Below are 72,089 nucleotides of genomic sequence, written 5' to 3'. Positions count from 1 at the left end.
TTTACTTTAGAAAAACCAACTTGTAAAACATCTTGTAAAAACTCGTTAAAAACTTGTATAGTTTATATCTCTTAGAAAAACATCGTTGTGTGACATTGTTTCAAAATCGTTTACCCAAGTGAACTAAATAACGCCACGATATGTAATATGATGAAAACACTTATATATAAGAAGTACCAACGGCGTATCTACCATGTTTTCACCATATTACCCCCGTCTCGTTATCTAAACACTTAAACAAAAACCAATCGTTTATCGAAATCGTTTAACATCGTTTCCAAATCGTTCCCAAATCGTTTACTCGTTCCCAAATCGTTTCCAATCGTTCCCAATCGTTTACTCGTTTCCAAATCGTTTAAATCGTCATCGTTTTAATTGTGAAAAACTTATATATGGTCGTCTCGTTAACAACATTCAAACCTTTGTGACTCGTCCATCGTTCAACTCGTTCTCGTATTAACAAACCACCAAAGGGTAAGTTAACAAACATCAGATTCAGTCGCTACCCACAACCCCCACACATAACCATGGGTGTAGTAAAGTAACGGGATTTGTCAGATCCTATGGTACCATAACCTAATACTGGTCGGCTTGATCAATGCTAATGAATGTCATTCGTTATGTAACTACAACCAACAAGTTCGTTCACTTTATCGAAATCGTTCTTAGTTTAGTAAAAATCGTTTTAATCGTTTTTTTTAAATCCTCATTTAAACTTTGAAAACATTTCGTACATATGAATCACCCCAAAACATTTAAAAACAGTAAAATAGGGGAACTATGTACTCACATGTAGTGCAAAGTATCCTCGATCAAATAGAACTTCAACAAACTCGAGCAAACCAGAGAAATCAAGTAGCTCCTAATAATCGAACCACTAGTCAAACCATAGACGCCTAAATCGGAAGATCGGACAGAATGAGGTCTTGTAAACCAAATGAGTGTTGGAACTCATGTGATATGGTTTAACAAAGCCTACATTCTAAACCGGAACCTAACCTAAGTGCTTTCGACCCATCGCGACTCATTAAGGCAGCTTACACTACTTTAACGTGTCGTGCACGCAAAAGCGCGTTCGAGACGTCTAACTAGTCCTATGACAAGTATTATATGCCCATACAAGTTTAATTATGTTACATAATCAGTTACGTGTCAAAAGTTTAAGTTACATATGCTTAATTACCAATTATGTATGAAAAGGGTATTTTGGTAATTTACCAAGGGCACATAAACTACTTATCATGCGACTAATCAAACCTAAGTGACCATAAGGTATAACCCCGGAAGGTTATTCCCTACGCTACTATGGTCACTAAACGTGTTTGGTCGGATCCTAATGATCGACCAAACGGGTCGCGTTCGAAAGTCTAAGCGGGTGTTTAGTCCGCTTGACTTACGACTCTACATAAGCACTAAACTAACAAGTGACGAGCTAAACATGTCGAAACATGTTTAGTTAAGTTAGAAAACAGGTTTTGATATCAAAACAACCGGTTTTGATATCCTAGAGTAGTTTGGTTACAAAATACGCGAGAAAACGCATTTTGGCCGAAACTACGACTCGCCACTGAGCCTAGATAACGTGGTAATCAGTAGGTATAGTCACTAGGGACTATAACCATCGTGATTACGCTCACGTTATGAAGTTCAAACGAACTTCGCGTTGACCATAAACTGGTCAAAGCAGAAAGTCAAACACAGTTTGACTTTAACGCTAAAACGAAAGCTAAACGCGAAAGAATACTTACAGAAGGTCCCCGCAAGGTTTTATTCCAAGTAAATCTCAGGTAGGAAGTGCACAAACACAACCACTTAGAGAAAAACTCAGATCAAATGTGGGAATGAATGAAGTGGGGGTTGGGTATTTATAGGAAATCCACAACCGTTAGGATCGTTTCTTGGAAACCGAGCTTCGATCCAAGCCCTACACATCATACCCACTGATTTGAATACCATGGGAGCCTTCAAACCAGCCCATAGAATGGCCAAAACCATGAGCATAAGTGTGTAACAGCTGGAACAAGCTGGAAAACACATTTTGCTGATCTGGGAGGTCCTTACGGACCGTATGAAGATGTGCTTACGGTCCGTAAGCCTTGTGCAGATCAGCCAAGTTTGAAAAATGGCAGAACAGGCCCCTAAAGCCCCAAACTTGATTTTTAAGCATTTTTGGCACGTTTAAACCCCGTTAACCCCATTTTAAGGCTCTAAAATGAAGTTAAAGTATAGGGAACTTAAAATGTGCTCAAAAATATCTCGGATGTCGGCTCGTTTGGTCGTACGATTGCGTTGTTCGGTTAATTACGACGGGAGTCGTAACGAACGCAAAAACGATCCAAATTGCGCGACGAATGGATTTTTATTATGCCAAACACCAAAACATAATATTTTAATGCTTACATAAATTTTTGGATGTCCGGATGTATTCAGAACGTAAGATATGCGCGAAAATGCAAACTTATGCACTTTTTGACGCTTTTAGTCCCTATTGATCAATAAAGTTTGTTTTAGCATACCGAACCCCTCAAAGCCTATTTCTAAGCTATGTAAAGGTTATTTAGGGTATGTTTAACTTATGATCAAGTACCGGAATGTTCGTTACCATTCAAATCGGTATAGTTTCACATTTTGACATAAATAGTCCCTGCGATCGAACAAGGTTGATTTTAACACACCGAACCATCCAAAACTTATTTCTAAGTTATTTGGAGGTTATTTAAGGTATGTTAAGCCTATTTCACTATTCCGGAGTGTTTGTTGCATTAAACTGGTTATATTTACGCATTAGTGCGCGTATAACCTTCCAGAAAGCGATTTAGAGCTTGAAATTGGAATCGAATCGAATTGTAAAATCACCAAACACAAATACACACAAAATAACATCAAAACACATATAATAACACCAAAGCACATTGTTTTATTAATAATCAACATTGTTTTTCATCGTACATCGATTACAGAGCACAGTTGTCACATAAATCTCTATTTTGTGAATGAAAAAAAAATGATTTATCAATAATCAACCCGAAAATCAATATCGTTTACTTAAATGGTAAGAATACACTGGACAATAGAATTTAGTGTATCGTGGTCTGAGTATATAACTGTATCAGGACTATTAAAATGACAAATCAAACGAAATGACGTATGAATAAGGTTTAGTATTTAGCACAGGCTACAAATTTATACGAACACTGCAAAGTGTTGTAAGAATTCAATAATTATGGTGACCGAATGAATTCCCCGTTTTTCGAAATTAACTGAGAGTTTCAAGGAAGCGAATCTGGATATTTCAGAAGATGAGATGTTCAAATGAATGAGATGAAATGATATAATTTCCAAGGTGATTAGGTTCAAGCCAAAAGATATATGATCAATGGATATGAATGTTTGTGAATGATTTGCCAAAGGAAACTTATTTCGATTGTCAACTGAGAAAGAATCAGAATCAACAAGCTTGAATGAAATAAAAATACGAAAATGATTTGTCAACTAGGAAAAATCAATGGGTTGACATTTATTTAATTACAAGGATACACCGGAATATAAAAGAGTTTAGTGTATCTTTGTCTTAACACATAGTTGTATTAAGACCATTTTCAAGGATGAGTCAAGCGAAAGAAATACATGATTTTGGAATGATTTGTATGCTTATAATTAGCCCAAGCTACAAATTTATACCGACGCCACAAGGTGTCGGAGTGATTGAAATAATAATAGCGGTGATTGAATAAGTTCACCATGTTTGAAACCAAATGAAAGTTTAACGAAGTAAGTTCGAAAGTTTGTTTCAAACAATCTAGTAGGATTTTTAATTGAAAATGTAACAATTGAATAAATGTTTTTCGATTGAAAATGAATAAGCAATAAAGATTACGAAATGCTCGATTGATGTTGTAAGAATCATTAAGAGATACACTGAAATATGACAAGAATTTGTGTATCATTATCTTAGCACACGATTTTGTTAAGATGGCTTTTATAGGATAAACCAACAAATCGGATTCAGTACAAATTAAATCCGTATATAATGTGTGAAAAGTATAAATAGTTCCGCATGAAATGATTGATAGTAATTTAGCACAATTTGCAAGTTCATATCAATACCACAAGGTGTCGTAGTGATTGAAACAAGGCAATAATAGAAGTGATCAAACAAGTATCACCGTGTTTTGAAATTAAGCGAAGGGGTCATATAGTAAATCTGAACATTTGTTTCAAATAATTTTTATAGGATCTACAATTGAAAAATGGAACGAATAAATAGTATTTTTGAGCGAAGAGGAAAGGCAATAAATATCACGAAATGTTCGCTCGATGGTGAAAGAATCGTTAAGAGGTACACCGGAATATTTAACACGAACTGGGGTACCATTATCTTAACACACAACTGCATTAAGACTGATAATACATAGATCGAACAAGCGGATTTAATATCAATACACAATAAATAATTAAATAATTAAATCCGAGCATGATGTGAGCAACGTGATTAGCGCAAGCTTCAAACTTTGTGAAAACGTCACCACAAGATGATCGTGATCAAAGAAATGATTTGATGAATTCGAAGACTAAACAAGCATGTTATGGTTCAAGAGAATTGAAGTGCTTGTTGGGACTATTTTGAATATGATGGCTTCAATCCATCATATGGGACTTTGAATTGAATACGTAATGCGAGCAAGTTCAAACAATTGAACTTGGTTAAAAAAAACGAGTTCATGTATCAATAAGAAATTTTGGACATGGTCACAACAAAAACCATGTATGCCAAAGGAAATTGAGTTTTTCAAGAAACTTATTGACTCGATATCAAAGAGTCATCGTTTTGCAATAAACGTGGTTTATAAATGCAAAGATTAAGTATAGTGAAACGATATTTGAACTTTTGTTAAAAACAACAAATTGGAATGAAGCCCTCCAGTGGTCTTCATAAATCAAACGAACCACATGCGCAACAAATAGTGCATGTGTAACGTGTGGATTTACCAAGAAATGAAATAGATCAATATTTGTTATTATGAAAGAAATCCTCATGGTATGATTACCACTAGGGGAAGTAGAAACGCGAAAGTCAATTCATTATATGCAGAAGTCAAGATTTCGAACGAAAGAAATATAAGAACTTTACCTGGAATTCCGTGTGATAACCGGTGTTAAGTGATATTACTAGAGAATGTCGAATAAAATAAAAGTGGGGATTGTAAAGGTATATGACTTCTTTTGCAGTGCCAATAGTTATGACTTTGATTAGACTGTGCGCCGATTGTTGTGAAATCTGGTTCTATCGTATCTCAGCAAGATTCATGTCATTTGTAGGATCACATGGCCAAGTGTTGCTTTTTGATTAGTAGTTCTTCCACTGACGGGATTTGCTTTGGTGTCGTCATGCCCAATTATATTTTTCCAAAGGTCTTGCCTCGAAAGTCGTGTGTGATATACTTCGACGTCTATGGACGTAAAATTTTAAGTTCATGTGTTTTCTTTGTGCACTAGCACAACTTTACATGTTTCTTACTTGCGGTAATAATTTATGGTAACGCATTGGAAATTCTTATACTTTTGATGGTGTCCCAACTTAATGGATTTCCAGTATTATTTTGTCGTACGAGTTACGAGGTAGATGATCAAACGAAAGAATGTTTGACATCGAAATTATAGATATATGCAAGAGATTCCTGATAAAGAAATCTAGATTTTATTATTGACACATATGCTTGTGCTTTATTCTTAATTGACTTTTGGAATTCCTTATAGATATACATATCTATATAATTATATATTTCACATGCTGTAATATACATACCTTTCATAAGGTTAAATGTATATAATAGATTCATATTTCCAAAATATGTCAGATATCAGCTCATGATATTATTTAGGGAAATCTTGTCACTTGCTTGACATACTATGTACCCCGTCTTATCCGATTCGCGCCGGAGAGGTAATCTCAGTATATCTGGACAAGCTGGAGAGTCTGCTACTCTATACCCAGTTTTGCCGGAGAAAATTTTATATTTCCCATAAATAGTATCTTTTCAAGATTTTAAAAGTGCCTCTTTTATTAGGGCTTTTATCCAGAATCAAGGAAATTTGTATTTCCATAACATATCTTTTTTCTAGACCAAGCAATATCAAATAAGCAAGGATTAATAGTAATTAAGTGTTATTGCTTATTTATCATATCTGGCAATATTCTACTCACCCTTCTTATGGCATACCAATATTCATTACTTTATACTTATATAAGTAATTTATCTTGAAACTTATATTAGGGCCAAAATTTCTTAAGTTCAAGTCTAAATATCATCCTGAGGGTTACCAGACAATATTCAGTTCCTAACTCTCCATTTAAACTTAGGTATTATTACAACACCTAATTGTTTAAACAAGTGGCTTAGCTTATACTAAGGCATCTTTTCTTATGTTCAAGTTTAAATGCTATCAGATGTGCTACCAGTTAATAGCAATCTCCTAACTCTTTTATTTAAGCTTAAGTATTATTATCACAACACTTATAGGCTTAAAGTAGTGGCTCTGATACCACCTTCTGTCACGACCCCCGACCCCACCCTGGCCGAAATCGGGAGTCGCGAGCAGCCTAGTGGTACTGGTGATTATTTTTGAAAAAAAAACATTGCAGCGAAAATTTCATCAGGACCGTGAGTTAGGACAAATATCAGAGTTTAGAAAACACCGGATTTTATTTAAATAGATGGAATAATTTCATATTTTACAAAGGTAGCTTTTAATAAAAACAATATTTCTTAATTTGATTTAATAGTAAAATAAGCCACTTCTTCAAGTCCTTCAGTGCCGGATCCAATCCTTACTCCATTCTACTGTAATTACCTGAAACGCGTTTTTAAAAGGTTTTGTCAGCGGGAAATACTGAGTGAATCATTCAGTTTACTGAAAACGACCCATTTGTGATAATTCACAGTATTAAGAGAGATTACAATGTTTCTATGTCAATCAACTACCCACAGTATTTGTCACTCGACTCGTTTCAGTGACTGTGGTCATATCACTGTTGGGTCCGTTCACCCACACGTGACGTAAATCCCTATTTAGGTCCGTTCACCTAAAAAGGGTATCATGATTTAGGCTCGCCCACCTAATCTGATAAAACAATAGTAATGTGCACAATACCCCACATACCGGCTGTAATTGAAGACCACATAAACTTAATCACTGTAACTATAACTTTAGAAAATAATTTGGAGTATTGTAAAATAGTTGATAAAAAGAGAATGACTCACAGTATAAGCATGCTTTAGCAAGCTTCTTGATTCTACTCCTTCTGATAATTAAGCATATACTTTATTATTTTGGATCTTCTGATGATTAAGCATCCATTTTGATTGTAAGCGTATAGTTGGGAGTATTCTGATGGTTAAACATATAGTTTAACAGAATGGAATACGTATTTGTGTAAAACCCAAATCAAACCTAACGATGATCACGAGATTCGAACCTTAACGAATTTCACAAAGTATAGTCTTATGCAGACAGTACTTTGGTATCCATTTAATGAACTCACAAAGTATAACACTTTGGATTCCGTTTACCGAAATTCACAAAGTACAACACTTTGGCATTCGTTAGATGGTTCCTGAATCAATCGGACAGAACATCGCTTTGGTGATTATTGGTTATAACACCAACGTATAGAGAAAAGAAGAAGAGAAATGAGCAAAGGAAAATGAATCCTAAGCTTCCTATTTATAGGTAAGGTAGATTCATTCTTAGCTAGGAAGTTTCCTTAACCATTAAGTTTCCTTAACTATTAAGTTTCCTTAACTATTAAGTTTCCTTAACTATTAAGTTTACTTATCCATTTAACTAAATAACTTATTTAGATGTTTAATTAATCTTATTTAGCTTAATTAATCTCGCTTAATCTTGCTTAGCTTAATTAATCTTGCTTAACCTTTCTTAACTTAATTAATTAATTAACTAATTAGTTTATCTTTAACTTTTATAATTTGCTTAGTTGATTACTTTAACTTATTTAGCAGATTAATTAATCTACTCAGCTAACTTAACTGCTAAGTTTATTTAACTATTAAGTTTACTTAGCCATTAAGTACTCTAGTAGCTTCCTGCTTACGAGTTCTAATTTCTAGATACAAGGGAACTCGTATTAGTGTATTAACTCAATTCAACTTTAACGATAATCACGAGATAAAACCCTCACAACGAATGACAAAGTGCAATCACTTAAACATCCATCGGATTCACAACGAATGACAGAGTATTCTCCGAGTTCGGGTGGTACTCAAACTGTGACACTCTAGGTTTTTCCGAACGAACACCTTGTAATATTTTGTGTATATAAATATTATTAAATGGAAACGTGATCTTTATTTGCTTAATGTGTGTTGAATGTACGTATTATATAAATATACGTGAGTCGAGACCATGACTCGCAACCGGGCGGTTGCGAGTGGGCCTTTGGGCCGTAACCGGTTTGGGCCGAAACCACCCTTAGCCTATTTTGATGCTTGTATATAAATCCCCACTTTCCTTCATTTCCTTCATTTTACACAACACACCAACACATACACTCCTTATTTTCTCTCAACTAAGAAAACCCTCAAACAACATCCAAACTCTTCCAAATTCTCGGTTCAAGCAAGGATCTCGGACAAGGACTCGGTCAAGATCATCACTCGGACACTCCATCTTCTCTCATTCTCTTCTCTTTGTTTTCGGCTCCCCCTTTTCATAACCGGTTAGTGTTATCTTTTGTGTTTAAGATGTATGTATGTTGTATGAACTAAGAAATGCTTGGTTAGTAGTTTTTGTATGACTTTTAGGTTGATTTGTAAAAGTTTGACACTATGTGGTAACATGTTTAGAAATGGTAGTTTAGGAATGTTTATGCCAACCAAAACTATGTTCAAGATTATAAAATGAATGCTTCATTGTTCTTGCTAAATGATGTTGTTAAATATGAGATTTCGGATATATAATGTATGATTTCTTATTTTGCATCATGATCTTGTTGTAAATATGTGATTTTTGGTTCATAAATATATGATTTTGTTAAGGAGAAAACCCTAGAAACTATGAACATTTGATGAACTAGTTGAAGATGGTTGGAAGATTTAAAATGGCAATGTTTGATCCATATTTTAGTAATGGTCAGATTAGGAAAAGTGTTTGTAGAAACCTTATTGGCTGTTTCCAAATCTGGGTCTGATTTCATATGTACAATTTGGACTGATGGTTCTGCATCATCACGTGTGCATGAAAATGACAGTTTCCGACTCGCAACCACAGCATTCCGACTCGAAACCGCACCGTTGCGACTCGCAACCAAAGCATGACAAGTCGAAACCACGTGATTACGACTCGAGACTACGACGGTTGCGACTCGCAACCACAACGTGACAACTCGAGACCACGGTTGCGACTCGCAACCATAACGTGACAAGCCGCAACCACCTGGTTGCGACTCGAGACCAGCTGGTTGCGACTGGGCTGTCCACTTTGGTTATTGGGCCATTATGTGTTATGGGCTATCTGTTGACTGGGTTATGTGTTATTGTTGACTGCTTAATTGTTTAGGCCGGCCCAATAACCCCATGACTATTACTTGTATGCATGTTATGTGCCTGTATATGTTCTTACGTGATTACTTGTACACCGAACCTGACCTATACCGGTAACCATGTTAGGACGTGGTGACCAACGTGATTGACAAGTAACCTAAACCTACCGAGCAACCCAAGGTGAGTTCACAACTTAAAAGCATGCGTCTCGGTGGTTTGGGACACGAGACTAACAACCCTATCCCCTAGTAAAAGGGGATACCATTTACGTACCTTCCCTAGTTATTGGGAACAAAACTTACTTTTCCTTCCCGGGTATTGGGAAACCTTTTGGTTAATTACTGTTTATACGGATTGCAACTAACGGCACTAAACGAAACTCTATCACTCAAGTCCCTACTACAAATACCGATTAGTCGCCGGGTTAGGCGAACGGGTTATTAGTTGATAGCGCTATTTAGGTGTTTACCAGCCTCACACCGTGCCCTGGTTTGGGATCGGTCGTGAACTAATGTACTCAGAAATCCGTCAATGATGATAGAACATTGACATCGGGGCATCCTGCGGATACGCAACGGTTACCTAGTGTTCGGTATTGGAAAAACAGTTTAGTCGCTAACTTTTGGGGTAGCTCCCCAGGGCATGTATAAACGGATAAATTAACCGGTGAAACAAAGTTTTTGGTAATTAAAACTGGACAACTAGTGAACTCACTCAGCATTATTGTTGACCCCTTACTGCATGCTTTGCAGGTAACCAGTGACGATGGAGCTTGCAGCTTGGGAACGTGTAGTGTCTGTTCACCCTTGTGTTGGGTGTTACCATATTTTGAATCATGAACTTTGTTTTAAACTACCTTACTTATGCTTCCGCTACTTATTACTGTTTTGAACTTAAAACTTTAAACTCTGAACTTAATATTTGCTAAGCTTATGATTAGTAAGTATTACTTTTGTTATCAACTCAAGTATTCAGTATAATAGGTGGCTGGATCCTGGTCAGTCACGCCCCCGAAGCGGGTGTTATCCGCGGGTGGATTTTGGGGGTGTGACAGATTGGTATCAGAGCCATTGGTTATAGTGAACTTGGTTTTAGAAAGGGGAAAATCTTTTTAGAGAAAACCAGACTATAACCCGTGACTCGCAACGACACTACACTCCAAGTGCAAGGCTCGACACTTTTGACCTCATAGCTCGGACCAGTGTTTACTTGTTTGCTTTATGTTTCCTGTTTTGCTATACATATTAGTATGCCTAATTAGATAGATGCACCTCTCTCTTCCATCTCATTCTCGCTACACTACGGCATCACACTCATACTGTGTTTTCTGGTTATGAAGACAATGAGTGGACGTGGAAGGGGAAACATCAACATGACGCAGGCTCAGTTCACTAACCTGCTCAACACCGTGGCTGCAGCTTTGTTGATTGGAGCAACATGCCTGCTGAACTTGGTGATGAAAATTTTTCTCTTTATGTTTCTAATGATACTTTTGATGATGAATTTTGTTTGATGGCATTAGAGTCAATAACAGAAGGGGTTGAAACTGAAGGTGAACAGCTAAGTGCTGAAACAGTGGATGAAATTGCTGAAGCAATGGTTACTGCAGTTGCTGGTAAACTACTACTGGAAGAAAATTCAGAAACCCTGCTTGAACCACTGTCTGACCCCTGGTCCAAAGAAGATAAAAAGGAAGAAGAAAAGAAGAAAGCTAGTGAGGAAGAAGTTGGAGCTGATGAAGAAGGTGATCATCAATGTGACTGTGCCATGATGGCTGCTGCTAAGGTATCACCTCAAGTTCTTGAAAAACTGTGTTCAGACAAAAGCATTATTGCATTTGCTAACATCAAAGAGGTAAATGAAAACCTTAGGAATAAAATCTTATCTGATGAAGTCAAATTTGAAATGTCATTAAAAGAACTTAGAAACAAATTTGCTGAAAAAGATAAAGAGATCAGCACTTTAAAAGAAGAGCAGAGCATAACCAAAACTCAACTCCAAACTATGGTAGAAAAATACCAAGTTTGCAAAAAGGAGTTGGAGTCTACCCAGATCACCTGTGAAAGATGGGTAGAGTCTTGTAAAGGGTATGAGGTTATGCTTGCTAAACAGCTTGAAAGCAATGTTAAATTTGGTATTGGACATAGAAAATATGATGATCTTGAAAACACTGCTGGAAAACAAGCTGGTTCAACTGAGATAATTCCAACCAACAAAAATGGCCAAGAGGTTAAAATAACTGACAAACTTGGTAACAAAATTACTCTGGAAAGACCTGTGGGATCCTCAACATTGAGGAAATTGAGAAATACCAATTTAAACCCACATGGTCTGATGAGTGTGATATCCTGGAAAATTTCAAACCAATGGATTTCCCAACCACTGATGGTGTAAAAGCTCCAAAAGCAAGAATCATTCCTATCAAAGATATCCCAACAGAGGTTTAAAACTCTGTTGCAAAGGAATCTGAGAAAAGGAAGAAGAGAGAAAAGATTAAAAACCTATTTTGTGATTTTTGTGAAAAGAAGAATCATCTAACAAAAGACTGTTTTCATCTTAAAGCACATGCTCTAAACAAAACAAATGTTATTGTTTCTGCTGAAAGCTGCACCATCTGTGGTAAAAATAACCACAAAACTAAGGAATGTGTGTATCTCAAAAACTTTGATGAAAAGAAGAAAGAGTACACTGCAAAAACATTCTTAAGTTCATCAGCATCATCTGTTAAGTTCACCAAGAAACAACCACTGTTCATCCCAGTCCAAACAGCTGTCACAAAACAGCTGAACCAAACATCTGTTCAAAGAGATGTTCAGGTGACTGATGCACCCCCTGCCAATCAATTCTGTAGGATCGTGTTTTGACCTGAACGAGTCTATCAGAGGAGTTTTGATCAGATACAGGTGCGGAAAACAAGTACCTGACGTAGAAACAGCTAGATATTCTCTTAAATCACTTTTCTGATTGATTTAACAGCGTTTACATTCAATTCTCACACCGGCAGCACCTCGGTATGGAAATCAAGAAGGTTACAAATGAGATCCACTTATGTGGTATTTATAGTACAGGTAGGTCCTCACATACGGACATGTCCGAATAAGCGGACCTGGCAAATAATGTCACACCCCGGCCGCGTATAACATGCAACCGCGGCGGAAACGCCGGGGAGTGTCGTGGACAGAATTAAATTGTTTCATAACCATGGCATACAAGTTGTATTTTATTTATAAACAAAGGTGTTACATTGTCTTAGAAAGAGAGTACGGAAATCAAAACATAATTATGCTAGTTCAACTTCATTTTTAGGCTCTAAGGCACAGGTCCGCCCTAGAATCATGATCATCGCCCTATGGAATAGCTCCTGAAAACACATGTGAAAGTAGGTACGTCAGCATAAAAATGCCTGTGAGATACATAGGTTTTGTGAAAATGGGATTCATGACTTGAGTTTTAAAGAATGTTTAATAACAGTCAGTCATGAACCTTGTAATTTGTTTTGCTTTGTAAATCATTTGAAAAACGATAACATCAAACGATATGTATAGATAAGTGCAAGGTTAAGCGAATAACCAAGTAAAATGAGTTGAATAAGATAAGTTGTTTATGAAGATAATGTCTTGTGAAGAATATGTTATTTATGTAAAATGTAATGTGTCTAAACTGAAATGACTTAGATAACGCCACGATATGTAATATTATACAAACATTTATATATAGGAAGTACCAGCGGCGTATCCACCATGTTTGTATCATATTACATACGCCATGTTACTTAAATCATTTACCCAAACCAATCCACCATGTAAATTGTTCATGTGTAAACCAAATGTCAAGTGTTATTGTAAACCACGTCAAATGTTTATGTTCAAATGTAAACGACCAAATGTGTATGTCAATGTCGACGTGTTTATGTTCAATGTAAATCATGTAATGTGAAATCCCAAAATGTATCATGTATGGTAAGCGAAATGTATCAACTTAAACCATATGCACAAAACAAGTCGTTGAAGTAAAACGTGGTTTAAATCAGCGTTATGTTCTGCGGGAAATGCATGCTCTATTGATATTAACATTTATGTGGTATTGTAAACTATGCATACATCCAAGCCTTGAGACTGCGGCGATAAACCCTTAAACAAATTAAAGGTTTATCTAAGTTATGTATATCGAATTCGGTCATTCCTTCCAGTCCTATCAAACCCAGGACTTCAGGAATGGGAGTTGTCAATTCCTATGGTACCACTACCTACTAACGAACGGCGTAGCTAATGTTAATGAATGTATTGTCCCATGTTAAACAAACCAAATGTCATAACAAAATGAAGGCATGTGATGTAAACAATTGTACTAAGTATGCTAAGTAAACATACGAAGCAGAAATGTTTATGTAAATCAATGTGCCCATATGCTGAGTAAACATATGCAGCAGAAATGTTCATGTAAATCAATGTGTCCATATGCTGAGTAAACATATGCAACAGAAATGTTCATGTAAATCAATGTGTCCATATGCTGAGTAAACATATGCAACAGAAATGTTCATGTAAATCAATGTGTCCATATGCTGAGTAAACATATGCAACAGAAAATGTAATGTAAATCAATGTACTAAGTACGCACACAATGGGCATACTTAGCATGAAATGTAATGAAATCATGTACTATAATGTACTAATGAGCATAGCAGATATATGATGTGAAAACATGGAAAGCATGAAAGTAACAGATAGGCACATGTGTTTCACCCCAAAACAGTTTGGAAAACAGTAAAAGTTGGGGTTCTATGTACTCACCTGAGGTTGCTTTGTTGTTCTTGTGAAATAACCAGGTAATGCGGGAGGTCACGGAATATCAACGGCACCTAATAGGTAGCTATGTTAATATACCGGACCAAATCGGAAGATCGGATAGTACGCGGGTTCGTAAACCAAACGAGTATGGAGACTCGTGTAATATGGTTCAACAAAGCCTACATACTAAAATGAAACTTAACCTAAGTGCTTACGGTCCATCACGACCCGTTTAGGTAGCTTACGCTACCCTAACGCGTCGCTCGCGTAGAACGCGTCTGGAACGCCTAACATCGTGACCACAAGGTATAACCTCGGAAGGTTATAGCTATGGTCACCTAATGTGTTTGGTCAAGTCCTAATGACCGACCAAATGGGTCGGGTTCGAAAGTATAAGCGATGGTTTAGATCGCTTACCTTACGACCCTATATAAGCACTAAACTAAAAGTGACGAGCTAAGCATGTTAGAACATGCTTAACTAAGTTTAGAAACAGGTTTGACATCAAAACAAACGGCTTTGATGCCCACGAGTAGTTTGGTTACAAAATATGCAAGAATGCACATTTTGGCCGAAACTACGACTCGTCACCGAGCCTAGATAACGTGGTGATCAGTAGGTATGGTCACTATGGACCATAACCATCGTGATCACGCTCACGTTATGAAGTTCCATGAACTTCGCATCGACCATAAGCTGGTCAATGCAGAAAGTCAACAAAACGTTGACTTTCGGACTCGAAAAGCGAATAAAAGAGCGAAAGAAGACTTACGGAGGGTCCCCGAGTGCAAATCAAGACCAAATAGCTCAGGTATGAAACAATGGTTTCAACTTAGAGCTTCAAGATCTGATTTTGTGATTTTTACACTAAAGGGGGGGGGGGTATTTATAGGAAAACTGGAACCGTTAGGATCGTTTTATCGAATATCGTGCCTTGATCTCGTGCGTACATGTGTCCAAGTGGATAAGTTCAGTGAACTTGACCCTTGGCTCTTCATTGGGTGAAAAGGCATCGCCCTTTGATCGAACGAAAGGCCAGATTCTGCATTAAATGCAAAATCTTTCTGTCAGACATGTTCACGCGGCCCGCCTAAAGATTTGGCAAATCTTTACGCGCCCCGCCTAAGGTTCCCAGACCAGAATTTTCAATTTTGGTCCCTGCACTTCAGAAACACGTATTTTGGCCCATTTTTGGCACGTTTAAGCCCCGTTAACCTCATTTCAAGGCTCTAAGATGAAGTTAAAGTGTAGGGGACTTGAAATATGCTCAAAAATATTCCGGATGTCGGTTCGTTTGGCCGTACGATCGCGATGTTCGCTTAATTACGACGGAATGCGCATAAGCGTGAAAGACGATCCAAATGACGCGACGAATGGATTTTTCTCATGCCAAACACTAAGGCATAATATAAGGATGCTTACATAAATTTTTGGATGTCCGGATGTATTCAGAACGTAAGTTATGCGCGAAAGTGCAAACTTATGCACTTTTTGACACTTTTAGTCCCTGAATGATCCAAAAGTTTGTTTTAGCATACCAAACCTCTCAAAGCCTATTTCTAAGCTATGTAAAGGATATTTATGGTATGTTTAACTTATGAACATGTTCCGGAATGTTCGTTACAGTTCAAATTGGCATACTTTCGCAGTTTGTCAAGTTTAGTCCCTGTAAGCGAATTAACTTGTTTTTGCTATACCAAAGCCTTCAAAACTTATTTCTAAGTTATGTAAAGGTTATTTAAGGTACGCTGAGTATATGTTGATGTTCCGGAGTATTTGTCGTATTAAACTGAGTACGTTTACGCACTAGTTTGCGTATAATGCTCCAGAAAGCGATGTAGAGTTTGGAATTGAATAAAAGTCAAAACATAAAAAATGTGAAACATAACCAAACAAACATTGGGATCAAATAACATTGTTTTATTGATAATAGAACTGTTCATGACGATTACAAGCACAAATGTTACAGTCTCCCCTACTTGTGGAAATTTCGTCCCGAAATTTATTTAGAGGAAACTGATTGAAAAAGATGCGGATATTTTGCCTTCATTTGATCTTCACGTTCCCAAGTAAACTCGGGTCCACGCTTAGATTCCCAACGAACTTTGACCAAAGGAATGCGCTTGCGTTTAAGCCACTTGACTTCACGTTCCATGATTTCTACCGGTTTCTCAACAAACTTCAGTGTTTTATCAACACGAATTTCGTCAAGCGGTATGTGGAGGTTTTCATCAGCTAAACACCTCTTGAGATTGGACACGTGAAAGGTTGGATGAACATTTCCAAGTTCAGGAGGTAACTCAAGTCTGTAGGCTACCTTACCGATTCTTTCGACGATCTTGAATGGTCCAACATATCTAGGTGCAAGTTTTCCTTTCTTTCCAAATCTGATCACACCTTTCCAAGGTGAGACCTTAAGTAATACACGATCACCGACTTGAAAATCCAAGGGTTTGCGTTTTAGGTCCGCGTAACTCTTTTGACGGCTTCTAGCTGTCTGAAGGTTATCACGAACTTTCTTTACCTTTTCTGTTGTCTCTAGAATGAGGGCAGGTCCAGTAAGCTGAGCCTCGCCAATCTCATTCCAGCAGACTGGTGAACGACATTTTCGACCATAGAGAGCCTCGAAAGGAGCCATGTTGATGCTGGAGTGATAAATGTTGTTGTAGGAGAATTCAATCAATGGAAGATGTGAATCCCAACTACCACCAAAGTCTATCACACAAGCTCTAAGCATATCCTCCAGTGTCTGGATTGTTCTTTCAGATTGACCATCCGTTTGCGGATGATAAGCTGTGCTCAGATTAAGTTGAGACCCCATAGCAGATTGCATGGTTCTCCAAAAATGAGAAGTGAAACGAGCATCTCTGTCAGAAATGATGCTCAAAGGAACACCATGTCTAGCTACAATTTCATCTACGTAGATTTGAGCAAGTCTGTCAGCTGAATAATCCTCACGGATTGGCAAGAAATGTGCTGACTTGGTAAGACGATCAACGACTACACAGATGGCATCGTGACCTTTCTTTGTGCGCGGGAGTTTAGTAATGAGATCCATAGTAATGTTTTCCCATTTCCAAACTGGGATCTCTGGTTGTTCCAATAAGCCAGAAGGACGCTGATGTTCAGCCTTAACCTTAAGACAAGTAAGGCATTTTGATACGTATAAGGCAATGTCTTTCTTCATACCAGGCCACCAATACTGAATACGAAGATCCTTATACATCTTATCCGAGCCAGGATGAATAGAATAACGAGACTTATGGGCTTCATCCATAAGCAAGGTACGAAGATCATCTTGGCTTGGGACCCACAAACGGTCCATGAAATAGTACGATCCATTGTCTTTCAGTTCAAGAGCAGGTGTTATGTGATAAGGAAATTCCTTATCCATTAAACCTTGTGAAACACAAGCTTGTTGAGCCTGAGAAATACGGGCTTGGATATCGGTTTGAATAACAGATTGGACACGTACACAATGAAGCTTAGTATGTTCCTTGCGACTTAATGCATCGGCTACGACATTCGCCTTACCAGGATGGTAGCGAATCTCGCAATCGTAGTCGTTTAGAAGTTCAACCCAACGTCGTTGTCTCATGTTGAGCTCTTTTTGATTGAAGATATGTTGAAGACTTTTGTGGTCCGTGAAAACCACACATTTTGTACCGTACAAGTAGTGTCTCCAAATCTTAAGAGCGAAGACAACTGCACCCAACTCAAGATCATGAGTGGTGTAGTTTTTCTCATGTATCTTCAACTGCCTTGATGCGTATGCTATGACTTTGTTTCTTTGCATCAGGACGCAGCCAAGCCCTAATTTAGATGCGTCACAATAAACGACGAAATCATCATTGCCTCAGGCAATGTTAGGACAGGTGCGTCGCAAAGCTTTTGTTTCAAAGTCTGAAACACTTCCTCTTGTTTGACTCCCCAATCAAATGGCTTGTTCTTCTGAGTTAGAGCAGTTAGAGGAACTGCAATCTTTGAGAAGTTTTCAATGAAGCGGCGGTAATAACCCGCTAGACCAAGAAAAGAACGAACTTCAGTAGGGGTAGTAGGTGTATCCCAATCCTTAATCGCACTGATCTTGGAGGGATCTACATGAATACCTTGTTCGTTGACAATATGTCCTAAGAATTGAACCTCTTTAAGCCAGAATTCACACTTGAAGAATTTGGCGAAAAGTTGTTCTTTCTTTAGGAGTTCCAATGTAAGACGAAGATGTTGCTCATGATCAGCTCGCGTCTTAGAATATATCAAAATGTCGTCAATGAAAACGATGATGAACTTATCTAAATACGGCTTGCAGACCCTATTCATTAAGTCCATGAAAACAGCAGGAGCATTAGTCAAACCGAATGGCATGACTGTGAACTCATAATGTCCATAACGAGTACGGAACGCTGTCTTTGGAATATCTTCTTCATGCACACGGAGTTGATGATATCCAGATCGCAGATCAATCTTTGAAAAGTAAGATGCGCCTTGTAATTGATCGAAGAGATCATCAATGCGAGGTAGGGGATATCGATTTTTGATGGTAAGCTTGTTAAGCTCACGATAATCGATACACATCCTAAAAGATCCATCCTTCTTCTTTACAAAAAGAACGGGAGCACCCCAGGGTGAAAAGCTAGGACGGATAAAACCTTTGTCGGAGAGCTCCTGAAGCTGCTTAGATAACTCTTGCATCTCTGATGGTGCAAGACGGTATGGAGCTCTGGCAATGGGGTTTGCACCAGGTACGAGATCAATACGGAACTCGACTTGGCGTGCTGGAGGTAGACCAGGTAATTCTTCAGGGAATACTTCGGAATAATCCCGAACGACAGGAATATCTGAAATAGACTTACCCTTGCCTTTATCTGCTGTAACATGTGCTAAGAACGCCACATAGTGCTTTCGCAGATACTTCCGTGCTTTAAAACAAGACATGATTTTGAGACCACCGGCAGGCTTCTCACCACGAACTTGTAGGATCTCGCCTGTCGACAGCGGTATACGAACAATCTTCTCAGAACATACTATCTCTGCGCGATGCTTAGATAACCAATCCATTCCCACAATAACGTCGAAGCTTCCAAGTTGCATTGGCGTGAGGTCAATAGGAAAAATGTGGTCGTTAAGGTTTAACTGGCAGTTGCGTAGAACAGAATTAAGAACAATGGGTTCACCACTGGCAACCTCTACTGTCAAAGGTTTACCTAGTTTTGTTCTAGACACGCGAAGCATTGTCTCAAAAGACAATGACACAAAGCTCTTGTCGGCACCCGAATCAAAAAGAACAGATGCTGGCTGATTATTAATAAAGAACGTACCGTTCACCACCTCGTTGTCTGCTTGTGCTTCTTGTGCATTCATGTTAAAGACTCGACCTCGAGCCGGTGCCGGATTCTGGTTTGCATTCTGGTTCTGGTTGACTAGTCTTGGACACTGATTTCTGTAGTGGGTCAGATCCCCACAATTATAACATGCACCTGGTGGGTAGTTTGGTCGTGCAGCCTGACCCTGTTGTTGAGCAACCTGTTGAGCAGGGTTCTGGACTGCGCGGTTCTGAGCAAACCGACAAACATCGGCAAGATGACCCGACTTCCCACAGTTAGTACAGAAACGGCACTGATATTGCGGCTGATGGTGACTGTTGCATTGATTGCACAAAGGTGCACTTCCTGAATAGGGCTTCTTTGCTGGAGGCTGGTTGGGAGCTGCCTGGTTAGCTTGGGCAGTCACAGCAAAATTTTGGGAAGCCTTACGCTTCCTTGACCCCCTTGAGGAACCAGAGTCCTTTCCCTTCTTGTTCTGACCTTTCTTACTGTCCTCCTTGTCTGCCGACTGCTTCTTGCCCTTGTCACCCTTCCTGTGTAGTTTATTCTTTCGGATCTGCGACTCAGTCAACGTCGCCGATAACTCGATTGCCTGACGGAGTGTGGTAGGGTTGCTACCAGTAAGGATATCTTGTACTGAGTCAGGTAGGCCGTCGATGTACCTTTCGATGGCCTTATCGAGTGGGGTAACCATGGTTGGGCAAAGCAGACTCAACTCTTCAAACCTATCAGTGTAAGCCCTGTGCTCACCACTATCTTGCTTCAAATCATCAAATTCTTTCTCCAACGCTCGTTGCTCATGACGAGGACAAAACTCCCTCATCATAAGAGCTCTCAGTTGAGCCCATGTCTGAGCTAGAGCAACTTCTGCACCTTGATCTCTCATAACCCCATTCCACCATGTAAGAGCCCTCTTCTGAAACACGCTCGAAGAAAACTCGACTTTGCGATTGTCAGGACACTGCACATGACGGAAAGTGTTCTCGATGCTCTCGAACCACTGAAGAAGCCCAGTTGCTCCTTCAGAACCACTAAACTTGAGTGGCTTAGCCTGGTTAAAATCCTTGTATTTGCATGTACCATTGTTATTGTTGGCCTGGTTCCATTGAGCAAAGAGATTCGGAAATTGAGCAGCCATCTGCTGCGCAATAATCTCTGCCAGCTCGGCAGTAGCTATCTGGTTGTCGCGTCGAGGAGGCATTCTAGAAGAGAAAAACATGAAATGAAACGAGTGAGATGATTGGATGAAGAGAATGAGATGGAGCAAAATCAACAAAAGCAAAGATGGCGGTTATGCATCGCAAAGCAAATAAGCGACATGAAATGTCTAGTCAAAGTAAATGGGTCAGGATTAGTGTATCGCGAAGACATGCTCGCCTATAAGTGAACACTCACCCCAAGAGTTCCCAGGTAAGAGTGACTGGTCCGATTATGTGGATTTGTACGAACACTCTAGCCTTAGACAGAAAACTCAGGGTACAGGCATTCACCCTTCCAGTTCGCACGTGTTCACACTATTAACCCAACACTTTGACGGGATTTTTGAAAATCCAAAGGGGTTCAAAACCATATAACAGAGGGTTCAAAACCTTATAATAGAGGGTTCAAAACCTAGTAATCAATCATCCTAGATCAGATGATTAATTTTCAAAGCGGATTCGGAACCGAAGTTCCCGTTGTGGTTATCACCTAAGGATAGGTGATGTGCATGTTTTAAACTCTAAACACAAGATAACTTGTGTTAGGGTCCTAGAAAGTTATAGTCTAGGTCAAAGCATTACTAATAACCTAGTTCCCTATAACCATTGGCTCTGATACCAACTCTTCTGTCACACCCCGGCCGCGTATAACATGCAACCGCGGCGGAAACGCCGGGGAGTGTCGTGGACAGAATTAAATTGTTTCATAACCATGGCATACAAGTTGTATTTTATTTATAAACAAAGGTGTTACATTGTCTTAGAAAGAGAGTACGGAAATCAAAACATAATTATGCTAGTTCAACTTCATTTTTAGGCTCTAAGGCACAGGTCCGCCCTAGAATCATGATCATCGCCCTATGGAATAGCTCCTGAAAACACATGTGAAAGTAGGTACGTCAGCATAAAAATGCCTGTGAGATACATAGGTTTTGTGAAAATGGGATTCATGACTTGAGTTTTAAAGAATGTTTAATAACAGTCAGTCATGAACCTTGTAATTTGTTTTGCTTTGTAAATCATTTGAAAAACGATAACATCAAACGATATGTATAGATAAGTGCAAGGTTAAGCGAATAACCAAGTAAAATGAGTTGAATAAGATAAGTTGTTTATGAAGATAATGTCTTGTGAAGAATATGTTATTTATGTAAAATGTAATGTGTCTAAACTGAAATGACTTAGATAACGCCACGATATGTAATATTATACAAACATTTATATATAGGAAGTACCAGCGGCGTATCCACCATGTTTGTATCATATTACATACGCCACGTTACTTAAATCATTTACCCAAACCAATCCACCATGTAAATTGTTCATGTGTAAACCAAATGTCAAGTGTTATTGTAAACCACGTCAAATGTTTATGTTCAAATGTAAACGACCAAATGTGTATGTCAATGTCGACGTGTTTATGTTCAATGTAAATCATGTAATGTGAAATCCCAAAATGTATCATGTATGGTAAGCGAAATGTATCAACTTAAACCATATGCACAAAACAAGTCGTTGAAGTAAAACGTGGTTTAAATCAGCGTTATGTTCTGCGGGAAATGCATGCTCTATTGATATTAACATTTATGTGGTATTGTAAACTATGCATACATCCAAGCCTTGAGACTGCGGCGATAAACCCTTAAACAAATTAAAGGTTTATCTAAGTTATGTATATCGAATTCGGTCATTCCTTCCAGTCCTATCAAACCCAGGACTTCAGGAATGGGAGTTGTCAATTCCTATGGTACCACTACCTACTAACGAACGGCGTAGCTAATGTTAATGAATGTATTGTCCCATGTTAAACAAACCAAATGTCATAACAAAATGAAGGCATGTGATGTAAACAATTGTACTAAGTATGCTAAGTAAACATACGAAGCAGAAATGTTTATGTAAATCAATGTGCCCATATGCTGAGTAAACATATGCAGCAGAAATGTTCATGTAAATCAATGTGTCCATATGCTGAGTAAACATATGCAACAGAAATGTTCATGTAAATCAATGTGTCCATATGCTGAGTAAACATATGCAACAGAAATGTTCATGTAAATCAATGTGTCCATATGCTGAGTAAACATATGCAACAGAAAATGTAATGTAAATCAATGTACTAAGTACGCACACAATGGGCATACTTAGCATGAAATGTAATGAAATCATGTACTATAATGTACTAATGAGCATAGCAGATATATGATGTGAAAACATGGAAAGCATGAAAGTAACAGATAGGCACATGTGTTTCACCCCAAAACAGTTTGGAAAACAGTAAAAGTTGGGGTTCTATGTACTCACCTGAGGTTGCTTTGTTGTTCTTGTGAAATAACCAGGTAATGCGGGAGGTCACGGAATATCAACGGCACCTAATAGGTAGCTATGTTAATATACCGGACCAAATCGGAAGATCGGATAGTACGCGGGTTCGTAAACCAAACGAGTATGGAGACTCGTGTAATATGGTTCAACAAAGCCTACATACTAAAATGAAACTTAACCTAAGTGCTTACGGTCCATCACGACCCGTTTAGGTAGCTTACGCTACCCTAACGCGTCGCTCGCGTAGAACGCGTCTGGAACGCCTAACATCGTGACCACAAGGTATAACCTCGGAAGGTTATAGCTATGGTCACCTAATGTGTTTGGTCAGGTCCTAATGACCGACCAAATGGGTCGGGTTCGAAAGTATAAGCGATGGTTTAGATCGCTTACCTTACGACCCTATATAAGCACTAAACTAAAAGTGACGAGCTAAGCATGTTAGAACATGCTTAACTAAGTTTAGAAACAGGTTTGACATCAAAACAAACGGCTTTGATGCCCACGAGTAGTTTGGTTACAAAATATGCAAGAATGCACATTTTGGCCGAAACTACGACTCGTCACCGAGCCTAGATAACGTGGTGATCAGTAGGTATGGTCACTATGGACCATAACCATCGTGATCACGCTCACGTTATGAAGTTCCATGAACTTCACATCGACCATAAGCTGGTCAATGCAGAAAGTCAACAAAACGTTGACTTTCGGACTCGAAAAGCGAATAAAAGAGCGAAAGAAGACTTACGGAGGGTCCCCGAGTGCAAATCAAGACCAAATAGCTCAGGTATGAAACAATGGTTTCAACTTAGAGCTTCAAGATCTGATTTTGTGATTTTTACACTAAAGGGGGGGGGTATTTATAGGAAAACTGGAACCGTTAGGATCGTTTTATCGAATATCGTGCCTTGATCTCGTGCGTACATGTGTCCAAGTGGATAAGTTCAGTGAACTTGACCCTTGGCTCTTCATTGGGTGAAAAGGCATCGCCCTTTGATCGAACGAAAGGCCAGATTCTGCATTAAATGCAAAATCTTTCTGTCAGACATGTTCACGCGGCCCGCCTAAAGATTTGGCAAATCTTTACGCGCCCCGCCTAAGGTTCCCAGACCAGAATTTTCAATTTTGGTCCCTGCACTTCAGAAACACGTATTTTGGCCCATTTTTGGCACGTTTAAGCCCCGTTAACCTCATTTCAAGGCTCTAAGATGAAGTTAAAGTGTAGGGGACTTGAAATATGCTCAAAAATATTCCGGATGTCGGTTCGTTTGGCCGTACGATCGCGATGTTCGCTTAATTACGACGGAATGCGCATAAGCGTGAAAGACGATCCAAATGACGCGACGAATGGATTTTTCTCATGCCAAACACTAAGGCATAATATAAGGATGCTTACATAAATTTTTTGATGTCCGGATGTATTCAGAACGTAAGTTATGCGCGAAAGTGCAAACTTATGCACTTTTTGACACTTTTAGTCCCTGAATGATCCAAAAGTTTGTTTTAGCATACCAAACCTCTCAAAGCCTATTTCTAAGCTATGTAAAGGATATTTATGGTATGTTTAACTTATGGACATGTTCCGGAATGTTCGTTACAGTTCAAATTGGCATACTTTCGCAGTTTGTCAAGTTTAGTCCCTGTAAGCGAATTAACTTGTTTTTGCTATACCAAAGCCTTCAAAACTTATTTCTAAGTTATGTAAAGGTTATTTAAGGTACGCTGAGTATATGTTGATGTTCCGGAGTATTTGTCGTATTAAACTGAGTACGTTTACGCACTAGTTTGCGTATAATGCTCCAGAAAGCGATGTAGAGTTTGGAATTGAATAAAAGTCAAAACATAAAAAATGTGAAACATAACCAAACAAACATTGGGATCAAATAACATTGTTTTATTGATAATAGAACTGTTCATGACGATTACAAGCACAAATGTTACAAATAAGCGGACCTCCTATGTCCGTATAAGCGGACCTGACACATAAGCGGACCTCCTATGTCCGTATAAGCGGACCTGACACATAAGCGGACCTCCTATGTCCGAATAAGCGGACCTACCGGTTTAAACCTATATGCCATCCTATTTTCTCGTAAAACGCGCCCTAATCTATACAATACAATGTATAACATGATCTAAGACGAAATCAACAGATGAAGTGCACCAACAAACTCCCCCTCAGATGTTGATGGAGTCGTTCATTGAGTCACGACTATGCTGTGTCTTCACATCTTCAGTCTTGATCAGTCTCTGGGCTTCTCTCTCTCTCTTTTCTTGCAGGTCTTCAGACTCCCCCTTGCGATATGCTGGCATTTCTTCAGTTCATTAGCATCATCAGCTTTAGGATCGTTGTCTGGCTTACAGATTCAAGCAACACAACCTGGATCACCTGCAACTGGATCACCTGCAAATTCTCTACCCAAAACATAAGTTTTACAATTTAGAATAAAAGTGTATGCACTAAAACAAACTCTCTCTCAAACCAAACTAAAACTTTATCAGTAACAATGTTAATGAACCACCTGAAAGGTTAGATTATGAAAACATTTAATTCCAAACATACACACCCCCTCAAATATTGCTCATCATGTTTAGCACTCGGAGTTTTGAAAATCTGCTTTTCAATACCAGTTGTCAAAAATCTTTTTGAGTTTTCTGAAACTTTATGCTAAAACATACTGAAAATCTTTTTGGATTTTGAAATAAAGAAAATGTAATGCAATAAAGAAAATATTTACAAACAATATTTTTGTGAGTTCGTGTAAAAGGATCATATCAGTTTATGAGCCATGTCACTAACACAGTTAAGCTTGATTACATTTTCAGTTCAAAACAATTCACCTAGATTGTCAGTATATTTGTCCACTTAAATTTTCACACAAAGTTCAACTGTTCCGAGATACGACATTAATGTTTTAAGAACTTAAACTTATCCACGTGTCCCACTACTTGAATATACTCCCGTATCCAGATCCCAATATTCAGTCTTACAGGTGAGTATACCACAGATGATATCTGTTCAGGGGTTAAATGCGAGGGCCGTGAGAGCTCAGGTCGATACTTCCGTATACGCAGAGAGATGACGGCTTCGACTTTTCGGTGTGTCCCCTTTAGAGGATCTTTTAGTTTCAACAGCAGCGACTATCAATTTTATTGTTTCATCAGCTTGCTGAGGGCGATGTTTTTGCAAGCTTTGCGGAAAGTATTATCCGGGGACTAGGTCAGTACTTCCATACAGCAGAAGTCCCGGATAATATCCCAGATATCACTGAGTATAAAGACCTAGTATCTCAGAATAAGGGACCTTTCAAACAAGATTTCAGGGGTTACCTATATATCCAAGTTTGTGTTAACCCACAGAACAAGTAAGTTTGAAATTTAGTTTATATCTCGTCACAATTAACTAAGTGTGTAAAAACCTACTGGCATATCCTCAGTGAGATTGTTTATCACCTTTTATCTTCACATTTCTTTAGCATGTTGTGACAGCCTACTGATGTACTATCATTTCCTCTTTTCACAACGAAACTCATTTTTGATTTTATCATGTTTTTGTCTTTTTCAAATTTTCTAATGTTTTTGGATTTTATGAAATATCTACTCCCCCTAAAATGCAAACACATTAACGAAAAATTTGAAAACAAACTAAGCTCTTGACCTACAAACTGTACAGAAACATGACAACCGATATCAAATCGCTTCAAATCGCCATTCACTAGGCATAAACAATCTGAACTCCCCCTTTCACAAACCATTTTCTCATTTAGATTTCAAAACACTTAAGTTTGTTTTAAGCAAAATGATTTTTCCGGAAAATGAGTTTGTTAAGATAAAAACCACTTGTAGGTTTATCAACTTTGTTAAAATCGGGGATATGGTTCATCATCTTGTTCTTTGTGTTATCATGAGTTAGTAAATCAAGTACAACTTAATGTCCCTGATTTACTGTTTTGCAATTAAGCAACCTGTACCACTTGTAAAAATAACCAAACAAAACCACTTGTATGAATTTTCAAAATGTCGATTCCTGCTTCGCACTTACCAACCTGGAAGCTCCGGCGTAGTCATTCAACCTGTAAAGTTTTAACAATTTGAAGAATTTTTCATACAAACTCATAATACATGAATGATGCCGATTCCTGATCCACGATTACAAACTTGGGATCTCCGGCAAGTCAGGTTTTTCAAGCAAAGAAAATGTCCACCCAAGCCTGACCAGCCTTGAGTGATTTCAATTCAGATTTTGTTGGGGTGTAAGTTGCTTTCTTTTTAGCGTAGAAATCCTTTACCCCTTTCACCTTCCCATCAACCATTTTTCCGAAAATCTTCTTAACCTTCCCATTAAATGCTTTCTTAACATCAAAACTATCCTTTTCAGAATAATCCTGATTTGAGATTTCAGACTTTCCAGCTTTCCTTTTAAAATTCTCAGTCCTCAATGGTGGAAAGTTGTCGTCATCCATTGAAGGAACTGAGTTTTCATCACTCTCATCAACCTGTGGCTCCTCTGATTTTGTGGAATCAGATTCATCACCAGATTTTACCTCAGATTTCTTAACAACCCATTTTTGGTTGTCAAGTTTCACACTACGCCTGTAAAATCTCTTCGAACACTCACCAACTTCAAATGTTGAATTTTTGAAAATTTTAAATTTTCAGTTGGTGATTCGGTTTTGTCAACAAAAACTTCTTTCAGTTTTCCAGAAACTCCCTGTTTTGTGTTTGTCGCTTTCGGACAGTTCCATGCAATGTGACCGGCTTCATTGCATCGGAAACAGGTTCTGGTTTCTTTCTTCACATAAGCTCCATTCTTTCATTTCTCGGCAAGAAATTCTTGGTTAGATTGTTTCCAGAATGGGCTTTTTGCTTCCTCTTCCGAGCTTGTACCTGAAACAAATTTTGTATTTGTTTTAGAAAATTTTTCATTTTTATAGTTTTCTGATGGAGTAAAACCAAGTCCTTTCTTTTTGTAGCTACGATTTTGGTTTGGTTTCTTTTGAAAACCAGAACCAGAATTGTAACCTTTTTTCTTGTTTAGTCATTGTTGAACTCTTGAGGTGTAACAGGTTTACCATTAAGATTTAAATATTTTATTTCAGAAATATTAATTTCTGTTAGTTTGAAAACCTTTTTAATCAATTCATTTTTAACACCTCTTATTGGAAACTCTGTATCAAAATATAATTTGTCAGAATCATTCAAAGTATACACAACTTCAAATGTTCCATCATTCAAATTAGATTTTGATAGCAAAAATTCTTTACTATAAACCCGTTTTCCCGATGATTTTGAACTCTTTTCGGACGAATTTGAACTCCCGACTGACTGACACGAACTTTCGGACTCGGACTTTGACTCTGACTCCTCATCCTTATCCAACACCTGATCGACCACTTGTTTTATCAGTTCGGACTCATGATCTGTGTCGGACGCTGTGAACGTGATGTCAATATTGTCCGGTAAAACATCGGTTATCTCGGATTCTAGCTTAATATTGACCGCCTGTTTTAGTTCTTCCTCATTAGGTTTTCTAGGCGAGTACCCTTCCCAAATCGGAGGCGGACACTTATTATAACATACACCCTGTTTCTTACCAGTATCCTTCTTCTTCTTTGGCTTTGTTTCTTCATCTTTAAACGCCTCGAAACCTTCAACTATTGGATAAATTCTATCCATTACATAGTCACAACCTTTGTAACTTTGCAGCAATCTTCTGATTCTTTCATTCTCAGCTGCTTCATTCTCCAACTGTTTCTTCCTCTTTGCACATTCTTCTATGTACATGTTGATCTCTTTCTGCTTTGTCATCATTGTTGCATTTAGCATCTTCAAAGCTTTTTCTCTTTCTGAGTTAGTCTTCTCCAGACCATTCACATGCCTGTTCAATACATCATACGACTTTTTCAAGTTCTTTACATCAAACAACAATTGTTCTTTCAACTTTTCTAACTCACTAAACCTCTCATCTTTTTCTATACATTGTTTACAAGACTCTAAACATGTAAGACAGGGTTTTGTGACTTCAACGATCTTCTCGACTTCAACTCTTTTTTCAATTTCCACAATCTTCTCAATCACTTTGACTTCTTTCATTTCCTTTGCAGGTTTCCTCTCTTTCAATTTCTTCACTTTTTATGCAAAATAAAATTCAAAAGTATTAGAAGTTAAATGAGTTTTTCCCAAATTAACCTGTTCAATTTCTTCATCACTATCACTTGTTTCTGATGAACTGTTTTCAGATGAAACAGATTCTTCATCTTCACTTTTCTCTTCATCTGATAACACTTCCATCCATTCTTTCAACATTTCTGGTTTTCGAATAATATGTGCAATGAACGCTTTAACATTTGAATCAGCTGGAATAAACTTGTCCCAGCTAAAACCTTCAGCCATTTTCTCATCATCTTGATCAACAATGCCATAATACGCTTTCCTGTTTGCATCCTCTATCATTTTTCCATGTGCCGTTTGAGGTTCTTTTTGTTGATGCAGTTGATGAGTGATTTGCTGATAAATGGTTTTCCTATAATAATCATCTTTCCCAGACGACTCCTTTGCTCCTCTCGGCTCCTGATTCTTGCACTCTCTTTTAAAGTGGCCTTTCTCCCTGCAACGAAAACAAACAACTTTAGATTTATCAAATCCAAGATTAGAAAGATTTGCATCCAAGAAATCAGTTCTCCCTGTAACCAATCTGAACTTTTCTGCTCTCCTCAAAACGCTCGCTAAGGCCCATTTAATATCCATCAATTCTAGCTCCTCTGCATCAATTTGGTCATAATCTTCCTTTGTGAGCATCGGATTACCAATTCTTCCAGCAATCAATCCTTCATAAGACTCTAATGCAGTGACCAATAATCCCATATGATGCTTTACAACTTCTTCAGAATAATTTTGACCATTTTGAAGATGTAGAGCTACATTGCACTGAATCGAATGTCCATTTCCAGCAGATGCACTTTGAACACTTGGAGGATTCACCGTTGAAAAACCACTAGAGTTGACTGATCCTTGACTGCTTGGTGTAGGTTGATTTCCAGCACTAAATGCAGTTTGTATCTTTGGACTTGCTTCAGCAGTTTGAACATTTCCTTTATAGTACAATTTAATATCTTGTTGATGAGTAGAACTGTTCATTCTAGCAATTTTCTGCTGCTCAAATCCTGTGCCTCCAGCTTCTCGATAAACTGTGCAATAGATAGCCTGCTAAACTGTCTGGAATTCTTCAATATCATCAGATTTGTGCCCCATTCCTTTTGCGGTAATGCATCAGCAAGCTGTTCAACCCATTCAGCTGGAGTTTTTGTAATCTTTAACTGTGACATGGTGCGAACAAGATGACAGTATCTCTCAATAAGAGTCTTGGTCGTCTCACCAGGCATACACGTAAACAGCTCAAACTCCTTTTTCAACAAAGTTGCTTTACTTTGTAGCATTTCAGTACTTCCCTCAAACTTCTTTTTAAGAGCTTCCCAGATAGAATAAGCATTTTCATCGTGTTGAAGCAATACAAATATATCCTCTTTAACAGCTTGTTGTAGCAAATTAATCATCATCTTTCTGCTTTATAACTATCTCTTTCTTGCTCCGTGAATTCTGAAATGATTTTATCGACACCCACTGAATTCTTTGGCCTCTCATATTCAGTTTCGATGCTCTCCCAAGATTTCAGATGATTCGCCTGAACCCAATTCTCGAACCGTTTCTTCCATCCGTGATAATCTTCAATTCCCATAAGTTTCGGGGGTTTTTGCATTGTTCCGGTTTCATTCTCCATTGTCATAGTCTTTGTAATGTCAGACGGACTAGCAGGGGTTGTAGCAAACGCGTTGTAAAACTCAGAATCCATGTTTCACACCTGTATTACCTGACGTCAATCAAACAAAACACAATCAGTTTAAAACACTTATCAAATCAAAATGAATCAAACTGATACTCTGTGCGAACTGAATCACTCGAACTGATGAATATAGAATATTCCGTGCGGACTGAGGTTTAAATTGGCAAACTGTGAGAACTGCTATGACTCAGATCAATTTCAAACAACCAGACTCACTACGTGCGAACTGATGGACTTTCGAACGACCTAATGAACTTTTGACAACTTGTGAACTCCAAACTGTACGAACTGGTACAGTTTTAAGCAATCTAAACTGAATTCAAGCGACCTTTTCAAACGACCTGGTTCACAAAAAAAAACACGACTTGGACTTCCAAACAACTTGTCCGACTTCCAAACGAACAGGTTCAAAGTTCAAGTGAACTGGACCTTTGAACGATCAAACCGTGAGACTTGGACCTTTGAATTGTATTGTATTTCAAACCCATATGCAAACTGATTGCTGATTGAACCAAACTTTTAGATCAAATACCCAACAGAATACAATTAGGCCGCCTTATAAAAACAATCCCAAATCACATGTCCGACAATTTTTTAAACTTGTAAAATCTCATTGACCGATACAATCAAAGTCACATAAACCGTGATAGATTGGGCCATGTGATAAGCTGACAACTAAAGTCACACTACATGGGCCGTGACATATAAATGAGTTTTAATCTTCAAACTGTGATTGGGCCGTTAACTAACACCAATGGTTGGGCCGTGACATTAAAAGGATTTCTCATGCAATTTCAATAGTGGCTGACAATCTTTTAATTGATCAATACACAACTTAACCTTCATTGGACCTTTGAAACCACTATACTGACATTATTTGATTTGTTATATCAAGTTGATAGAACCATTAGAAAGCTTTTGAATCATTTATAACTCATACTTTAATGTGACTGACAACTATTAGTAACCAAAAGATATGATTGGGCCGACTCTTGATTTTTATTTGATAGGGCCGCAACTAACTGAACTAACGTCTTGACTGCTGATGCTTTGATTGGGCCAATCCTTCCACTAAGACAACATATAATTTGGCCGATAGACTAATTCATTCTGATTGGGCCTTTAACTGTCCGCTGATATACATTAAACTGACAATGTTTACTGATAGGATCACACGCAATTACAATGGTGGCCGACAAGATAAAAGCTATACACAATGGTGAATAGGATTGATTGTGATTGGGCCAATTATTTACTAGGCTGACATATCTCACATGCAAACAACAACAATAATCTTTTCAATGGCCGACACTTTGATTCACTACTCAAATCTCATTGGACCAACATTATATGATGTAGATAATTGACTCTTGTGAATTGGCGTCTTGGGTGGTCATAAAAGCGAAGCTAGGTGTAGGGTTGACATAAAAGCGAACCATAAAAGCGGACCTGGTGTTGACACAAAAGCGAACCATAAAAGCGGACCTGGTGTCTTATGAGCGGACCATGTGTTTAATAAGCGAACCTAGGTGCTAAGGAGTGACATAAAAGCGAACCTAGGTGTTGAATTGACATAAAAGCGGACCAAGATGTCAAATGAGCGAACCAGATTGTTCTTTGAAGCGAACCTACAAGCAATTTGGAGCGGACCTAATGCAATATTGTCCAAATAAGCGAACTTGAATGGTTCAAATGAGCGGATCTACCCCTTGTTCATAAAAGCAGACCTTAATCGAAGGTTAATTTGGACCATTTTTAGTGTGAATTTTAAGGTCAAACTTTCAGGGATTTGACAATGATCAATAATCTTCAATCTGTGAAATTTTGAGCGAATTCCGACCGTAAAATCTCGTTCTGATGAAGAAAGAAGGTGTAGAAGTAAGAATTTGTGATGAAATCCAGCAAATCTCTATAGAACTCCTCCTCCTGAAGCTCTGATACCACTTGTAGGATCGTGTTTTGACCTGAACGAGTCTATCAGAGGAGTTTTGATCAGATACAGGTGCGGAAAACAAGTACCTGATGTAGAAACAGCTAGATATTCTCTTAAATCACTTTTCTGATTGATTTAACAGCGTTTACATTCAATTCTCACACCGGCAGCACCTCGGTATGGAAATCAAGAAGGTTACAAATGAGATCCACTTATGTGGTATTTATAGTACAGGTAGGTCCCCACATACGGACATGTCCGAATAAGCGGACCTGACAAATAAGCGGACCTCCTATGTCCGTATAAGCGGACCTGACACATAAGCGGACCTCCTATGTCCGTATAAGCGGACCTGACACATAAGCGGACCTCCTACATCCGAATAAGCGGACCTACCAGTTTAAACCTATATGCCATCCTATTTTCTCGTAAAACGCGCCCTAATCTATACAATACAATGTATAACATGATCTAAGACGAAATCAACAGATGAAGTGCACCAACAAACTCCCCCTCAGATGTTGATGGAGTCGTTCATTGAGTCACGACTATGCTGTGTCTTCACATCTTCAGTCTTGATCAGTCTCTAGGCTTCTCTCTCTCTTTTCTTGCAGGTCTTTAGACTCCCCCTTGCGATATGCTGGCATTTCTTCAGTTCATCAGCATCATCAACTTTAGGATCGTTGTCTGGCTTATTACAGATTCAAGCAACACAACCTGGATCACCTGCAACTGGATCACCTGCAAATTCTCAAAAATGTTCAAACCCCTGAGCTAACCACTGCCCATGCATCTGTCATCAGCTCAGATACTGTTGAGACCCCATCCAAAGCCTTATTGGCTTTGGAAACCTTAATGAACTAATCCTTTTACTTCATGTGCAGGGAGCTTCTGCATGCTTAGATAGTCTTTGGTATGTAGACAGTGGAGGCTCCAGGCACATGACAGGATGTAAAGCCCTACTCAAAGATTTCAAAATCCACGGAGGGGGTGATATATCCTTTGGGAATAATAGTAAAGGGAAAGTTCTGGGGTCTGGTACAGTTCATTCTGGAAATGTAAAATTTGAAAATGTCAATCTGATAGACAATCTGAAATTCAACCTCCTGAGTGTCTCACAAATGAGTGACAAGGGGTATGGGACATTCTTCACAAAGGAGTGTTGTAAGATTGTTGGGCTAGAAATGGTTGAAAAGATTGAAGCAATAATAAAATCAGGAAAAACAAAACTTGTTGCTCAAAGAAGTGGCAATGTTTATGTTGTTGATATGTCAAGAGAGTGTCCCAGAGCTGATGCCTGTCTGTTCTCTGCTGCCTCTAACAAAGAGACAAAGCTATGGCACAAAAGACTGGGACACACAAATCTCAAGACAATCAATGAAATTTTAAAAAATGGCTTAGTGGGAGGCTTACCACAAAAAATGTTTTCATGTCCTGAACACTGTGTTTCCTGTTTAAAAGGAAAACAGCATAAAAGCTCTTTCAAGCCCATTGAAGAGTCCAAAACAACCCAGTGTTTGCAAATGCTGCACATGGATTTGTTTGGCCCAGTGCAAGTCATGAGTCTCAAAAAGAAGAGATATTGCTTGGTTATTGTTGATGACTTCTCTAGGTTTACATGGACTTTCTTTTTACACTCAAAAGATGAGACTGCAGGCATTTTGCAAGACTATGTGACACAGGTTGAAAAGCAATTTGACCTTCCAGTGAAAGTCTTCAGGAGTAACAATGGCACAGAATTCAAAAATAAGGAGTTGGATGCTTTCTGTGTGAAGAAAGGGATTGTAAGGCAATACAGCATCCCTAGAACACCAGAGCAAAATGGGGTTGTTGAAAGGAAGAACAGAACCTTGATTGAGGCTGCCAGAACCATGCTTGCAGATTCAGGTTTGCCATTAACTTTTTGGGCAGAGGCAGTAAATACTGCTTGCTATGTCCAAAACAGAGTTTTAATCAACCCTAGGCACAAAAAGACTGCTTATGAAATTCTGTATAAAATAAAGCCATTAATCTCATATTTCAAAGTTTTTGGTTGTCCATGTTTCATTCTAAACATAAAAGATTCTATCTCAAAGTTTGCAGCCAAAATTGATATGGGATACCACCTGGGATACTCAACCACTGCTAAGGCCTATTGTTCAATACACGGACCAAAGCAGTGGAAGAGACTTTGAATGTAAAGTTCAATCAACTTTCATCAATGAAAATCCCTGCAAATCCTGCAGAATTGTTTGATCTTGAAAAATTCACTTTTGAAAATACTGCTGTCAAGACTAACAGTGCAGGTCCATCAGAAGATTCATCATCAGACTATGGATATGAGATCATCATTCCTCAAAAGTCTGCTTCAATAGGGAGAGCATCAGTTGTTCGAAACAGTTGCCAAAGCTCAACCACTGCTATCTCAATAGTTGTTGACCAAAGTAGCCCTTCAACCACTGCTTCCATCTCATCAAACACTGCTGACAAAAGTCCTCAAATAGTGGATCAAAGTCAGCAGGTGTCCACACCTTTACCCCCTATGCCACCACCTTTTGAAGCCACTGCTGGGTCATCAAAGTCACCAGCAGTGGTTGGCTCAGATGATACACATCTGTAGCCTTCACCACTCAATGCCATTATTCCATACCAAGGAGAGCTCATCTTCTTGAAATCTCATCCGCCATATCAAATCATTGGCAACATCAATGAAGGGGTGCTCACAAGAAGGCAATCCCAAAACATTTGTCTTTTTGCAGGTTTTCTATCACTCCATCAGCCAGTCAAGTACCAAGAGGCACTGAAAGACAACAGTTGGGTAGAAGCCATGCAAGAGGAGCTCTAACAGCTTAGAAGACAACAAGTATGGGAGCTTGTTCCATTGCCAGAGGGTGTGAGTCCTATTGGCACAAAATGGGTCTTCAAAAATAAAACTGATGAAAGGGGTATTGTTGTCAAGAATAAAACCAGGCTTGTGGTTCAAGGTTTCAGACAAGAAGAGGGCATTGAATATGATGAAACATTTGCCCCTGTAGCAAGACTTGAAGCTATCAGACTCTTTCTGGCCTTTGCTGTCAACCACAACATCAAGGTGTATCAAATGGATATCAAATGTGCATTCCTCTATGGTAAGATTCAATAGGAGGTTTATGTTTGTCAACCTCCAGGTTTTGAGGATCCATTTAATCCAGATCATGTCTACAAGCTGAATAAAGCTTTGTATGGCTTGAAACGAGCACCAAGGGCCTTGTATGAAACTCTGTCCACCTTTTTACTTTCCATTGGTTTTACCAGAGGCAGGATTGATAAAACACTGTTTTTAAAATGGAGAGGGAAGGATTTGATGATTGTCCAAATTTATGTGGATGACATCATTTTTGGAAGCACATGTAATAAAATGTGTGAAGAGTTCAGACAACTCATGACAGCTGAGTTTGAAATGAGTGCAATGGGTGAACTCTAGTGCTTTCTTGGTCTCCAAGTAAGGCAGCTGCAAAATGGTACTTTCATCCATCAAGGCAAATATACCAAAGAACTTTTAAAGAAATTTGATATGGATGATTGTAAGCCATGTAGTACACCCATTGCAACCAATAAATTGGTCATGTCTGAAGAAAAGGATGATTTGGTTGATCAGACCTTATATAGAAGCATGATTGGGTCTTTATTGTACCTAACTGCATCTAGACCAGATACCATGTTTGCAACATGTGTCTGTGCAAGATCCCAATCAGCCCCTAGAAAGTCAACCTTATTGCTGTAAAAAGGATATTCAGATACCTCAAAGGTGCTCCCACACTTGGTATCCGGTATCCAGCTGATGGTAAAATTGAGCTTTCAGGTTTCTCAGATAGTGACTTTACTGGATGTGATAAAACAAGGAAGTCCACTTCAGGAGGGTACCAATTCCTAGGCAATTTCTTAGTGTCTTGGCAAAGCAAAAAGCAAGCAGCTGTTTCCACATCCACTACTGAGGCAGAATATATAGCTGCTGCAAGCTGTACAGCCCAACTGCTCTGGCTTCAAAATCAGTTACTGGATTTTGGTATCACTGCCTTGAAGACACCACTCATGTTGGACAGCCAGGCAGTAGAAAATATCATCAAAAATCCAGTTTCCCATTCAACCACCAAAGACATCGACATCAGACATCACTTTGTGAGGGATTGCTATGAAAAAGGTTTGATTTCTCTGCATCATGTTCCAACTAAGGATCAGCTGGCAGATGTGCTAACCAAAGCATTAGACACATCCACCTTTGAAAGCTTGATCTCTAGGATTGGTATGCTAAACATGGAATAACAGGCAAAATCCTGTTTTTCTGTGAATAAAAGCATTAAAATGTTTTCAGAAAATCAAAAATCCATCCTTAAAAATAGCTAAAAATGAATTTTTCATTAAAAATCCTAAAAGTCTGCCATAACCACTGATGAGTTCAAAAGTCTGCTCTACTTCAAACGTCTGTCCACTGCTGAAAGTCATCCCCTATTCTTATTTTCCTCTGATAAGCACTGATGTTCAAAATCAGTGTTGTATCCACTGCTGTGCTATCCACTGATAGTTAAAAGCATCCACTATTCTCCATTATCGTTACAACTACTGTCTTCACCAGTTGTTTTCACAAAAAGTACTGTTCAAAAGTACTGTCCTTCATTTCACCAGGGGATGGCATGCAGACAGTACATAGTGGTCAGATCTTTTGTAACCGCTGCCACGTCAGCATTTCACTTTTCCTCCATAAAACCCCTTTTTCAAAACCCAAAACAGGGTTTCACTGTCAAATTGAATTCTTAAAAGTTCTCTTCTCAAAGCAGTTTCCATCACATTTCATCAAGTTTCTTCACAATCTCATCTTTGATTATCATCGTCAAAATGACAAAATCGAAATCATCCGCAAAATCTTCTAAAAGGGCCTCTCAAAAGGCTACCTCCACAGAAATTCCACATAAACCATCTCATAATCTTCTGGGTCTTCTCACAAAACCCGGCACCATTGATACATTTGATTCCATCCTCGATATGCTCAACGCATCAAAGTACAAAACTTTGTTAATCGCTGATGCACCCATTTACCTGCAAACTTAGAGAGAGTTTTGGAAAAATTGTACCCTTGAAGCACAAGGAGAAGATGTCATAGCCATTAACTCTACTCTGCAGAAGAAAGCAGTCCGAATCACACCGCAATCCATATCAGAGGTCTTTCAGCTCGATGATCAGGAAGGTAAAATTTCTTTCCCTAAAAACGAGTTAAAAATTGACTTCATTGAGCGAGGGTATGCAGACACAATGATGAAAAGGGATACCTTACAAAAAGGTTTCTTCCCTTCTACAACACGATTTTTATTCCATACCCTCCTCATGTGTGTTTCAAATAAAACCACTTCTTTTAATGAAATACCATTGAAGATTCAAAATCTAAGATATGTTATACTTCAAGAAGAAAATTTCAACTATTCCCAGGTAATCTTCAATGATTTGGTCAAAAATGTTGAAACAAAATCATTTTTACTGTTTCCAAGATTTTTAAGTTATTATTTTGAGAAAATATTCAGTAAAGATGATATTGGGGTAATAAACCAAGGCGATTCTTTTCAGATAAATAGCTTAACTGCTGAAACATTTACAAGAATGTCAACACCTTGCAAAACACAAGCAGAGGTGCCCGAGCAGACTTTAACAGCAAACACTGCTCCTCAGGTATCTGCTGCTGAGCCCACTGCTCAAGGTGATCAAGGTAGCCAACCAACTGCCTTGAAACCCACACCTAAAATCACCAAAAAGCCACAGAAAAAGAAAAATCAAAAACCCCCCAAACCCACCAAAAAGGCAACTCTGGAAGATGAGATACCAGAGCAACTGCCTGTGACAACACAAAAGTCACAACAAACCACTGCTGCTACTTCCTCACAGCAGTTGGTAAAAATATCTCAAACCCTAGCCGAAACTCCTCCTGTCTCTTCACAAAAAGAACAGGTTGTACAATAAGGGTCACCACATCATGATGCTCTGGAAGCACTTGTTTTCATCATCCACAGCCCAATACCCGGGGCAACTCATCTTTCTACACCCAAACTCACATCCCCAATTCATCCAAACACCAAACTACTGTTGGATGCAATTAATCTGAACCTGGCATAAACCAGTCCTTCTCAATCACCTGTCCATGAGAATATACCTCAACAACATACTGGGCCTGATGTATCAATATTTGCTAACCCACCAACACAACCTGAGGAGGTTACACCCCTTGAGTTACAAGTAACTCTTGGTGGTAATCCAAGTGAAGCAGCCACTACAAGTGTTGAACCTACATGTCTACATTTGGACAGTGGTTACATCAATAAGACTTCCTTGGAGGCAATTCCTTCCATAACACCTCTGTTATCTGCTAGTGAGTTTGTATTAACCACTGGTTCCATCAAAAGATTATCAAGTGTTGAAGGAAGAAGACCCCAGTACCAAGAAAAAGGGGCATCAGTTGATGATGTTTGGAGTACACTCCCTATCTCAACATCTGATAAAACCGCTGCTAGTGGGAATCAGCTGATCCCATTAAATTGGGTGATGGTTTAAAGTACCAGGAATTGACGGCAAGAGTTGAAAAGCTGGATACATCTGTTGTAGAAATCAAAGACATGCTGCAACAGTTGTTAACAGTTCAAATGGTACTATCCACTGCTGTTCCACCTCAAGCACCTGCTCCACCACCAGCAGATCTTACAAATGAGCTCTGGAATCTTTTTCAACCATTTCTCCACCAACAACAACAGATGGCTGAGCAGCAGCATGAAAAACATGTTCAAGAGCTCAGAAAAGCAATGGAGTCTAGTTTCAAAACCACACAAGCAGACATCAAGGCTCAAAAAACACATCTGTTGGCAACCACTGGCACCGCTCCTCCAACAGTTCTTTATATTGATGAAATCCCCTTAGATAATGCCAAAAAGGGGGAGAAAATTAAGGAGTGGATAAAGAAAGGGATTGATAATGGGGTGTACCTTGATCCAGAAAAGGATGCAATACTCAGAAACATTCCTTTGCCAGATGGTAGCAAAAAGGGTGATGTTACCCAGAATGCACTTGATGATGGTGTCATAAGTGTAAAAAGGGATAGAGCGGCAAAGAATTTATCAAGGTGGAATGAGGAGAAGAGAGCTTTCATGGAGCTGAATGAGCAGGGTTGTTCTGGTGAAAAGGATGATCAAAATCCTGTTCCAAAAAGAAATCTTACTAGAAAAGTAAGGAAACCCAAATCCACACCATCCAGCCTTCCTAAGCATACTTCAAAACCACCATTTAAAAGCCACCAACATCAAACCTCCTCCCAAACAGTTGCTGAAACTTCTGTTGTTCCAACATCTGTTGGTACTTCAGTTGTTACAACAACTGCTCTCACTACAACACACACCACTTCAACACACACCACTACCACTGCCCTATCACCATCAAAAACAACATCTCCACCATCATTTCCTGCCATAAAGCAGAAGACAGCAGATGTTAAAACATCTGTTGTAATGGCAACAATGGTTGAAACACCAGTTGTTTCAACAACTGTTAGTCAGCCACAAACCACTGCCACTCAAATCACCTCCACTGTTCCACCCAAAACATCATCTGCCTCTCCTAAAATTAAGAGGAGAAGGATTATCATACCAGATGATGATTCTCCATCACCACCACCAACAACTTCAAAATCCCAAGCACTTGTTACAATTCCAAAACCCATTCATCTCTCTTCAACTCAACCTCAAAAGCCATTACCTCCTGCAGGTGTTGTATTTCCTTTAGAACTCATAGCAGTTAGAGATGAAATCAAATCTTTCTACTATGAAGATAACCCTGCCAAAAGGAGCTTGCCTTCAGTTAAAGGATATCCTAGGCCAAACAACATTGAAGAATATTTAGAAATTAAAGTCAAGCAAGCAGAGGATATCGCTAACAAAAATAAACAAGGGAAATCTGATAGGGAATTTCAGCAAAACTATCAGTTTCTTCTCACACAGGTCAGATCAATGGAGCAATTTGCCAAAAATGTTAGTCAACAAATTTCAGAAAGGGCAGATGAGACCCTGAGAAAAGACTACATTGAAAATATCATGACCTACAAGAAATACAAGGGGGAGAAACACATGTACAAAAACTGGACCATTCCTGAGCTTGAAAAAGAAGTAGCCAGGATTCATGAAATGATCAAAAATAAAGTCCAGCAGACTCCTCCTGAAAAATTCAAACAGTTTGAAGCTGAAAAGGCATTAGAGTTGAAGAGAATGAAAAAGGAGCTTATTACAGCTGATTATGGGTCAAAGAACTCTGTGTCAAAGTGGGGAGAAGCTAGGGTCAGGGCCACCTATAAAAGGTTGGAGGAACTTAGGAAGAAAGATCCAACAGCTCCACAAAAGCCTGACTACTCCAAAGCAGAGGTCTCGAAAAGAACACCAAAGCTGCAAGCCAAAAGAACCACTGCTCCTGCTGGTGCTTCCATCTACAAAAGAAGGAGTCAAAACTAGTTGGATGCTGAAACAGTTCAAGATCTAATTGCTAGTAATGACCTTGTAAAAGAGGGAATTATGTTAATGATGAAAGAAGAATCTGAACTGGAACAATCTGCAAGTACTGCTCAGCCAGTCATGAATAGGCCAGCATCACCAAATACCTCTTCAAATAAAAATCTCCCAAGAAACCCACCAGGCTCAAAAGTACTAAAGTGGAAAACTGATAAACAGACCCACGTACTGACAGTGTTCAAGTCTAGTGGAGAAGTGCAGAAATTAACAAGGGAACAAGCTCTTGGCCAGAGTCTTGAAGATTTGCATGATCTCCTTGATCTTCCACTTAGCAGGGATGATGATGATACAGATGCCTTAACCTTTGAATTACAACTCAAAGGGCAAATAAGGGAACTGCTGATGAGGCAATAAAGATCTACAATAATGGAGAGTTTTGGCATTATCTGTTCCAGGGGGAGATTGTTGGGATTGAACCCTACCAAAGGAACAGATAATGAAAGCCAAAACTGGATCAGAGCAATGGATCCAGAATAAGCAGATATTTGGTTGCAAGTCTCTCCCCTTGGAAGTGGTTTCAACATCTGCTGACCTCCTATCTGCTGATCATGCAAAATGCTGACCTACAACTGCTGATCAAGTCAACGTCTGTTGAAGAACTAAAGCTCTGCTGCTCAATCTACTGCCTTGTTTCAAGCACTGCTGATCATGACAAGTACTGCTGGGTTCACAGCAGTGGAAGGATGCAGCAGCAGTTTATGTTTACTTTATGTAATAAATTGAAACATCAGTAGTTAGCATAGCAGTGTTTGTATAGGTCAGTTGTTAAGAGTTTGTTAGGAGGTTATATGTCACTTTCATGGTGACGTCAGCTTTGATGCTCAGTAGTTTGCTAGTGCCTATAAATAGAACAGTGCTCTGTACTGTTCTGTTTAGCTCATTCACCATCTTCTTCCTGTACGAACAAATATTGAGCTCGGGCTGAGGGGGAGTTTGCGAATCATACGTGCATTGTAATCAAAGTTTGAAATAAATTTAATCATTTGATTCTGTGTTGAAAATGTATGATTGAAAGCATTTCTTCTGTTTGATTGTGAAAAGTTTGCTTCCATTTAATTTCCGCTGCACAACTCACTCATAATTCCATCTTAATTCAAACACAAATCACAATCAATCCAAACTCAGATCCTAACAGCCCAAAGTGCGAAAATCATTAAAAGATACATAAAAGAGGAGTTGGAACCATGTGATTCATTCTTGTCTATTTGTTTTCCTTATATTTTTTTTTTCATTTTCTAGTTTATCAATTTACTACTCTCAAAACTTTTTATCAAAATTTGGTTAGATTAGACGTTAACGATAAGTCGGTACTAAAAGCTCTTGTATCCTTGGATGACCTCGATATCTTGCCATCACTATACTATGTTCGTGATGAGAGCACTTGCCCTAACATGTGTAGAGTGATAGTATTATATCGTGTTTTATAAATTTAATGCTTGATTCACGAGTAAAAAGTGTTTAAAATATATCTAAAATTTACACTCACACCCTCACATGTTAGTATTCCTTTGATAATTTCCGCACTTTAGGTTTTTAAGAGATTATCTTAGTTAAAGTGGCATGTCCCTCTTTTAGAGGCAATGCTACCCTTAGCTATATTGGTCTGATTCAGCAAGGATACAGTCCCGTAAGGCCAGAATATTGAAAGATAATTAAGTAAGTTATTAATGCAAAATGTGGCATGTACCTCTTTTAGAGGCAAAGCTACCCTCGGCCATATTGGTCTGAGTCGTAAGGATACAGTCCCGCAAGGCCGGTTTAAAGTTTTAATAGTAGTTTATTTATAAGGGATTCAAGCCGTTCTTACTTCCCCCGATTTGATGCTATCTGCCTCAAGGGAAGTCCTAATAAGCTTGAATCAAGTTCTTGCATGATCTATACACTGAACGAGGCAAGAACTTTACCCATGCCACTCTTCTAACCCCATTCCAGGCAGTTAACGCGCTTTGTATAGACAGTAAAGACACGAATAAGTGAATCAACAAAACATGAAGAGATAATAGAATAAAGTTCACTTTCAATATAAAAAACTAGTTATTAAAGTCATTAATATATACACAATTAAAAAGTTAACCAAAGCTTGGAAATTAAAAGTAATACATAAATAACTTGTCTTCACCAAGTGATGTAAGAGATTAGCCAAACATGGCCTTTGTTTGACAAAAACTCTTACGATCAATCTTGGATCCTGAAACTACTACACACACTCTAAGGATGGATGATGGTTCAATGTAGTGGATGACAGTGGTAATGTGGTGGTGGAGTGGTGGCAGGTGTCAGAGAAGTGGTTTGCCAAGGGATGAGTTGGAATGAAACCAAGCACCCCTATTTATAGCTGGAAACAGTAGCTTCACACTGCCCCGTGTCTTTCTCTTTCTCTGTCTTCATTTAATGAGCTTGTCAGATCAGATGCTACACTGCCCCGTGTGTCAACGGCACGACCCTGTGGCCATTGTACTTGATGTACTATCCAAGATTTGCATATCTGGAAGTTGACCACGGCCCATGTCTCTTGTCTGCTTCTGTTTATCTTTTCTTTTCCGGAATCTTGAAGGGGCACGGCCCCGTGCTTGCCTTCTGATTCGTTGTTTTTGGTCTTGGGGGTGAAGCTCAGAGGGTTAGTATAGTGTGTCATCTTTCCTTCTTCTATAGTTATGCTGGTTTTTGTCGTTAATTTGTTCCTTTTGTACATTTAAGCTCTTTTAATACCGATAATCAAAAGTATACAAAGAAACACACTTTTTTCCAACATTAGTACTAAAAAAGGTTGATTTTATACCGCATTTGATACAATTTATATGTTGCATTTGGCGCATATCAACTCCACAAGGTATCTCCTTGGTCGAAATCTGCAATCAAAGAACACCGCTAGTCTTAACACGAGAGGTGGCCTTCCGCGTTTGGACTCCGATGTGAGAATTAGTGGAATGATCTTAAGAGTCTAAGCTAAATGAAAGGATAAGAGTTTAGAGTGAAAGTGAGAGAGATTGACTTACTTTGGGCTGAACAAGACTCTCCTTTTATAGGCAGATTGCTCTGCCCAAGGGAGCCTTATGCCAGCTGGTACCTTCTAGTCTTGGTAAACTTATCCTCCCTTGATGTTGCTTGCAGGGTTAGCCTTGCCTCTTTAGGTAAGTTTCAAGTTTGTGTGTCTCGAGGACACCTTTATGTGCTTTAGGGAGAAGTCTAATCAGTTTGACTTGTTGGGTTCAAGTTCCAAGATTGTACAGTAACCTTAGCTCTCTGTCACCAGTAGTTGGTGCATCAGCTTCTTGTCGGGAGCTTCCAGCTTCTTATTTTCAGTTTATGTTTAGCATTCTTTGCTGTTTTCTTGCGATTGTTATTAACCTTGTTTTACTGACTGGTATCTCTGACTACCCACGTCATCAATGTATGTAAGGTTTTTTTTTTTTTAGCAAGTGGCAACTTTTATTCACTAGGAAAAAATCGCTAGAGCCCAAATCGATACAAAACCCAAACCATTTCGGGTACTTAACATTTTGTTTTGAACTTTGAAGTATTTCGACATCCAAAAATAAGCCCAGAAGCTTTAATTCTCAGCAGGAGAAGAGAAAAATGTGGTTGAACTAGACGAGCGATTACATGATATCAGCTACCACCACTACATGATGATGAGATTGAAAATCTCCACCAAGGTAATCAGGTTCTTCATAAACCCTATTTCTCTCAAACCCCTAAACCCTAATTCCTCTATCTGCAACACCAATCACTCATTTTTCACTCATCGAAGATATTTCTCTGTTATTTCTAATCAAACCCAATTGGTTTCTCAACTAATTGATGTAATCAAGACCACTAACGGATCCAACTTAAATTCAATAAACACAAAACTCTCTAAGCCCTCCATTTGCGAGATCTTTAGGGTTTTGAGCTGCGAAAAGGTACTCGCCCTCCACTTTTTCCACTGGATTCGTGATAATAACCCGGATCTTTATCGCAACAGTGATGTTTGTAGTCTAATGATTGATAACTGTGGCTGGTTAAATGATTACGACACCATGAAACATTTGTTAACCCGGTTTAAACATGAACAAATCTGTTTAAACGATAAGGCGTTCGGGTTTTTGCCTGTTCTTGATTCGAGCCGAGCTCAGGCGTTGGAATCTGTTTCGTTAGTGGTTCGGGTTTTGGGCGAGATTGGGGGTTCGGTTGGTAGTACGGGTGTTTACGCCTTAATTAGTATGCTTTGTGCGACGGACTGTTTTGAATTAGCGAACTATGTGATTGAGATTACGGAAAAACGGGTGAGTTATTACGCGGTTTTAGTTAGAGAAAATTGTCGGAGAAGGCGCACGGAGGAAGCTTATGGTTTGATTAAGAAGATGCGAGCAGTGGGGTGTGAACCGGACACTAAAATGTATAATTACATTTTAGGTTGTTTATGTAAAATGGATAAGATTTCTGAGGCTTTGAGTTTAGTGGAAGAGATGAAGGAAACCGGTGTTGATCCGGATGAGATAACGTTTGAGATATTGATCTCGCATGCTTGTAGACTTGGTAGGATGGATGTGGTGAGTGAGAGTTTTGATAGGTTAATCGACTCGGGTCATGTTCCTAGGCTTTTGACGTATGCTGCTATTGTAAAAGGGTATTTCAATGCTGGAAGATATGAGGACGCGTATGCGTATGTTTGTGATATGGAAGCGAAAAGGATGCCTCAGGCTAATAAGATGTTCAGCTTGCTTGCAAGGCTGCATCGGACAAATGGAAATGTTGATGGTGCTGCAAAGATTCTTGATGAAATGATGGAGAAAGGTTTGAAGCCCGATTATTCGAACTATGCAAGAACCGTATATTCGCTAAGGCTCTTTCGTAGTTATGATGTAGCTCACAATTTGCAAAAGAAATTCTCTAAATTTAGAGTTTAGTGATTGTTTCTGGTGTAATATGATTTTGTTTTTTTTTCTTTTCCGTCTGATTTTGGTCTGTAGTCATGAACAAAAGAGGCAGGATTTTCGATACTGCAAGATGTTAATTGTGACATAAAATCTTTTGCACTACTATTTCTTGAATGTTAACATGCTCCCATTTCAATATTAGTTGTTGTGAATATATATTTGGTGTTATGTTCTTGTTTAGTATAGGAAGTTATCGTTATGGACAACCAAGTTGCCATATACCAAACTATTGGCGGTGAGATGATGCAAATATTCCCTCGATCTTTGGAGCGAGTCCACTTCCTGATGAGAAGAAGGTACATATTTCTCCAAGTTATAACACTAAAGTTACGATTTTAGTTAATGCTCATATCCTGTTCATCTTTGTGGTTAGACAGCCTCTTTCAACCCTAATGACAATGTGTAACCAAGTCTGTAAAATCACATAATGCATTGGTTTCTTCACATAGTGTTTATCTAAAAGCGTATCTCGTCTAGTGTGATATGCCATGATGCCTTGTTGAGGAATCTGCTAACCTTCTATTTTGGTATTATAATATAATACCAGTTGCATAGTTGTTAAAAGCCATCGCCTCTTGCGCCTAGGCCCATTTTTCAGGCGAGGCAGTTGCGCTTTCAGTAGAGGAAATTGCGCTTTAATTCTCTAGGTGATGGTTCCGACGAGATTCCTAGATTCCGAAGAGCTTCCGGCCAAATTCTTTAAATTCCAACAAGATTCTAGCCAGATTTCTACTTTTATTCAAGGAAAACTACTTTATAACACTAATACACTAATATTTTGGTACTAATTAGATGATATAAAGTGTTACATAATAGACTTTGTTTATTTTATTTGAAGAATAGTAGTCTTTTTCTAATACATAATATATTTTTAAAAATATGCGCTTTATTTTTCTCAGGCCCTCGCTTTTTTTGCGCTTTGCGCCTAGGCCCCAGGCGAGGCCTGTGCGTCTTGAGTGCGCCTATTGGTCTTTAATAACTATGACCAGTTGAACTGAAGAAACAAAGCTGATGTTCTGTTCAGATGATCAATAAAACCAATCATCATGTTTCTTTCAAGGTGCTGATGTGTTTTCTCTGTTTCGGATTTTCTAACTTATATTTTTCTTGTTAAAGTTGGGTGGCAGTAGACCTAACCTAACCACTTGATTATGATTTTGCAGATCAAAACTACGAATCCCAGACCGAATACTGGAGTTATTGATCCAAATGCATTTTACAGGTGCTTGCTTACTTGAAGTCTTGAGATAGTTTTTCTTTTTCTTTTTAACTTTAATAATATTTCTCTCATTGATACCAATACATAACCTGTACGAGTCAACTCATACCAGCACACAACATTCATGTATAAAACTAAACATGGTTTAAATAAATACCTCCAGACTACTAGACAAATTACGCCAAATGTTAGCATTTACCATCCAGCACCACTTCAATCGGCAGGGCGCGCTATAGCGATGGCTACGCTCACTATTGACAACTATGGTTATTACCTCTTTTAGCTTTAAAAACTCTCCATAGTCATCCCATAAGACTCATATCCTTGCATGTAAGACCTCGTGACTTAACTAAATCCAAATTTGCACCACAATTGAAAGGAAAACTACAATCTGACCCACCTTCCAACAAGACACATGCTTAATGGGCTTTGTCAACATGAAACACCTACACTCCTCTATTCCATCTTGCTTTATGACCGCCTTTGCGATGACAACACACAACAGTAATACTTATTTTTATTACGTAAGTACGTAACAAAGGACTATGCCTTGCTCAAACATCACGTCAGCCAAAACGCAACCTACATCCACATATGCTGCAAAAGAAAGCAACATCCATACTTGTTTTTACTTCATGGATAAAGCACTCTCTATCTATCCACATTTTAAAAGGTTCTTCATTGGACACACAAAGTAACTCCCTTCGTTTGGATACATTCGATCACCATTAATGTAGTATAAGAAGACATGGTTTACCATCTCCCCTCCCCCTTTCACTAATCACTCAACAAGCCTCTTATTGAAAGTCTGTGTTGTAATAGCCACCTTCAAAGCTGAAGAACCTTTACTGGTGCCCGGTGTTCATTAGCTAAAACAGAAGGTTCCTCATGGGCTGGGCCATTGCATAAGCTATGGAACTCTTAAGACTTAGTGTAGTAACTGACTGACATTGTCATGGCCAAAATTTCCAATCATTTTGCAGCTTGTAATATAACCATTAATCAATGTCTACCAGAATCTACAAATATTTTATATGGCATTTTAGCTATGCTATGATTGACCGGATACTTCATCTTGGATTCACATATTAGAATAAGAACCACGATCGTCCTATCTAGTAGGTGAAAGCTTTTATATACTGATAGGAGTTGTTTCCCTCATACGTGCTGAACGTTCACTTGCATGACATCCATGTTTTCCTTGTTTATTGTATGCATGATCGCCGTCATATTAGGTAGCGGTTTGGTTACTTCTGCATATTTAAAGTTGTGTACGTGCATTTTGAGATATGAAGAAAAATTGTTTCAAGCTTTTGTCTTCTTTGTGATACCTTCTGAGGAGATTCGTTCGCCATCCCAAACTAGGCTATTTCAATGACCATGTGTTTTAACTTTGGCCGATTTGGACGTTATATATTTAAGATATGGCTTAAGTAGTATCCTTAGGGGGTCAAGATGGGTAGACTTCAATGTGAGAAGAAAAACAAAACGGGTCATGATATACACTCTACACAGGACAGGTTTACCTGGCAGTTTGACACCTTAGTTTTCTCTCGGCTGACAATTGACACCTTCTCGGTTCTCTCTTGACTGAACATCGACATCGTCTCAGTTCTCACTTGGAAAACCAACCTTCTCAGTTCTTTCTAGAGTCTCCACAGGGATCTTGAAGAAATTGTTTGGTGAATTCTTGTGAAAATCACGGGTTTATTAGAGGTGAGAATTGAATTGGCTGGCTTGCTTTTTATAAAGTTTCTATTGTTTCTTGAATTTTGATGACTAAATTGCAAATTTCTCCAATTTCTATCCAAATTCATTACAACCAAACAAGCATTATCGAAAATTTTTAAAATTTCATGTGTTAGTTTTACTTTTAATTTCAGTTTTGATGGCTCAATTTGATCCTTTGGTGTCTAAATTTTGTTTTATGACATTAGAGTTTGTAGGTATTCTTGATTTTAGCTAAACATGAACTGGATTATACCAGATTTTGACTTTTTTTTTTTTTTTTTTATTTCTGAATATGAACATATGTAATGAAACAGTTGATGAAGTTTAACATGGGCGACTGCATTTCTGCCAAAGTGAAAGATGAGATTTTTGGCGCGTGTGAAGTCAGCTGTAGTCAAAGTGGAGAAGATAAAAACTTCACCAGGAACCAACTTTCTTCCGGATTTATTGCTTACAAAGATTGAAATCCCCATTTTGCAATTATATGAGGAGTGTTGTTACTGCTAGGCAAGCTGGTTTACCTAATGGGTCATTGTAGGAATCTATATGATGGTTCTAGACTTGGTAGTAGCCGCAACTGTGGGGGTGTATTAAAGCAGTCCGAGCATCTTCGCATATGAAAAACAAACGTGCTGTGGTGGTCAGGTCATTTTGGTCAGAAGGCTATTTCTGTTCTAGCAAAGTTTTCTTCTCCGATTGGAGTCTCATTGCTGGATCAAATAGCCGAACATATCTGCAATTTTGCATGCCAAATGGGTACTATACCTTTCTTATATGTCATTTTGATCAAAGCCCGTTCTAACACGAACTAAATTGACCATTCTACAAACTGGTATGTTCTGACCCACAATGGCGAAGCTTGAGATTTTCAACCCGGGGGTCGAAAACGTATATACCTAAAAAATTATAAAACAGTGGGGTCGAAAACGTATATGCCTAAAAAAATCTATACGAAAACTACATACCGGACACTACTTAACGAAAAGTTTGGGGGTCGGGCGCCCCCCCGGCACCTTCTATCCTGCGCCACTGCTGACCCATACCCCTTTTGGTCAAAACCTGTTTTTGAAGCGAACAAAAATGACCACTTTTTTTTTTAAACAACTGGTTCTCACCCATCACCCTGTCCTGCTCGCAAGTTTTTCTATTAGACTATATTAGGATACGTATTTTACATTTATTATTCTAGAGGGTTATTATTGTAATATCGAGCTCTATATATAGAGCGTTATTGTACAAATCATTAATTAAGAAGTCAAGGGTAAATTAAAGTTTTCGTACTTTATGTTTGTATGGAGTTGCAATGGATATCCTTTAACTTCAATAATTACAATCACAATCCTTTATTTGTAAAACCTATTATACGTTACGTCCTTTAACCCTAACCTTGTTAAAATTTTCAGTTAACTATGGCATGTGCCTTGCACATGAGGGTAGATTGGTAATTTTACCCATTTATTTATCTAAATAATAAAACAAATCAGATTTAAAACATAAACCCATCTATCTCTAAACCTATCATCCAAAACCACCTTCACTCCATCGGCCACCACTACCACCACACCATCCAACCACCGCCGCCATCCACCACCAGTGACAGCCACAACAACCAACAAATCACAGATTTATCTTGTATATTAGGGCTCGTGTGTGATTCAATTCAGTTTTGCCCTTATCACAGAAATCACCCACAACCAACAACAATCGACAGAAAACCACCCATTGCCTCAAAACCAACAACCATCACACCATCTAAGGGTCGAAACGTACTTACTCGTCGGATTCCTTCTAGAACCGCTGGCGTTGCTAGGGTTTAGACCATTTTATCGCTGCGGCTACTGATGAGACCCGAATCCACAAGATCTCGGCCGTAAACAGAAGCCTAATCCTTCCGCCGTCGTTGCCGCTGTTTCCGTGTCACACCCCAACCGATGGCGGAATCATCGGGGCGCGACACTAGGCGAATCAGATTGCTCAAGAGAATCCATAACAACTATATTGCGATAATATTTATTACATTCGTTATCCCATACTAACAAATAATACAATCACATAAGTCATCACGGATTTCTTGTTCTCTCGAACAATTCAAATTCGACAACCTAGATTTTAGGTGAGTTTCTAGACTTTCTAGCTTGATTTGATGTAGACTTCAACTAAACCTGCAACATACGTTAAAATAATGTCAATAAAAAAGTATTGGCGAGTATACAGGTTTGATATGTAATAGCGTAATAGATTAAAAAGTGCTGCGAATTTCCACATGCATAAACGTAATACACGACATATATACTCACAAAACTGATACTACCAGCTAAGTCCTCGATGCTCGATTCTTCGATGGCATAACTAGACCCCGTCGGGCGCAATAGTACTATACTAGTCGTGGTGGGACGTCACGAGTATAAGTCCTAGCACATATGCAACTAGCATCACGTATATCTATGCAAACAGTTATTCGCAAGTGATAAATTGACTGATTGAATTATTCGTTTGATAAGTTCGATTTATAAGGAACGTATGTTACACCCAAAATGTGATAAAAAGGGTTCAAGTATACTCAAAGTGCGTATTTGGTTTGGATTGGCGGGATAATGTCTGAGAATGCCCTGATTACAAACTAATCGCATGAGTGTTTTGATAGTGCGTTAAATGGTAGCGGTATACACAAAAACGAATGATAATTAGATCAAGGGCTGGCCCGTTCGGATGGGTTGTCCGATCGAATAGGCTACTCGATCTGATGGGCCGTCCAATCGGATGTGCTGTCCGATCGGCCAGCCTGTCCGATCGGTTGGGCTGTCCGATCGGCTAGCCTGTCCGATCGGCTAGCCTGTCCGATCGGTTGGGCTGTCCGATCGACTAGCCTGTCTGATCGGCTGGCCTGTCCGATCGGTTGGGCTGTCCGATCGACTGGCCCGTCCAGCTGTTTTCGACAATTTTTGCATGTTTTTTGGTGGTTTTGGTCGAGACGTTGTTGTGACGTGTTGAACAACTGAAATCCCGTCAAATCCGACTTGTTCTAGCGGCCGGGAATCACCCCGTTCCACCAGAACTGGCCGTTCTTGGCGGTTTTTCCTTGTTTAACTCGAAATTGGTCGTCTCATCGTTAGGAATCAGATCTTTGACCAACACGACACTAGAAATGAGTAGAAGGTCGGTAAAAGCTCCGATTTCACCGTTTTTGAGTGCTTGGAGAGTAAAAGAGTTGAAAGAAAGTTGGAAAACCATCCTTCAATCCTTTTATTCATGATTATGTGCAGATCTGTTGTGAAAACGTTGTTCATTCTTGTGGAAATCCCTTAGATCTGAGTTGTTCTTGGTGGAATGAGGCCAACACTTGAAGTTCATAAGAACTTCATGATGACATCACTCTAGAAACCCCAAATCCATTGATTTCACGGTTAAAAGTTGGAATTTAAAAGATAGAAAGGTGGAGGAGTGCATATATATCAAAGAAGTACGAGATTTGAGTTGAAAACTTACAAGAATCGCGAGAAATTGAGAGATGAAGGGGTTGGAACGTCTGGTCGAGCAGCCAAAGTCACAGCAAGTGTGCTTGTGGTGACTGAGGGGTATTTATGTGACAACCCTCACTAAACCAGGTATCCGTGCGATTTAATTAACAATTAATTGCTGCTTAATTACTGTGCTTAACTGAAAGTGTGGATGAATTGCTACTTGAATTCTGGTACTTGTATATTCCTGCATCATACTTTACTTACCATCACTACATTATTTACATACTGAACCTTAGTGACAAACATGATGCACAAAAGCACAGTAGCACTATGAACGGATAACCTATTGAACATGCTGATAAAGCCAGCATCAGACAGATACTGCCTCTAGGGCCTGTATGAGCCAGGAATATTTTACTACACCCATAGTGAGTGTAGGGATACAAGGGTTGTAGAACTGCGTCTCTAGGAATAAGTTACGATGACTGGATGTGCCTAAAACATACACTGGGCACAAAGCACAACACTTTAATTTACAATTCAGCTTCTAGCTGGCTAATAAAGTGCCAAAACATGAGAAAATATTACTAGACACTTTCCAAAGTGTCGGGAATAAGTTGTGTCACTAAAAATGGTATTAACGACACTTAAAAGCTTTATTAAGCGCTTTAACGGATTACTATCCAACCGAACAACCGGACTATACCCGGAACATAAAAATATTGACATTAACATTATTAATCTTTTTCTGAGCCAGTTAGGGTCCCTGAACACCCTAACACCCGCTTTAAAACACTACACGCAACTAACCGGGTTAGTCCCTAAACTTAACAAGATTAACCTAACTAAATACGTAACATTTGGTTGGATTTGAACTAGTACCCCCCCCCCCCTTACAAACCGTCCCCAAGAAGGGGGACACCCTTGTCCTATTTCTTGATTATTTAATTACTTGTGCTTAGTATCTAGAATACACAAAATCCAATGGTTAATTTCCTTAAGCTTTGTCTATAAGTTCTAAGTTTAGCATAACATGTTCATCACAATACTCACAACACAAAACACACCTCTCTCCCCTCTCTTGGTTCTCGGCCGAGAGCACCCACCCTCCATCCATCATTGTTCGATTTTGATCAAGCAATCCCAAGTCCATACAAGTGTTACGGGTCACATACGAGGAGTCTTGGTGCAAACGAAAGACGAAGGACCTCACTCTCTTGCTTTTATCCACCTCATTTGCGCATAGATTCTTCCCTAGCCTCGAGCTAGAGGTATGATGCTTAAAACACTTACTTGAACTAATCTAAAGTGGTTAATACGATGTGTAACGGTTAAAACTCGGAATCTTGCATTTTGAAGCATTAAAGTCTACTAAAAACATGAAAAATGATGGTTAAAAGCTTACTAGTTGTGTAAATGTTGTAGTAATTGAGATTTGTGATTATTTAGACCCGATCTATGTTGTGGTAGCTCGGATCATCGTTTAACCCGGTTTGGTCATGATCACGAGTCATGACATAAGGATGTTTTGAATAGGACAAGGGTTAAAAGGTGAAACTCTACCACCCACGAATCATGAACTTGTGTAAAAATGTTTTACTTGTGGAATAGTGTTTTAAAACTAGCAGATCTACGTATCTGCAAGTGGTATTTTCGAAAGACCAAGTGTCAAAGAAATCATGTTTTCTAAAAATGGATCTTACACTAACAAGCATGATTTTTATAAACCACAAGTGTGTAAACACTTGTGAAATGAAAAGTTTCGACAAAATAACAATCTTTGTAAAAGATGACGAGAAGTTGTAAAGATGGATTTACTCTAAAAACGAGGTTTTTACAAGATCAAATTACTTGATATAAAGATCCACGAACCTTCTGGGGTAGCCCAGTTGGCCAGCCTCACCCAGACTCTTCTTGAGGTCACCGGTTCGATTCCCGGCAATGCCCTAATGGGGTGTTGGGGCTCTTCACCGTGGGTAATCACCGCCAGGCAGCTATGGGGCTAAGCTAGCTTGCGGAGTTGCAATACTCCGGCGGATGGGAGGTCCGTGCAACTACCCCCCCCCCCCCCCAAGATCCACAAAATATGATGAGATTTACACTATAATCTTAGAAAAACTACAAGTTCATGTGATCTATGCGATTTACATACTTGTTAACTAGTTTGTTGTGATGAAAGTTGTTTTGATCAAATATGGAAGTTGTTGAAGTTGATTTTGTAAAAGAAAATGATACGCTTGAAAGCGTGGCCACCTCCAGTTACAGAGGAAACTCTGGCGAAATTTTTCTAAAAACCTAACACTTAAAATTATTTACACTACAAAGTGTTAGAATTATTTTTGACATGTTTTTGAAATATAAATTTCGCCATGACTTTATTTACAAAATATCGGAGGTGGGATTTTCACAAAACTAAACGTGATAAATATATGTTTAGTAAATATATTTTCACCACACTGTTTATGATTATTTTGTGAAAAATACACAAATATTATTTTTAGAGTAAAAATAATATTTACGAACGTTAACAGATCCAAAATAATACGAACGCCTCTACGATAACTATATAAGTTACACTGGTAATATTTATTACCACTCGAACGTTAAAACGTAACTTACGCATTATGCGGAAATATTTATGAAACGCGTATTTTATCAACGTATTATTTTTGGGGAAAATTATGTGAAATGAAAATATAATATTTTTGAGAAAATATTTATATTTTGGAATCAGAAATAAATATATATGAAGTGAGACTTAATGATATAATTCGAACGCATATGTATTAAATCCCCCATCCTTGGGAAGGAGATTAACTACCAAGTATATACGAAAAGTAAACCCGAAATAGTTGTCTAACTATTTCCCAAAAACTTAAACTATAAAGCTACGGCACGGCCGTCCGTCTAATAGAGTTAGCACATGTAGGTCGTTGCACAGCTGCCTGATTTGGAGTACTTGGTAGAGACGCACCGACAGTGAGTTCATGTCCCCCTTTTCTCTTAACTGTTTTCAGTTTTCTAAACTGCGGGGGTGAAATACATGTTACTATGATTACGAGTACTTTTTACATGGTATGGTTAGCGTAAGGAGGGTTACTACTTAGATCATGTGAGTGGGTAGGCGGGAACTGGAGGCCATTAATCCTCATTGTAGGACCGAGGGACGTAAGCGGTAGATCTATCTGGGTGTAGCGAGCCCAACCCCAGGTCCAACAGTACGGACCTCGGGGTGACTTTGTGCCCCGACGCAAAATCGCAAGGTTTGAGTCTTCCTACTTGCATTTCACACATATCAATGGCCTTGCAAACCATTGGTGATCTCTTTTTCCTTATTTGCTACCTACCAGGATTTTGATAACTACAAAGGTTTATTTACTCACTTTCGCATGAACTCGCTCAACATTATTGTTGATTTTTCAACTTACATGTATTTCAGGGAATTAAAAGATCTGGCACGGTATGGCACGTTTTCCCGCTGCACTAGTACGAGGTCATCCGGGGTTTAGGGAATGTGACTCTTTCCTGGACAAGTCACAGTCCTTAAACTGTGTTTATGTTTCGTTTGTTTGTTGAACAATGTTATGGTTGTTAGGGTATTTTCCCGTTAAGACAATGGTATTGTATTTGGTTTTTAAAACTTAATGGATGATCTTGCATGTTTTTAATTCATATAGCTTTGTTATGATTAAGCTATGGTATTAAGAAGTCACACCAAATTAACCACGCTTCCGCAAAGCCAGGGTGTGACAATTTATAGGCAAGGGGGAAGGAAAGGAGGGTAGGTTGGCCTGGATCGGACGGCCCGTTCGATCGCCTGGCCCAGCCGGATCGGATGGCCTGTCCGATCGGCCGGCCCAGCCATTCGGATGGCCCATCCGTCCAGACGGCCTGTCCGTTCGGAGGCGTTTTGATCCTCGTTTTGTGCGTTGCGATAGTTTTGGGCACACATTTTCGTATACTTATTTTATTATTTATTTATTATAATTAGTCACAAAAGGGTCGTATATACGTATCTATATATTCAATATTCGGTGCGATGATCGAGTTACGCGTGCCTTCGAGTGCGTTCTTCGATGTGATGTGCCACAATGATTAACGGGGTACTACTTGCTCATATTGCCATCATCGTCACGACGGTTGGAGGCATGGTACTCACCCGGAAGTCCTTGTTAGCGTTAATTGTTTACGTTTCGACACCTCACGGCTATCGAGGAGGGTAAAATAGGTCCTCACTCAACGTCATCGTGAGTGTTATTATTTGCGAAAATAGCTTTGTAATACTGATAGAATATACGTAATTATTCGATTATACTGCGATATAGCGATGTATCTGATATAGTTACATTATGATCCGAATCTCAGGTGCTTGGCGTAACGAGTATAATGAGTAGTAACAACGCACGACAGTGAGGGGTGTTACATTCCGTCGTCGCCTCGCTCGTCTCAACCATACCACCATAGTGGTTTGCGACGAAGAACCAAATCTCCGGCCATAAAAAGGACCCCGAACAACGAGAAGACGTGGCAGTGCGATGAAGAACTAGATCCCCAACAGGGCAGTGCGATGAAGATGGCGGAGGCTGTCTGAAGTTAGAGAGAGAGAGGGACTTAAGAGAAAGGATGATTGTTTATACTTATATGAAATTTTTTTAATAGTTTTAATATTTTTTATCTTATTTGTTGGAATATATATTAAATAAATGAGTAAAATTGTCACACCCCAACCGATGGCGGAATCATCGGGGCATGGCACTGAGCGAAACAGATTGTCCAGAAGTTTCCACAACAACTATCATTACTATTTAGTTTTAATAATACGTCCCATACCGTATCCCAAATAATAAAACAAGTTATTACAGATAAGCATCTAGTCAAATATACTATTCCGACAACTCAGATTTAAATAAAAATATAAATATTGTTTGTTTGCTTCTAAAGACCCCTATCTTGACCATGACAGACAACTATTTGTTGGGGGGGGGGGCTCTAGAGCTTTATTCTAGCCTCGCTTTCCTAGCAAGCAAACATCTTAAACACCTGCCACATACGTTAAAATAAAGTCAATACATAAAATGTAAAGGTGAGCATACAAGTTTGATAATAGCATATAGAGTTCGAAATAGTTTACGCATAACCAGCACGTACACAGAGAAAAACGAAGCATGTTAATTATCGACATGGATCTATCGATACCAATTACTGCGGGTTGACTGTCCGAGACAGTTCGCAATACATGATTACCACCGTAATCCATGCAAGTAATTGTCCTTAACAACCCCCGTGTGAACGGGTGCTGAGTCCAAACTATAGTACTACGTCGTTAAGGCAGGTAGACAGCATTCCACGTGTAAACATAACAACAAGCATTCATTTAGTCATGTAATACATGCATAACGGTTAGCGTTTAAAATACTTGAGTAGTGTGTTCGATTGTGATTTAGATAAGTAACATATGTAACACCCAAAAGTGCTAAAGCAAAAAGAATTCGAGTATACTCACAGCGATTGATTGATGGATTGAAGAGAGCCCTTGAGAGTAGGGTTAGCCTGAATAGTTCGATAGTATAACGATGAGTCACGCGTAAATGGAAACAAGTGATGATGGGTCGAACAGCCTGGTCGATTGATGTGACAACTCGAGTTTCTGACTTTCACTTTCGCATTAAATGCGCGTTGACTTTGACTGTTTAGTTGTTTGGATTGTGGACTTGAAATAGTACGCGATGTATTTTAATGAAACGTATTGTCGTTTTGTCATATGTGATTACTTGCTGTGGTAGAATATAATATTAGATTTATTATTAAAAACACTTAGTCTAGATCACGAAGCATGGCACACAGTTCGAAGGATCTCGAAACATATCCTTCGACTCGAAGGATCAGCTTCCGGTTCGAAGGATCTCGAAACATATCCTTCGACCAAAGACTCCATCCTTCGACATCTTTCGGCCCAGCCTTTCTAATGGGCTTGGCCCATTTCTGTAATACGTTTAAATACGTGATGCATGTAACCGGCAGTTAGTTTCTAAAAACCCTAATACCTTTCCCTCTCTCTCGAAGTCTTGGAGTCGGCTGAAAGTTCTTGTGCACCCGAAACCCCACTAGTTTCAATCCCCTAATCCGGTTAGTGTTTCACTATCATCGTTGATGACATGATGTTATTATTATTACATGCTTTGATTAAGAACGACTCGAATTGATTGTATGTTGAATGATAGGAATCGTATAAAGATGATCTTGTAGTTGTATGGCATGATAATAAGTTTAAATCGATTCAATGGTGCTTGTTATGTTACTGTGACGATGTATGCTCCGGATTGATAACTTGTTGATATATTAGTGAAATCGGGTTATTATGAAATCAGTTTACATGAGGTTGTTATGTCTTGATAGTAATCCGAATGAATATGGTTATTGTTCATGATTTCGGTTAGGGTTCTTGAGATTGAATATATGAAATGTGCTTGTTAATGATGATGACGGCTGTAGATGATTAGGGTTTCTGTTTCTGTAATTGACTGCATGATATCCGTAACTGATTGTGATCAAACGTAACTGTTAATTGTCGAAAGATATTGCTACTCGAAACATAGTTGTGGTCGAAAGATGCTTGTTAGTCGAACCATAGTAGTGTTGACCGAAGGATAGCATTGACCGAAACATAATTAAGTTGACCGAAAGATGACAGTTGGTCGAAAGATGGCATTGGTTCGAAACATAACTTTCGGTCCGAAGGATAACTGTGATAACTGTGTATCGAAAGATCACTAATGTACCGAAAGATAAGGGTGGATCGAAAGATATATAATTATGAACATATTTTAATGTTGGAATGTATGTTTGATTTATTTGGCATGCCATGATTAGTGATGAATGTTAACATTGGTATTCGTGTACACTAGCTGATGGTTTGATGTGAAACAATACGTGTTGTGCCGATATGCAAACTGACTGTTATGTGAACATTAAATTGCACGCGTATCATTGCGAACATGAACTGATTTGTTATACGTGCATACAATAGGACGTGATTAATTACTTGTGAGTGCATAACTTAGCATACCGAGCAAACCAAGGTGAGTTCACACAGCCAAGGCATGGGTTCCCAGGGTGGGAATGGGTTGGATGATTACTTGTGCATACTTTGATACTGTAACGAACGATTAAACTGTTGATGCTTACGAACTACTCAACTGCCTTCGCACCCACCCTGGTCGGTAAAGACTATGGTCGCGAACGAACTGATAAATTGCCTTCGCACACACCCTGGTCGGTAAAGACTATGGTCGCGAACTAACGAACCTAATCTTCGCACACATGCCTGGGAGGCCGCGATGGAACTGATACGATATGAAACTTAACTGAACGAACGCACTATTACCCAAACTAAACTATAAACTGTGAACTCGCTCAACTAGTTTGTTGATTATCTGCTGCATGCCTTGCAGGACCTTAGGTACATATTGGAGCTTGCACAAGGAAGGAGCAGGTCGTTGTGGGGCTTGGATCTTGATCATCTTATTGAACACTTTTGATATTTGACATTTATTTGCTATGAGTTTTACAATAATACGCTTCCGCTAAACAATGACAACTTACTTATGTTTTGGAAACACCTTTCATATGGAAATTGGTTTGGTTTATATTGCATTTACTTTTACTTTATACAATGTTCTGTATGATTGGTGGCTTGATCCTGGTCAGTCACGCTCCCAAGCGGTGATACTCCGCGTGTGGATTTTGGGGGTGTGACAGATTGGTATCAGAGCCATTGGTTATAGAGAACTTGGTTTTAATATGGGAAAAACGTTTTTATTAAAACCAGACTATAACCAGAACAGTGCTCTCAATGATCCACAACGACGCTTCGCTCCACGTGCAAGACTCAACTTCCTAGGTAATAAGGTTTATGTTTATTGCCTACATGCTAGAATTTGCATAGAACTTTGCTCGTAGTATGCTTACATTACCTTGCTCACAACTTGACATTGCATGAGAATACTTATGTGCTTACACTCTTCTGTCATCGCACTATTCGCGAACCTTTCTCACTTATGTTGCCTTTGATGTGAAGATCAATGGCCGCACGAATTACCATGACTCAAGCCCAGCTAGAGGCTCTCGTTGCTGCGGCAGTTGCAGCCGCCCAAGCAGGTAGTGTACCCTGCAGTATAAACACTAGGATCTTTAGATCCTACATTAATTCTCGTACTTAACTTTGCCCTATTCGTACACAATAGGTCAACCCGCTCAGCAACAACCTGGGTGCACATTCAAGAATTTCATGGATTGTCGTCCTAGCTCGTTCAGTGGCACGGAGGGAGCAGTTGGACTCCTCCACTGGTTTGAAAAGCTCGAGTCGGTTTTCGAAATGTGTGAATGCCCTGAGGCTCGCAGGGTGAAGTTCGCCACTGGCACACTTGAAGGGATTGCGCTCACTTGGTGGAACGCACAAGTGCAGATCTTAGGGTTGGCAGCTGCTAACGCCACACCCTGGAATGAATTCAAAGAACTGATCAAGAGGGAATACTGCACTAGAGAAGACATCCACAAGTTGGAGGACGAGTTGTATAACTTGAAAATGGTTGGTTCGGAAATCGAAGCTTACACCAAAAGATCGAATGAGTTGGCTGTGCTGTGCCCAACTATGGTGGACCCTCCTTACAAGCGTATCGAGTTGTATCTCAAAGGTTTGGTGCCAGAAATACAGAGCCACGTTACCTCGGCTAACCTCAACAATATCCAGGAAATACAGCGTCTCGCTCACCGCATCACTGATCAGGCAGTGGATCAGAATAAACTGCCAAAGCGTGTCGGCGCTACTGCTACAGCTGTTACTTCAGTCACTCCAACAGCTGCTACTTCTGCCACACCCAGCGAGAATAAAAGAAAGTGGGACGGGGATTCCAGCAGGGGATCAGCGTCTGTTCAGTCCCAAACTCAGCAACGTCGCACCAACGATTACCAGAGTCCGAGTCAGCAGTCATCGGGCAGTCAGGGACATAGTGGTTATAAGGGAAATCACCCGTGGTGTAACAGGTGCAACAAACACCACAGTGGAAGATGTCGCAGGAGTCAATGTCAAAGATGCCACAAGATGGGCCATGAGGCCAAAGATTGTAGAAGCGCGCGACCAGTGAATCAGAACCAGCAACTTCCACCGCCAGCTCCACAGAATCAGCAGCAGCAGCCACAGCGTGGAAACCGGGGGTGTTTCCAGTGTGGGGCTGAAGGTCACTACAAACGCGATTGCCCTCAGTTGAACCAGAATCGCAATAACAACAACAACCAGGGCAACGGGAATAACAACAATCAGGGTAATGGTAACAACAACAACGGCAATGAAGCTCGAGGTCGTGCTTTTGTGTTGGGTCGAGGAGATGCAGTGAATGATCCCAATGTGGTTATGGGTAAGTTTCTTCTCGACGATATTTATGTTACTGTTTTATTTGATTCGGGTGCTGATACAAGTTATATGTCACTGAAAATGGGTAAATTATTAAAACGTACACCAACACCCCTAGACACTAAACACGTCGTAGAACTAGCAAATGGTAAAAGTGTAGAAGCCACGCAGGTAGTCAAGGGTTGTAGTATTGTTCTAGCGGGTCAGACTTTCTCGATTGATCTCATACCCATAGTTTTGGGTAGTTTCGACGTCGTCATCGGTATGGATTGGTTATCCCAACATCATGCGGAGATCTTATGCAAAGAAAAAGTTATTCGTATTCCTCGCTCCAGTCAGGAACCTCTCGAAGTACAAGGTGACAAGAGTGGTGCTGTGGTTGGCATCATCTCTTACTTAAAGGCGCAGAAATGTTTACGAAAGGGACATACCGCCATTCTGGCACTTGTCACTGACGCATCAGCAAAGGAAAAGAAGCTGGAGGATATACCAGTTGTGCGTGATTTTCCTCAAGTGTTTCCTGAAGATTTACCTGGTTTACCTCCTCATCGTCAAGTTGAGTTTCAGATTGAATTAGCTCCAGGAGCAGCACCAATAGCCCGCGCACCGTATCGTTTAGCTCCAACCGAACTGGAAGAACTGTCGAAGCAGCTACAAGAGCTCTTGGAAAAGGGCTTTATTCGTCCAAGCTCTTCGCCTTGGGGAGCTCCAGTGTTATTTGTGAAGAAGAAAGACGGTACGTTCAGGATGTGTATCGACTACCGTGAACTCAACAAGGTGACGGTGAAGAACCGTTATCCTCTTCCACGCATAGATGACTTATTCGACCAGTTGCAAGGGTCGTGTTACTATTCCAAGATCGATTTGAGGTCAGGGTATCATCAGCTGAGAGTCCGGGATGAGGACGTCTCCAAAACCGCTTTCAGAACTCGCTACGGTCATTACGAGTTTCTTGTCATGCCATTCGGGCTTACAAACGCACCTGCAGTCTTCATGGATCTTATGAACAGGGTGTGCAAACCCTATCTCGACAAGTTTGTTATCGTTTTCATCGACGACATTTTGATTTACTCCAAGAGTCAGGAGGAGCACGAGCAGCACTTACGCCTTATCTTGGAACTTCTTCGAAAGGAGCAACTGTATGCAAAGTTTTCAAAATGCGACTTCTGGCTTCGTGAAGTCCACTTCTTAGGCCATGTGGTGAACAAGGATGGGATTCATGTCGATCCATCCAAGGTTGATTCGATCAGAAACTGGCCAGCACCACGTACACCAACAGAAATACGCCAATTCTTGGGTTTGGCGGGTTACTACAGGCGATTTATTAAAGACTTCTCCAAGATCGCGCAACCACTCACTATGCTTACACAGAAAGGTGTCGTTTACAGATGGGGTAATACGCAAGAGACCGCTTTCCAGTACTTAAAGGATAGGCTTTGCAGCGCACCTATTCTTTCATTGCCAGAGGGCACGGATGACTTCGTGGTCTATTGTGACGCATCGATACAGGGGCTTGGTTGTGTATTGATGCAACGTGATAAAGTGATAGCCTACGCTTCTCGGCAACTCAAGGTTCATGAACGGAACTACACGACGCACGATTTAGAGCTGGGAGCTGTTGTTTTCGCGCTTAAGATATGGCGACACTACCTGTACGGTACCCGGTGCACGATTTACACCGATCACAGGAGTCTCGAGCATATTCTTAAGCAAAAGGATTTGAATATGCGTCAACGGAGATGGGTTGAACTTCTGAACGACTACGAATGTGCCATCAAGTATCATCCAGGGAAGGCCAATGTTGTGGCTGATGCCCTCAGTCGGAAAGACACTTTACCTAAGCGCGTGCGAGCGCTACAGCTTACCATTCAGTCCAGTCTTCCTGCACAGATACGAGCTGCTCAGATTGAAGCACTAAAACCCGAAAACGTCAAGGCTGAAGCCTTGCGCGGTTCAAGGCAACAAATGGAACAAAAGGAAGACGGCGCCTACTATGTAACGGGGCGTATTTGGGTCCCACTTTATGGCGGTTTACGCGAACTTGTAATGGATGAAGCTCACAAGTCTCGCTATTCGGTACATCCAGGGTCGGATAAAATGTACCACGACATCAGCACTACTTATTGGTGGCCTAGTATGAAGGCCCACATCGCCACCTATGTTGGCAAATGCTTAACCTGTGCGAGAGTCAAGGTTGAATATCAGAAACCAGCTGGTCTACTTCAGCAGCCCAAGATACCGCAGTGGAAATGGGAAGAAATTTCCATGGATTTCGTTACGGGCTTACCAAGATCCCAGCGTGGGAATGACACTATTTGGGTGATCGTTGATCGACTCACAAAGTCTGCTCACTTCTTGGCTATCAAAGAAACGGATAAGTTTTCTACCCTAGCAGACATCTACTTGAAAGAAGTTGTTTCGAGGCACGGAGTGCCCACTTCCATTATTTCGGATCGCGATGCACGATTCACGTCAGAGCTTTGGCAAGCGATGCACAAATCCTTCGGCTCACGTTTAGACATGAGCACAGCATATCATCCTCAGACGGATGGGCAGTCTGAGCGAACTATTCAAACTCTAGAAGACATGCTTCGAGCGTGTGTCATCGATTTCGGCAACGGCTGGGAAAAGCACCTCCCTTTGGTGGAGTTCTCGTATAATAACAGTTACCATACCAGCATTCAAGCCGCTCCATTCGAGGCATTGTACGGACGTAAATGCCGGTCACCTCTCTGTTGGGCAGAGGTGGGGGATAGTCAGATTACGGGTCCAGATATTGTTGTGGACGCCACAGAAAAGATAGCACAGATACGACAACGCATGGCGGCAGCACGCGACCGTCAGAAAGCCTACGCGGACAAGCGTAGAAAGCCATTGGAATTTGAGGTCGGGGACCGGGTTTTATTGAAAGTTTCACCCTGGAAGGGTGTGGTACGTTTTGGTAAACGGGGCAAACTCAATCCGCGGTACGTCGGACCGTTCGAAATCTTAGGAAAGATTGGCAAAGTAGCCTACAGATTAAACCTACCTCCTGAACTCGGTGCAGTTCACAATGTATTTCACGTGTCCAATCTGAAGAAATGCCTATCAGATGAGACCCTTATAGTTCCTTTTAAGGAACTCACTATCGACGAGCGGTTGCAGTTCGTCGAGGAACCAGTTGAAATCACGGACCGGGATGTTAAGGTCCTCAAACACAAGAGAATCCCTCTTGTTCGAGTTCGTTGGAACTCCCAGCGTGGTCCAGAGTATACCTGGGAACGCGAAGATCAGATGAAAGAAAAGTATCCCCAGTTATTCGAAACCAATGCATCCACTGCTGAGGCTGAAGCTACTACTACTGAATTTCGGGACGAAATTCCAAATCAACGGGGGGATGATGTGACACCCCAGGAAAACCAGTGAACGATGTAACTTGCCTAGCTTCCTCAGTGAGTGCGTACCAAATTTCGGGACGAAATTTCTTTTAAGTTGGGGATAATGTGACAACTCGAGTTTCTGACTTTCACTTTCGCATTAAATGCGCGTTGACTTTGACTGTTTAGTTGTTTGGATTGTGGACTTGAAATAGTACGCGATGTATTTTAATGAAACGTATTGTCGTTTTGTCATATGTGATTACTTGCTGTGGTAGAATATAATATTAGATTTATTATTAAAAACACTTAGTCTAGATCACGAAGCATGGCACACAGTTCGAAGGATCTCGAAACATATCCTTCGACTCGAAGGATCAGCTTCCGGTTCGAAGGATCTCGAAACATATCCTTCGACCAAAGACTCCATCCTTCGACATCTTTCGGCCCAGCCTTTCTAATGGGCTTGGCCCATTTCTGTAATACGTTTAAATACGTGATGCATGTAACCGGCAGTTAGTTTCTAAAAACCCTAATACCTTTCCCTCTCTCTCGAAGTCTTGGAGTCGGCTGAAAGTTCTTGTGCACCCGAAACCCCACTAGTTTCAATCCCCTAATCCGGTTAGTGTTTCACTATCATCGTTGATGACATGATGTTATTATTATTACATGCTTTGATTAAGAACGACTCGAATTGATTGTATGTTGAATGATAGGAATCGTATAAAGATGATCTTGTAGTTGTATGGCATGATAATAAGTTTAAATCGATTCAATGGTGCTTGTTATGTTACTGTGACGATGTATGCTCCGGATTGATAACTTGTTGATATATTAGTGAAATCGGGTTATTATGAAATCAGTTTACATGAGGTTGTTATGTCTTGATAGTAATCCGAATGAATATGGTTATTGTTCATGATTTCGGTTAGGGTTCTTGAGATTGAATATATGAAATGTGCTTGTTAATGATGATGACGGCTGTAGATGATTAGGGTTTCTGTTTCTGTAATTGACTGCATGATATCCGTAACTGATTGTGATCAAACGTAACTGTTAATTGTCGAAAGATATTGCTACTCGAAACATAGTTGTGGTCGAAAGATGCTTGTTAGTCGAACCATAGTAGTGTTGACCGAAGGATAGCATTGACCGAAACATAATTAAGTTGACCGAAAGATGACAGTTGGTCGAAAGATGGCATTGGTTCGAAACATAACTTTCGGTCCGAAGGATAACTGTGATAACTGTGTATCGAAAGATCACTAATGTACCGAAAGATAAGGGTGGATCGAAAGATATATAATTATGAACATATTTTAATGTTGGAATGTATGTTTGATTTATTTGGCATGCCATGATTAGTGATGAATGTTAACATTGGTATTCGTGTACACTAGCTGATGGTTTGATGTGAAACAATACGTGTTGTGCCGATATGCAAACTGACTGTTATGTGAACATTAAATTGCACGCGTATCATTGCGAACATGAACTGATTTGTTATACGTGCATACAATAGGACGTGATTAATTACTTGTGAGTGCATAACTTAGCATACCGAGCAAACCAAGGTGAGTTCACACAGCCAAGGCATGGGTTCCCAGGGTGGGAATGGGTTGGATGATTACTTGTGCATACTTTGATACTGTAACGAACGATTAAACTGTTGATGCTTACGAACTACTCAACTGCCTTCGCACCCACCCTGGTCGGTAAAGACTATGGTCGCGAACGAACTGATAAATTGCCTTCGCACACACCCTGGTCGGTAAAGACTATGGTCGCGAACTAACGAACCTAATCTTCGCACACATGCCTGGGAGGCCGCGATGGAACTGATACGATATGAAACTTAACTGAACGAACGCACTATTACCCAAACTAAACTATAAACTGTGAACTCGCTCAACTAGTTTGTTGATTATCTGCTGCATGCCTTGCAGGACCTTAGGTACATATTGGAGCTTGCACAAGGAAGGAGCAGGTCGTTGTGGGGCTTGGATCTTGATCATCTTATTGAACACTTTTGATATTTGACATTTATTTGCTATGAGTTTTACAATAATACGCTTCCGCTAAACAATGACAACTTACTTATGTTTTGGAAACACCTTTCATATGGAAATTGGTTTGGTTTATATTGCATTTACTTTTACTTTATACAATGTTCTGTATGATTGGTGGCTTGATCCTGGTCAGTCACGCTCCCAAGCGGTGATACTCCGCGTGTGGATTTTGGGGGTGTGACAATTGAACTGTAGGTTCGATCGAACGGGTTGTTCGTTCGGTTTGCCAGTCCGTTCGAACAGTCTGTTCGATCGGCCGGTAGGCTCGATCGGTTGGACTGTTCGAGTGGATTGTTTCTTCCTTTGAGTAGGATGTGTTTGTGTATGATGGCTTGTCCTTTTGAAGTTTTCGTTGTAGTATTTGAGAACATTGAAGTGTTCTTACCTTTCAGGTCGATCGATCGAACGGGCCGCTCGATCGGCCGGCTTAACCGATCGGTTAGACACTTCAGTAGTAGTCCTCAGCAGGATGTCACCTGATCGAACAACATGTTCGATCGGGTGGCACTCCAATACGCCGAACGAGTTGCAAAATCGAGTAAGGGTTGAAGCATAGTATCTCATGATCCGATGAGTAATGTTATCGAACAGCTCGTTCGATCGTACATCACTTCGTTCAATACTATACATCATGAAATTGTCAAGGTGGGGGGCCATGTGCTAGCCGATCGGCTGGCCAGGTCGATCGGCTGACATGTCTGATCGGTTGGGTTGTTCGTTCGAACAGCCTGTTCGATCGGTCAGCATCCTGACCTGGTCGGCCTGTTCGTCTAACACTTGGCTGTTCTGATTGTTTGACGTTATATCGGGGTATTTTGACAATGAGCTGAACCATGGCACTTTCGTTCTTACTTGTTTCCTCTACTCGGACAGGAATCACCAAAGTCCGGCCGGTGAACGGTTCAGAACGGTAGTTTAACGTTTAACCCGAAATCGGTGAACCTCGTAGATAGAATCCGAATCTTGAACCACACAACCATTAGAATGATTAGCGCGTTGGTGTAGAAAGGTGTAGGAGCATGTATTGATCAAGAAAGTACAAGATTTAGGATGAAAACTTACCGAAATCAGAAGAAATCTGAGAAAAGAAGAGGAGCACGAGCTGGTCGGTCAGAGGGTTTCCAAAAGTGGAAAGAATGATAATGACAGGCCTATTTATAGGCTTCCAAAAGGGGAAAGGGCTGGCCGATCAGCCAGGCATCCCGATCGGACAGCCTGCTCGATCGGACAGTCTGTCCGATCGGCTGGGCCGTTCGATCAGCTAGGAGCCTGATCGATCCATAGCCTGTTTTGAGCATTCGGTACGACGATTTCTGATATTTCGATTTCGATTGAAGATGATACGAGTACGATAGAGTTTCCTATTCAAATTACTTTTAATCCCAACCATTATATCTACATACAAGCATCTACATTCCATATTCGATTTCGATTTCGATTGAGTTCGATTGAGTTTCGAGTTTCGATTCGATTGATCACCACACATAACATAAAGTAAACACGCACAAGTAACACATAAGGCACACACACACGTATAATAACACCAATTTCGCATAATTCGAGTTTCGAGTTCGATTGATGATTTGATTAGCTTGATTATTGATTGATTAAGTTTATCGCATTGCTACTTCCTACTATTCACAGTCGTAAAGCGTTTCGCGTCGATTAAACATTCGATTACTTTGATTCTTTTGATAAACAACACTTACTCCACATAATACAAAACATAAAATAGACTATTTACAGTCAAAGAAGTCAAACTTGACTTGGACTTTGACTTTGACTTAGACATTCGAAAACACGGGGTGCTACAGCCTCCCCTTGTTTAGGGAATTTCGTCCCGAAATTAGGCTGAAAGCTGCACATCACCGTGAATGATTTTACCAATTTCTCGCTTCAGATCTTGATTTAAACAACTGCGGGTACTTAGCCTTCATGTCGCTCTCGAGTTCCCAAGTGAACTCTGTGCCTCGTTTGCCTTCCCATCAGACTTTCACGATAGGGATGCGCGAGCATCTGAGTTGCTTGGTTTGGCGATCCATGATTTCGACAGACTTTTCTACGAAATGCAGCGTTTCGTTGACTTGAAGGTCGTCGAGAGTTACAATCAGATCATGATCAGTTAGGCATTTTCGGAGGTTTGACACATGGAAAGTTGGGTGGACGTTACTAAGTTCCTCCGGTAGTTCGAGTCTGTAGGCGACTTTTCCGATTCTCTCCAGAATCTTAAAAGGTCCAACATATCGAGGCGCAGGTTTCCCTTTCATGCCGAATCTGACCACACCCTTCCAAGGTGATACCTTTAGGAGTACGTAGTCGCCAACGTCAAATTCAAGGGGCTTGCGTCTTCTGTCGGCATAACTCTTCTGTCTATCCCTGGCTTTCGACAAGTTGTCTCGAATCTGGAGGATTTTGTCAGTCGTTTCCTGCAGTAACTCGGGACCAGTTAATTGCGAATGACCGATCTCATGCCATACAATAGGCGAGCGACATCTTCTTCCATATAAGGCCTCGAATGGTGCCATTTGTATGCTGGCATGATAGCTGTTGTTGTACGAAAATTCGACTAACGGTAGGTATTTGTTCCAACTACCACCGAAGTCTATGACACACGCACAGAGCATGTCTTCAAGAGTACGGATCGTTCTTTCAGTTTGTCCATCGGTTTGAGGATGGAATGCGGTACTCAGGTTAAGCGTCGTACCAAGAGTTGCTTGAAACGTTTCCCACAAACGCGAAGTAAACCGAGCGTCACGGTCTGAAATGATGTCACAAGGCGTACCATGATTACAAATGATCTCGTCGGTGTAAATCCGGGCTAGTCGTTCTACCTTGTAGTCTTCCCGTATTGGCAAAAAGTGGGCTGATTTGGTCAGACAATCAACTATAACCCAAATGTTGTCGTGACCTGATGGCGTGGGCGGAAGTTTGGTTATGAAATCCATAGCTATACTCTCCCACTTCCATATGGGGATTGGAGGTTGTTCGAGTAAGCCAGAAGGTCGTTGATGTTCATCCTTAACTCTTGCACAAGTCAGGCAACTTCCAACATAAAGAGCGATATCCCGCTTCATACCCGGCCACCAGTACTTGTAACGACGGTCCTTGTACATTTTGTCGGCACCGGGATGAATGGAATATCGGGATTTGTGGGCTTCGTCCATTAAGATCTTTCGCAAATCGGTTCGCTTAGGGATCCAAATTCGGTCCAGATAATAGAAAATCCCATTTGCTTTGCTTACGAGCTGAGCTCCATCGTGATAGATCCTCTCTTTCTTCAAAGTGCGCTCGTTAAAACAAGCATGCTGGGCTTCGCGGATGAGGGTTTCGAGATCATGCTGGGCTTGGGTATTGCGAATACTGAGCAAATAACTCCGTCTGCTGAGCGCGTCGGCAACCACATTTGCCTTGCCTGGGTGATAACGAATCTCACATTCGTAATCGTTAAGAAGTTCTACCCATCGGCATTGACGCATGTTAAGCTCTTTCTGATTAAAGATGTGTTGTAAACTCCTGTGATCGGTGAAGATCGTACACTTGTTGCCATACAGGTAGTGTCGCCAAATCTTTAATGCAAAAACAATTGCGCCTAGCTCGAGATCATGGGTTGTATAGTTCTTCTCGTGGATTTTGAGATGACGAGATGCGTAAGCTATAACCTTGTCCGGTTGCATGAGAACACAGCCAAGACCAAGGTTGGAAGCATCACAATAGACAATGAAATCGTTGTTTCCGTCGGGCAACGTGAGGACAGGAGCATTGGTTCGCGACTCCTCAGACGATTTGTTGACGTTTTCATACACCTCGCTCACAGCTTTTGCCACTTGCTTGGCGATGATAGTAGCGAGACGCTTGTCTCTCTTCACTTGGCGGGTAAGTGGGGTTCGGTGTCCAGATGACGACATGGTCTGCAACAAACATCGTCGTAGGTCTCAAACACAACAAATCGAATCTCACCTCACACGTCTACTACTCACTAAAGCTTAGGAACACGTCGAAACACGTATCACGTAAACACATGAGCACATAACCACAGGTCCACGTAGTCACAGAAGCACATAAGCACGTAGAGCACAGAAACATATAAACATAGAAGCACATACATATTTAATCACAGATGCAGTCAGAATACAGAAACCTATCATTCAAAGCTCGCGTGTCGTTCGTATATATCGGTCGCGTATAGCATATCGAGTAGCATCGTATAGTCGTATAGTGTGTCGAGTATTATAGTATAATCGTAGCATAATGTCGTCTAGATTTACAGCGACTTGTTAGCGATGTGTAGTGTGTTGTGTGATTTGCGGGAGCAGAAGATGTTAGATCAAAACCCATAGTATCTCAAGACGCTAACAATTTAAACACATAAACAGGTAATTACATATAAAGCACATAAAATCAACGAATC

General features: G+C 39.8%; 1 protein-coding gene and 1 long non-coding RNA gene across 2 annotated transcripts; both read left to right on the top strand.

Annotated features, from left to right (window-relative positions):
• The first annotated feature begins 45,497 nt into the window (after positions 1-45,497).
• On the top strand, positions 45,498-46,406 carry LOC110924795 (pentatricopeptide repeat-containing protein At5g65560). Its single transcript, XM_022168787.1, has one exon. It carries the CDS (start codon positions 45,498-45,500, stop codon positions 46,404-46,406), a length of 909 nt encoding a protein of 302 aa, XP_022024479.1.
• A 936-nt stretch (positions 46,407-47,342) lies between these two features.
• LOC118480548 lies at positions 47,343-50,577 on the top strand. Its single transcript, XR_004863220.1, has 3 exons — positions 47,343-47,496; positions 47,600-49,371; positions 49,701-50,577. It is a non-coding gene; the product is annotated as an uncharacterized LOC118480548 (long non-coding RNA).
• Positions 50,578-72,089: the final 21,512 nt, after the last annotated feature.

This window comes from Helianthus annuus, chromosome 7 (assembly GCF_002127325.2).
Source record: "Helianthus annuus cultivar XRQ/B chromosome 7, HanXRQr2.0-SUNRISE, whole genome shotgun sequence".
Classification (NCBI taxonomy): domain Eukaryota; kingdom Viridiplantae; phylum Streptophyta; class Magnoliopsida; order Asterales; family Asteraceae; genus Helianthus; species Helianthus annuus.
The sequence above is the reverse complement of the archived record's forward strand: the minus strand, read 5'-3'. Positions and strand labels throughout refer to the sequence as shown.

Coding starts and splice junctions, on each gene's coding strand:
- LOC110924795 (XM_022168787.1), top strand. CDS start 45,498: ATGATTGATAACTGTGGCTGGTTAAATGATTACGACACCATGAAACAT.